Consider the following 72,089-nt stretch of genomic DNA (forward strand, 5'->3'; position numbering starts at 1 on the left):
AAGATTGGGGAAGAATGAAGGGAAGAGTCCGCAATGATTAGTAATCTGGAGGGTTAGAATAGTTCCTTTACCTGTGAGACACTTTCATTTAGAAATGGGTAATTTTTTCCTGTTCTATGTGTTTTAAATATTTCTGAAGGTTTCATCCACAGACATCATAAAATGTATTTCTTCTCATCATGGATCAAAGCTATTTTCATCATTGCCTTGGTATTTCTTCTTTACTCTGGTGAGTAAATTTTTCAGTCCTGCATGAAGTATTTCACATTTCTTAGAAAATGTAGTAAATAACTGCTCTAACCTAGGAATGAAGCGCCTGTTTTGTTGGATTGGCCATCCTTACACTGGTAAAATGAAGTAGGGAATAAGTGTCTTTATATAAAATTGAATTAGTGAATTGCTTTTCTCATTTCCCGATATTCCTTGACAATCTGATTTTTTGCCTGTCAGCTCTGAGTGTACTAAAGTCAAGGCCTTGTGTAAGAAGAAGACTCCCCGATCCTTCTGCTGACAAGTGATCTGTCTTTCTTAAAGCTCAAAGTGGCTCATGAATTTCAGAATAAAGCAACTGTGAGGTGTTGGATAGATCCTTTATATTAGAGCTGAGTACTAATTCATGTATTCGTCTTAAGTAAGTCACTTAGGCATTGACTTGTCTAACTTGGCTGTCTCATCTGTAAAAATGAAAAAAAAAATCCAGTATGATACCTTCAAAAGGAGATTTGGGGAGTTATTAAACAATGCACAAAATTATTTGTCACAAGTGATCTTAATTTGGGACTAACAAAATATTTACAGACTTGAAGTCATTTTATGAATGTATTGTGTCAATATTGCCACAAAAGCTTACTTTATTACCTTTAGGGTCATGACTAAAGAATTTACATATTTTTCTGTTACTAAGAAGTACATGCGCTTCCATAAGAAATTATGCTTTCCCCATCGCTTCTTCATAATTTTAATTTGTCCTTTGTGCATTGGTTGCAGAAACTTCTTTTGCACCCTCACCAAAATTTCGCGATATGGTAAGTTAATACTGATTAAAATGGAAGTTAAAAGGAATCTTTCTACTTTCTCATATTACAAATTTTAAAAGCAAATTTCATGAAACGAAAAGTATAACAGAATGATTCTTCAACAAGTAAAGACAAAAATAATAATAAAAAAAATCAAAAGAACTTTCCTGTGTTCTTGTTACACTAAGGTTAAGAAATAGCATCTGCCAATTGTATAAAATGATTTGGCATTATAAACAAGGTAAAAATATCTTATTATTCAAACATTTTATTAATGGGTATAAGTCTTGCACATAATCATCTAATATGCGTTAAAGGATGTTTAAAGTAGAAATGTTGTTCTAGCAAAACAAGATTAAAAAGTTATACAAATAAGGGTAAATGAAATAATAATTTTCATATAGTCACATAGTAGAATATTACATAGAGTTGAAGAAAATGAACTATAGTTCTGAACATCTGAATAAAGGTCACAAAACATTTAAAAAGCAGATTATTTAAGAATACAGACAGCATTTTTTTGTAAATTACCAGTACTTCCAACAAGAAATAGTATATATAACTATCTATATGGTTGTACAAATACATGCAAACACACATGTATGAATACATAAGTATGAAGTGAAATCATTGAGAAGACAAGGGAATGATAAATTAAAATTCAGTGTTATGATTTCTTATGGTATAAAATAATGGCAGATAGTTGATCTGGCTCCAAGGAGAAGTGGGGGCAGGGAGGCTAAATTATACACACAACTTCAGTCATTTGTATGACTTTGAAATCTCGATATCAAATACAGTTATTTTATTTTGATGTACTGTTTAGCATTATGTATGTGGAATAAATAATATTTTATTCAAAAACTTCATTATCTGACAAATTCTGTGTTTACTCTTTATGATTAACAGCCAGATTGTAGTGTGTATGCCAGTTCAGCAGTTTTTTGCACCAGAGAAATGGATCCAATCTGTGCAACCAATGGCCAGACTTATAACAATAGATGCCTTTTCTGCTCTGAAAAATTGTAAGTGCACAGGATTAAATATTAGCTCTTCTAAAGTAATAAAGAAACCATCACAAAAGGAAAACTCATGTTTCTAATGACTTGGGTACAAGTCTACACAGAATATAACTGTACTAGCTCTGTAAAAGTTAAAGGAACACACTTGTACCTTTCTCTAAATTCGCATTTCTAAAAGTATTTTTGTATTTGACCTCACAGCATAGCTCTAGTAAATATTCTATAAAAGTACAAATCAATTAATTTAATTTAATTATTATGAATTACTAGTGGTAAACTAGTGACTGGAATAATGTAATTCCAAAGCCCAGGTGCTGAATGGTAATCTTCATGATGTAGCGCCAAACTATAGAAAGTATAACTGAGCAAGAAATCTAATACAGAAATCTGAAGTCCATCACAATGGGCCCATTAATGCTAAGGAGGGACTCCTCTGATGATCTACTTTGTCACCTGAACTCCATGACAGCCTCTAGACCTTCCTTGGAGCTCAGGGCAGTCCAGGACACTTTCAGTCAATCTCCCTTCCTATCTCCTGCATTCTGAAAGAGTTTGCAGTCTAAAGGTTCAGCCAGCCTTCTTCCCTCCCTCCCTCCACATTTTCTCTCACAGGTATTTCCTCTCATAAAGTCTTTGCACATTTAATGTTCAAACTGGTTTTTGTGTCTACAGAAACCACACATAAGACAATCTTTAATCTTCTCCTGTCTTGAGTCAGAGGAGGTCTGAAGACTGAATCAAGACTAGGCATATAGAAAAAGCCAGGTAGCCCCAGATGGCAATAGAACTTGTGCAGGGAACAGATGGGATCCCACTGCTTGCAGAAGTGGAGCAGAGATTTTTCCAAACTGTCCTATGTTCAAATCTTCCTTATTGAAAAACGTATTATGCAATATCCAGGGAACTAAAAAATATTCTTGTAATAAATTATTTTTCCTTCTCTATTATTTTTTATTTTCAGAGAAAGTGAAGGAAAAATTGAATTTCATCATTATGGCAGATGCTGACTTTTTGCCTGAGCTAAACATTGCTGAGGATTTTATTGTAATCCTATCTTATGGTGGATTCTACAACAAACTAGCACCTTCTCAGTCAGAACCTTAAATTTTTAGAGGACCAGTTGACACCTTCCGTAGCTCATAAGATGAAATACAAGATGTTGAAGATTCTTTCTGACTCTAAGAACCTGTGATTAAATAATTTTTATTCTCTATATTTGATTATTCAATGATAATTTGAAAAACTATTATCTTAGTTATGTGTTTGATATTGTAAAATGTAATGAAATTTACAATCATAAATATTTCACTCAAAATGTTAAATATTAGCTTTATTAAAACATTTTTTCTTTTGCTGGGTAGTACATTAACATACATAAATACTTTTGGTAATTATAACTAAAAAGACATTTTTAAAGATGGCCAAATAATATACTACTGGGGTGGTTATCAAAAGTATGGATAACTGTGCTCCTGTTTATCCTAAAGATTCAGAACTTCTAGGAGAGGTATCTGGTAATTTGAATTCTAACAAGTATTCCAGGTTAATCTTAGGATCTTCTGATCATGAACGTTAGGTAACATGGACTTAAATTCTAAGACATAGTACATTTCTATAATTAAATGCATTGCAGAGTCGAATCTATTCAGATACTGTAAGATTTCTGAGGATTGGGAGAAAAAAATTTATGTATGTATATTTTTCCATGCACAAATTAGTCAAGAGAGAGAAGGTGGAGATCCTAGCATGCCAGACAACTTGGCCTGCCTTCCTTAACTTAAGATACCCATTTGTGATCCAAATCCAATGTGTCTCCATTTCTCTCATCTCTCAACCAACAAGAAGACTTTATTTGGGTGGTCACATGATCATTTAAAACTTGATTTTAGCAGCAGAAACGTAGATTGACTACTGGAAGATAACTATAAATCTACCATATATGCCATATCAGGCACGCTCTCCTTTTCAGTGAAAAATTTCACATCTAAAACAGTGATGTGTGTGAGTTACTTATTCATCTATCTATGTAGTCTTCATTGTTGATGAATGTACATTTTTAGAGCTACACTTTAAAAATGTATTCAGCCAATATCATATTCTGTTTTTAATTATATAGGGCATGCATAAAAACATTACTCAATGAATTCTAGTAAATTCACACTTTTTTATTACATTCAACATACTATTTTAAAAAAAAACAACTCTAGTATCCATAAGGCCCTATCTATAATGCTAACAAAAATGTGCTAAGTAAAAGCAGATATTGTTACTATTTTCTAGGACAGTAGTCTCCATTCTTATTGGCACCAGGGACTGGTTTCATGGAAGACAATATTTCCACCAACAGGGGGTTGGGTGGGGATGGTTTTAGGATAAAACTGTTCCATCTCACATCTTCAGGCATTAGATTCTCATAAGGAGCTCACAACCTAGATCCTTCACATGCACAGTTCACAATAGGGTTCACGTTCCTATGAGAACCTAATGCCCCACTGATCTAACAGGAGGCAGAGCTCAGGCAGTAATGCTTGCTGGCCTGCTGCTCACCTCCTGCTATGCTGCTGGGTTCCCAACAGGCCATGAACTGGTGCCAGTCATGGACTGGGTGTTAGGGACCCCTGCTCTAGGAACATTCGGTGTACTGACAGAAGTTAGTACCCATTAATGAATGGAAACTAACTCATTGCATGACTATTTTTAGTTAATTTCCCACATCCTGCATGTTATGTAACTTATTTCTCATGAGAATCTTGTTAGACACACATTAGCTTCATATTTTAGCTAGAATGAGAGTGAAACCAAGGAAATGTAATAATATTTGAAAACTGAACTTTGGTAAGAAAAAAAGTGTGTGTGTGTGTGTTTTTTTTTTGTTTTTTTTTTTTTTTTTTTTTTTGAGACGGAGTCTTGCTCTATAGCCTGGACTGGAGTGCAGTGGCCGGATCTCAGCTCACTGCAAGCTCCGCCTCCCGGGTTCCCGCCATTCTCCTGCCTCAGCCTCCGGAGTAGCTGGGACTACAGGTGCCCGCCACCTCGCCCGGCTATTTTTTTGTATTTTTAGTAGAGACGGGGTTTCACCGTGTTAGCCAGGATGGTCTCGATCTCCTGACCTCGTGATCCACCCGTCTCGGCCTCCCAAAGTGCTGGGATTACAGGCTTGAGCCACCGCGCCCGGCCGCTTTTGGTATAATATAAAAGAAATCACTGTCAAATCCAAGATGGTGAATATTTATGCTTGCCAAAAATCAATATAGCATATATGTATCAATTTATGTATTTATCCAGTAATACATATTTTTATTATGTTTCCTTTTAAAAGTTTCATAGTATTAGTTCTTCTGTTTAATTCATTGATCCATTTTGAATTGATTTTTCTATACGGTGTAAAGAATAGACCCAAATTTATTCTTTTGCATTTGCCTATTTAATTGTCAAAACATCCATTGTTTAAAAGACTATTCTTTTGCCATTTTTTGACTTGCCAAAAATTAATAAAGCATAGATGTATCAATTTATTTAATTATCCAGTAGTACATTTTATGTATTTGTTTATTCATTTTGATAAATAGAAATTGTATACATTGATGGTGCATGTGGTTTTCATAGATACACATATTGTGAAATGATAGAGTCAAACAAATTAACATATCTATCACCTCACTTACTATTATTATGGCGAGAACATTTAAAATGTACTCTGTTAGCAATTTTTCAAGGGAAGAATACAGAGCTTATGTATCCTTCCAAAATGAAACTTTCTAGTGAATGTAATCCCATTTGTCTATCTTTCCTTAGATTTTCTGTGCTTTTGAAGTCTTATTTAAAAATCCTTGCTCAACCCAATGTTGTAAAACATTTCACCTATGTTTTCTTCCAGTATTTTCATAGTTTGGCATTTTATATTTAAGACTTTAATCCATTTTGAGTTGATTTTTGTATATGGTGAGGGGTGGGGTCTAGTGTTATTCTTCTGCATGTGTCTATTCAAATTTTTCAGCAGAAGTTATTGACAAGCATGGAGGCAAAAGCAACTTCATCTTGGATACTAATCCACCATGTTGACTTTTGATTTATCCCTATCTTTTAATTGGAGAATTTGATCCATTTACACTCAACATTGTTATTAATAGGTAAGGACTTATTCCAGTCAGTTTTTGCTTTCTGGTTGTTTTGTGAATTCTTTGTTTCATTCTTCCTATCTTGATGTTTATCTCTGTGATATGGTGGTTTTTATAGTGCTAAGCATTGTTTCCTTTCTCTCTTTTGTTTGCATACCTACTGTATTTGTGTGTGTATGATTACCAAGAGACTAAAAGAGTCTTTTAGCTATAATAGACTATTTTAAGCTAATAACAACTTAACTTTTTTTTACATAAAAACATTCTACACCTTTCCCCCTCCCACTCACAATTTGTATTTTAACTACCTTAATTTATATTTTTATATTTTGTGAATTTTTCAACACTAAATGTAGCTGTTCATGTTTCTGACCTTTTAGACTTTAAACCATTAGAATAGAATAGTAAGAGATTTATATAGTACTATTATAGCACTGGGGTATTCTGAGTATGCCTATAGATTTACCTAAACTAGTGAATTTTGTACTTTCATGGTATGAATTATTGTCTTTCTTTTTCCTTTTTTCTTTTTAAATTTTTTACTATACTTTAAGTGCTGGAATATATGCGCTGAACATGCAGGTTTGTTATATAGGTATACATGTGCCATGACGGTTTGCTGCACGCATCAACCTGTCATCTACATTAGGAATTTCTCCTAATGCTATCCCTCCCCTAGCCTCCCAACCCCTGACAGGCCCTGGTGTGTGATGTTCCCCTCCCTGTGTCCATGTGTTCTCATTGTTCAACTCCCACTTGAGTGAAAACATTCAGTGTTTGGTTTTCTGTTCCTCTTAGTTTACTGAGAATAATGGTTTCTGGCTTCATCCATGTCCCTGCAAAGGACATGAACTCATCCTTTTTATGGCTGCACAGTATTCCATGGTGTATATGTGCCGCATTTTCTTAATCCAGTCTGTCATTGATGGACATTTGGGTTGGTTCCAAGTCTTTGCTCTTGTGAACAGTGCTGCAATAGACATATGTGTGCATGTGACTTCATAGTAGAATGATTTATAATCCTTTGGGAATATACCCAGTGATGGGATTGCTGTGTCAAATGGTATTTCTGGTTCTCGATCCTTGGGGAATCGCTACACTGTCTTCCACAATGGTTGAACTAATTTACACTCCAATAGTGTAAAAGTATTCCTTTTTCTCTACATCTCTCCAGCATCCGTTGTTTCCTGACTTTTTAATGATCGCCATTCTAACTGGCATGAGTTGGTATCTCATTGTGGTTTTGATTTGCATTTCTCTAATGACCAGTGATGATGAGCTTTTTTTCGTATGTTTGTTGGTCTCATAAATGTCTTCTTTTGAGAATTGTCTGTTCATATCCTTAGCCCACTTTTTGATAGGGTTGTTTGTTTTTTTCTTGTAAGCTTGTTTAAGTTCCTTGGATTCTGGATATTAGTCCTTTGTTAGATGGATATATTGCAAAAATTTTCTTCCATATTGTATGTTGCCTGTTCACTCTGATGATAGTTTCTTTTGCTGTGCAGAAGCTCTTTAGTTTAATTAGATCCCATTTGTCTATTTTGGCTTTTGTTGCCATTGCTTTTTGTGTTTTAGTCATCAAGTCTTTGCATATGCCTATGTCCTGAATGGTATTGCTCAGGTTTTCTTCCAGGGTTTTCATGGTTTTAGGTCTTACATTTATGTCTTTAATCCTTCTTGAGTTAATTTTTGTATAAGGTCTACGGAAGGGGTCCAGTTTCAGTTTTCTGCATATGGCTAGCCAGTTTTCTCAATACCATTTATTAAATAGGGAATCCTTTCCCCATTGCTTGTTTTTGTCAGGTTTGTTAAAGATCAGATGGTTGTAGATGTGTGTTGTTATTTTTGAGGCCTCTGTTCTGTTCCATTGATCTATGTATCTGTTTTGGTATGAGTACCATGCTGTTTTGGTTACTGTAGCATTGTAGTGTGGTTTGAAGTCAGGTAGTGTGACTCCTCCAGCTTTGTTCTTTTTGCTTAGGATTGTCTTGGCTATATGGGCTCTTTTTGGGTTCCAAATGGGATTTAAATTAGTTTTTATTCTAATTCTGTTAAGAAAGTCGATGGTAACTTGATAGGGATAGCATTGAATTTATGAATTACTTTGGGCAGTGTGGCCATTTTCACGATATTGATTACTCTTATCCATGATCATGGAATGTTTTTCCATTTGTTCATGTCCTCTGTTATTTCCTTGAGCAGTGGTTTGTAGTTCTCCTTGAAGAGGTCCTTCATTGTTGTAGTGCTCCTTTAAGCATTTCTTGTAAGTCCAGTCTAGTGGTGAGTAATTCCCTCAGTTTTTTTGTCTGAGAAGGTTTTTATTTCTCTTTCATTTCTAAAGAATAGTGTATTAGCCCATTGTGTTGCTGATAAACACATACTCAAGAATGGGTAATTTATAAACAAAAAAAAAGAGGTTAGCAGACTCACATTTTCATATGGTTAGGGAGGTCACACAATCATGGCAGAAAGCAAAAGGCACATCTTACATAGTGGCAGGCAAGAGAAACTGAGAGCCAAGTGAAAGGGCAAGTCCCTTATCAATCCATCAGATCTTGTGAGACTAATTCACTACCATGAGAACAGTATGGGGAAAAAAATGCCCCCATGATTCACTTGTCCCACATAGAGTCCCTCCTACACACATGGAAATTATGGGATCCATAATTCAAGATGAGATTTGGGTGGGGATACAGTCAAACCATATCAGATAGCTTTGTTGGATACAGTATTCTTAATTGACAGGATTTCTTTGTCCAGTGCCTTTGAATATGTCATCTCATTATTTTCAGTACTGCAGGTCTTATGGGGATTTCTTATATGCAATTTGGCGAACCTTCAAAAAGTAAAAATCCGTAATTATTAAATTAAGTTCAAGAAATTGCATCTTGCCAGAAATGCAAAATCATTTGATATTATCCTGATACGGTGAAAATGTGCATTTCTTATTACTCAAAAATTCCGTTTAGGGGCATAAATCTTATTGCACACAAACATCTAAGACAAGTTAAATGTTGTTAAGCATAGAAAGGTTTAGCCTATCAAAACATTAGGAAAAGAAAAAAGAGCCAATCCAAATTACCTATTCTAAGACACCATGTATTTGTACACTGGAATGTTTAAAAAGAAAGTGAATTATAGCCCTGAACATCAAAGTCGACAAAGGTCACGGAAAAGTGCAAAGTGCAGGTCATGTAAGAATACAAAATATTGTTTTATTTTTGTAAATTGCCAAGCTATGAAAACTAACCAAATTGTTTGTGTGTGTCAGGGGTGGGGCATGTCAGTGGGTATGTATGTAAGTGCTGAAACTATGGTAAAAGATGGAAATAAAAAATAGAAAATACAGTTTAAATTTTTCTTTAGGCCAGGCATGGTGGCTCACGCCTGTAATCCCAGCACTTTGGGAGGCTGAGGTGGGCGGATCATGAGGTCAGGAGATCGAGACCATCCTGGCTAACGTGGTGAAACCCCATCTCTACTAAAAATACAAAAAAATTAACCAGGCGTGGTGGCAGGCACCTGTAGTCCCAGCTACTCGGGAGGCTGAGGCAGGAGAATGGCGTGAACCCAGGAGGCGGAGCATGCAGTGAGCCAAGATCACACCACTGCACTCCAGCCTGGGTGACAGAACGTGACTCCGTCTCAAAAAATAAATAAATAAATAAATAAGTAAAATTTTTTTTTTTTAGTGTGATAGAAAAATGATGGTGTGAGTTAGGAGAAAAAAGAATGTTTGGCTGGCAAATTCATCAAAATTACATTTTTTGTAAAAGGAGGTATAATAATATTTTTAAATTTTAACAGCGCTGTGGTTACACTGGTTATATTCTACATGTAACAGCACTGTGGTTACATTGGTTATATTCTACATATAGAATATATTTGTCCTATTTTGATGTATGACATTTTATATTAGAAATAAAGAGCGTTTCTTAAAATGTTAATTATTTGGTAAATTTTGTGATGTGCCTTAATATTTTCCAGCCAAACTGTTTTCGATTGAAATCTGGATTGCATACTTGCACCAGGGAGATTCAAACAATCTGTGCAACCAATGGCCAAACTTATTGCAATGTGTGTATTTTCTGCAGTGAGAAGTAAGAACATTATTGTAAATATGTGTTCTTCAAAAGTAATGAAAAGAATCATTGCGTAAAGATAGGGAAATTCATGATGCTGATACACTTGGCACAGCACGTAGACAAAATAACTGTAATAACTATAAAAGATGTATGGCAGACACTTGTAGCTTTACCTAAAATTCTCATTTCTGAAAAAGAGTTTTGCATCAGAGCTCTTTACATAATCATGGTGGATATTCTGCAAATGCATTAGTCAATCAATTTAGGTTAATTAATTTTATTATAATTTATTAATTGCTGACTAAAGATCAATATGATGAAATTCAGGAGCCCTGAGCCTGTACAGTAAACCTCTGTGATGCCACAAAAACCAAGTTTGCAGATCTCCAGTAACAGAAAGTGTAATCGAGTCAGAACCTATAGCTAAACTGAAATTCATCACAATGTGCTCATTCGTGTTTGAAAGGAATTTCTCTGATGGTGTCCTGAACTCTCAGGACAACCTTCCAAATCTTCCTCAGACTGTGGGACATCTAGGACACTTCCACCAAAATCTCTTTCCTCTCTCGTTCACTCTGAAAGAGTTGTTGTTCTGAAGGTTCCTTCAGCCTTCCTGCCCCTATTTCCATTTTTCTTAAGGTGTTTCCTCTCATAAAATCTTTCCACGTCCTTTACTATAATTTCCTTCCGAAGAACCACAAATATAATTATTAATCTTCTCCTTTAAATATGGACAGGTTTCAAAATTGAGTCTGGCCTGAGCAAGTAGGAAGGGTCAACTGTCCCCACAATGGGACAAATGTAGGTGTGGTGAACAGGTGGGTCCCAGCTATTTGTAGAAATGGAGCACAGTCTTGTCCTGTCCCAAGTTCAAATCCTCACTGAGAAGAATTTGGTCCATTTCTCAGAGGAGCTTAACCTGATCTTTTAATAATGTATTTTTCTCTCTTTCTTTCTCTACAGATTTTGTGGTGAAAAACTTAAATTTTATCATTATGGTGTTTGCTGAATTTTGATGGAACTATATAACCATATGGCATCAATGTGAGCCCATTTTGCAAATGATTCTACTATTAGAATTAGTAATTAATCAGAGTCTCAAATTCATAGATGTCCAGGTGAAATCTTCTGTGGAATACAAGATGGAACATAGCATGTTCAAGACTATTTCCAACTATTAAGATTTTTGACTTCGGGATTTTGATTCCTGATGTTCAATTATTCAATAACAGTTTTTAAAATATCTTAAGTGTATGTTTGATAATGTAAAACCTAATGCAAATTAAAATAATAAATATCTCACTCAAAAAAAAGTTAAATATGTTATCTTTATTTTAGTAAGTAACTTCTTTTTATCATTAAGGTAATATTTTCCATTAGAACATAAAAATATAATCACCTAGTTGCTTGGCCTTTTTCTTTATAGATGCTTTTAAAATAGGTCTTCATTGAATATGATATGTTCATATACATATTCTTTTATTATTATTATTATACTTTAAGTTCTAGGGTACATGTGCACAACGTGCAGGTTTGTTACATATGTATACATGTGCCATGTTGGTGTGCTGCACCCAGTAACTCGTCATTTACATTAGGTATATATCCTAATGCTATCCATCCCCCTCCCCCTTCCCCACAATAGGACCTGGTGTGTGATGTTCCCCTTCCTGTGTCCAAGTGATCTCATTGTTCACTTCCTACCTATGAGTGAGAACATGCAGTATTTGGTTTTCTGTTCTTGCGATAGTTTGCTGAGAATGATGGTTTCCAGCTGCATTCATGTCCCTACAAAGGACACGAACTCATCCTTTTTTATGGCTGCATAGTATTCCATGGTATATATGTGCCACATTTTCTTAATCCAGTCTGTCACTGATGGACATTTGGGTTGATTCCAAGTCTTTGCTGTTGTGAATAGTGCCGCAATAAACATACGTGTGCATGTGTCTTTATAGCAGCATGACTTAAAATCCTTTGGGTATATCCCAAGTAAGGGGATGGCTGGGTCAAGTGGTATTTCTAGTTCTAGATCCTTGAGGAATTGCCACACTGTTTTCCACAATGGTTGAACTAGTTTACAGTCCCACCAATAGTGTAAAAATATTCCTATTTCTCCACATCCTCTCCAGCACCTGTTGTTTCCTGATTTTTTAATGATTGCCATTCTAACTGGTGTGAGATGGTATCTCCTTGTGATTTTGATTTGCATTTCTCTGATGGCGAATGATGATGAGCATTTTTTCATGTGTCTGTTGGCTGTATGAATGTCTTCTTTTGAGAAGTGTCTGTTCATATCCTTTGCCCACTTTTTAATGGAGTTGTTTGTTTTTTCTTGTAAATTTGATTGAGTTCTTTATAGGTTCTGGATATTAACCCTTTGTCAGATGAGTAGATTGCATACATTTATTCACCATATTACATAAAAGGGTACAATGTGTCAAGCACTATATCAGATGATAAAGACAAGTTTATCAGAGAAAGGAGATGCAGTCACTGTTCTCTAGGATCATTCACTGGATCTGTTAAAGTTATTGTCTATTAGAAAATGGAAACTCTTCTCCATCGAGTGACTATTAATCTGAAAAAGCTGTGTCAGGGAGCCTCCCACTTGTCATCTTCATTCCTATAAAAATCCTAGTAGGCATTGACTCCATACTTTAGCCACAATTAAAGTGAGTAATAACTTAAATCAGCCTAATTGAGGTATTCGCATACCAAAAAGTTATTTTAGACATAATAAATTGATTTTTTTGTGAATATATCATAGATACGACACCATCATGCAATCAAATTTTAGATCATTTATATCACCCCCAAAAGACTCTTCTGATTCCAGTTAATCCCTCTTCTCACCCCCATCCCCAAGCAGCTACAATTCTACATTCTCTATTGTGTTACCTTTTCTGGACATTTCATATAAACAGAATATGTAGTCTTTACAATTTGCATTTTCATTAGGCATAAACATTTGGAAGTTTATATACTCAATACCGTGAATCAGTAGTTCATTGTTTTTAAATAATGAATGGCATTGCATTTTTTGTGTTGATAAACTACATCGTGTCATTTATTTACCAACTGATAGAGTCTTGGATTGTTTCGACTTTTTTGGCTATATGGTTAATGTTGCTATCAACACTAGTGTAAAAGTATTTGCATGGACATCTGTTTATTTTATTTATTTTTTTCTATTGAGTAAATATCAGTCGTGGAATGGATGGATGATTCACATGGTAGGTGTATGTTGAGGTTTTTAAGAATCTGACAAACTTTTATCCAAAGTATTATCCAAAATGGTGTACCTTCTTACATTCCCACGAGTAACATAAGGTTACACACTTTATCCACATTCTCATGAACATGTTTTATTATCTTTCTTTTTTGATTATAGCCATTCTAATGTGTGTATTTAATATTTTTCTAATCATAAACATATTTAAATTAGTATATGAAATTTGAGTATAGTCTATGGTAATAATTAAGAAGAAAGATCAAACATTAATATACCAAAATATTAAAATTGGCTACCTTTGGATGATAGAATTAATTTTTCTCTCTTTTTTGGAATTTCTACGTATTACTTTTTCGTAAGAAGTGTATATCTATTGACATAATAAAAAACCGATGAATGAAAGTAATTTTACAGCCAAGGTTTCAATCACTGAAGCCAGATTTAACAGTAAAGAATTCAGACAGCAATTGATATTAAGAATACGTAGATCCAGCATAACAAATGCAGTAGGAACACAGACATTAGAATAGGGGACATGCTGAGTTTGAACTGTACTTTTGTTCAACATTGGCCTCCATATCTGGCTCAACCCTTCTGCTGACAGTTTCTGCAAATCATTTTTAATACCTCTTATCCTACCATTTGCTAGATATTTTTTCCTTTTCTTGAGCTCCATGTTGCTAATCAGTATGATTAATATTCTGGTGAGATTTCTTCTAATCATCTAAATTTCAGGCTATAATGGGCTTAACATATAAATATGTTAATTTTTACATTTTAATGACTAAAGATCTGTAATTTTATAATATACTTGTAGTCATAGAACCCTTTAGGAATCCAATAATAGCTTTGGATACCCTCTTAAGAAAAAAGCACATAGAAGATTTATTTGGCATATGGTTTGATAGGCCCTCTGAGTTAATCAGTGTGTCCTTAAAAAGATCTTAAATCAGTTTTTCCTCATGTCCAGAAACAAACTTTGTTAGAAAAACCTGGAATGTGGTATTGAATTGCAGTTTCTTTAGCTCTGCTAGATCCCTAAATCAGTATTCCTAAAGTGAGGAATCTTCATTTTTTTACATGCAATTCTGAGACTCTTAGATCTATTAGGATTTACAAATTGTTGACCTAAGTCCTGAAGTGTTATCCCTCAAGGAAAGAACAGAATTCATAACTGTTTTGGCACTTTGGGAACAGAGGAATCACAGACACATACAATTTGGGAAAGTCTAGAAAAAAAAATCCAAGAAACCAGAAATTACTCTGGAACTGACTTTATTTTACGTGGAAAGTAAAATAAACTTGAAAAGTATGCAGGATTCATCAGATCTGTAAGATTCAAGCTGATCTCACAATGGAACTCCCAGGGAAATCATTGTTTGAGGGGACTTGCCAGTGAATTTTGACTTCCAAGTAATTTGGTTCACATAAATGTTTAGCATTCTCCCTCATGATTCAGACTCAGTTTTCCATTACTCAACCTGAAAAAAACGAGAAAAATAAAAGATCGAGTAGCCGTAGCAGCATCATAAAGAGAGAATCAGATTATTCAAAAATCACTTGGAAAGGAACAGACCTAGATGCTGGCTTGTGCGGTTTTCATTGACTGCCCCAAGAATCTGTGCACTTTGAGTCAGTTCCTTCTCATCTCTGGGCCAGATGGCTTATCTATAATATGAGGGAAGTGGTGCCTAATGCCCTTCCTCATTCAAAGGGCATAGCTACTGGGACACTTAACTTTTAATTAATTTATTTCTGCAATAAGAATTTACAAAGTACTTACAAATTCTAGAACTCTTGAAAACAAAACAAATATTCTTACATTATCCCCACCTTTCATAGCTGAACATTAAAAAATTCTAAAAGCTAAATTATTTAACTTTTTTTAGCTGCATGTTACAATTTAAAACGGCTATAAAATTTATTTCTGTAGGTAGTGTGTAACTCAAAGGTTTGATTCACTCACCAAATCCAAACTTTACTATTGTTATTTAGGATTAACATATAATTGGCCGGGCGCGGTGGCTCAAGCCTGTAATCCCAGCACTTTGGGAGGCCGAGATGGGCGGATCACGAGGTCAGGAGATCGAGACCATCCTGGTTAACATGGTGAAACCCCGTCTCTACTAAAAAATACAAAAAACTAGCCGGGCGAGGTGGCGGGCGCCTGTAGTCCCAGCTACTCGGGAGGCTGAGGCAGGAGAATGGCGTGAACCCGGGAGGCGGAGCTTGCAGTGAGCTGAGATCCGGCCACTGCACTCCAGCCTGGGTGACAGAGCGAGACTCCGTCTCAAAAAAAAAAAAAAAAAAAACAAAAAAACAAAAAAAAAAAACATATAATTGAGTAGGCAACAATTAGTAATCAATTGGCTTCACAGTCCTTATTATGCTCTGATATGTTTCATTTGTCTGTCTTCTATTGCAGGAATAAAAACTTCATGAAAGCAGGGATTTCTGTGTTTTGCTTGCCATTTTACACCCAGTTCTTAGAGCACTTTCTGCTATATAATTGACATTCAATAAATATTTGCTAAATAAATTACTCAAAAGTAAACTTACTTCTACTTTAATAACTGAATAAACCACATTCTTCCAGGAATTGACTGAATTTACTGTTCAAGGTTTAATTTAAGTATCTTTTAGTTTTCCTTGGGCAAATAATAGCCTTGCTACTATTAAGAGAAAAATACAGAGAAATGAAGAGTAATCATCTTTTATTCCCTGTGAAACAGAATAGCACTTCCTCATATAAAGAGATATCAAACCTTCTTACCACTTTGCTTCTTTAAGTATGCAGTGGTTACCATAGGTTTTTCCATCAGAACCACAGACTGGTTTGTAGACAGATTGACATTTTGTTTTTCTAATTGAGTTTTCACTGCTGGCACTGCCAGTCTGTAGAAATGTGAAAGATTATTAGGTAGGAGTAGGGTAATTAATTTAATTCAGATATTATAATAAAAATATTCATTTTGCATTATTAAGCATTGTAATCAACCTATTATTTTATTGATTCTTGTATTTAATTCTTACAACAGAACTGGAAAAGGGGTATTTTTTGGTGGAGCAAGATAGCAAAGAGAAGATTCCACTGATCTTCCTCCCCACGCCAACAAGGGCACTAATTTAACAACTATCTACACAAAAGCAGCATCTAGGTAAGAACCAAAAATCAGGTGAGCTCTCACAGTATCTAGTTTGAACTTTTTCACTGAAAGAGGCACTAAAAAGGTGAGGAAAGACAGTCTGGAATTGCTGATGCCACCCGTCTCTCATCCCGTTGCAGAGGCAGCATGGCATGGACACAGAATCTGTGTACATGGGAGAAAGAGAGCACAGCAGTTGTGAGACATTGCTCTGAAATCAGTGCTGCCCTGTCACAGCAGAAGGCAAAACTGAGTTGAACTCAGGTGATGCTCACCCACGGAGGGAGCAGTTAAATCACGCCTAGCCAAAGGAGAATTGCCCATCTCAGCAGTCAGAATTTGAGCTCTGGCAAGCCTTGCTACCATGGGCTAATGTGCTCTGGGGCTCTACATAAATTTGAAAGACAGTCTAGACCTCAAGGACTGCAAATCCTAGGTGAGTCTTACTGCTTAACAGAGCTCAGAACCAGTGGACTTGGGGGACACATAACCTGAGACATCAGCCAGGGTGACTAAGGGAGTGCTTGCCCCACCCCTCCTCCAACTCCAGGCTAAAAGGCTCTCAACTCCAAAAGAGACCTCTTCTTTTCACTTGAGGAAAAGACAGGGAAGAGTAAAAATATCTAAGATGTTATGCATCTTGGATGCCAGCTCAGCAACAATAGGAGAGGGCACCAGTTAGAGACATGAGGCCCGTTTCCAGACACTAGCTCCCAGATGACACACCCTAGGCCAGAAGGGAACCTTCTGCCTTGAAGGGAAGGATCCAGTCCTTTCAGGACTCATCATCTGCTGATAAAGAACCCTTGGGCCCCGAATAATCAACAGCAATTCCCAAGTAGTACACCAAGGGCCTTGAGTGAGACTCTGAGACTTGATGACTTCAGGTGAGACTGAATACAATCCCAGCTGTGATGACTATTGGAAGAAACTCTTTCTGCTTGAGAAAAGTGGAAAGAAGAGTAAATAGGGCTTTGTTTTGCACCGTAGGTACCAGCTCAGCCACAGGGGCATAGACCACCAAGCAGGCTCTTAGGGTCCCTAATTATAGGCCTTGGCTCTTGAATGGCATTTCTGGACCTGCCCCGGGTAAGAGCAGAGACAAGTCCCTTGAAGGATAAGTCTGAGGCCAGGCAGCAATCACCACAAGCTGCCTAAGAAGCGCTTGGACCTTAAGGTAACATCGGTGGTAGCCTGTATACATAGCCTGAATACTGGTGTAGCAAGTATTCCCTATGGGCCTTAGATGGTGGTGACCACAGGGTGAGGCTCCTCTGCCTGTGGAAAGGAGGGGGAAGAGTGTTAAAAACTGCATCTTTTCTTGTGATAGTTTGCTAAGAATGATGGTTTCCAGCTGCATCCATGTCCCTACAAAGGACACAAACTCATCCTTTTTTATGGCTGCATAGTATTCCATGGTGTATATGTGCCACATTTTCTTAATCCAATCTGTCACTGATGGACATTTGGGTTGATTCCAAGTCTTTGCTATTGTGAATAGTGCTGCAATAAACATACGTGTTCATGTGTCTTTATAGCAGCATGATTTATAATCCTTTGGGTATATACCCAGTAATGGGATGGCTGGGTCATATGGTACATCTAGTTCTAGATCCTTGAGGAATCGCCATACTGTTTTCCATAATGGTTGAACTAGTTTACAGTCCCACCAACAGTGTAAAAAGTGTTCCTATTTCTCCACATCCTCTCCAGCACCTGTTGTTTCCTGACTTTTGAATGATTGCCATTCTAACTGGTGTGAGATGGTATCTCATTGTGGTTTTGATTTGCATTTCTCTGATGGCCAGTGGTGATGAGCATTTTTTCATGTGTCTGTTGGCTGTATGAATGTCTTCTTTTGAGAAATGTCTATTCATATCCTTTGCCCACTTTTTAATGGGGTTGTTTGTTTTTTTCTTGTAAATTTGTTTGAGTTCTTTGTAGGTTCTGGATATTAGCCCTTTGTCAGATGAGTAGATTGCAAAAATTTTCTCCCATTCTGTAGGTTGCCTGTTCACTCTGATGGTAGTTTCTTTTGCTGTGCAGAAGCTCTTTAGTTTAATGAGATCCCATTTGTCAATTTTGGCTTTTGCTGCCGTTGCTTTTGGTGTTTTAGACATGAAGTCTTTGCCCATGCCTATGTCCTGAATGGTACTACCTTGGTTTTCCTCTAGGGTTTTTATGGTATTAGGTCTGACATTTAAGTCTCTAATCCAAGAACAGAAAACCAAACACCGCATGTTCTCACTCATAGGTGGGAACTGAACAATGAGATCACTTGGACTCGGGAAGGGGAACATCACACACCGGGGCCTATCATGGGGAGGGGGGAGGGGGGAGGGATTGCATTGGGAGTTATACCTGATATAAATGACGAGTTGATGGGTGCTGATGAGTTGATGGGTGCAGCACAGCAACATGGCACAAGTATACATATGTAACAAACCTGCATGTTATGCATATGTACCCTAGAACTTAAAGTATAAAAAAACAAAAAAACAAAAAAACTGCGTCTTGTGGTTTGAGTGCCAGCTCAGCTGCAGCACAATAGAAGACCTGGTTGACTTCTAAGCTTTTTGAATCCAGTCTCTGGCTCCTGGATGGCACCTCTCTCTGAACTGGTCCGGGGACTGGGGGAGTTCACCACCCTCTAGAAAAGGATGCAAGCCTAGCAGGCTTTGCCATCTGCTGATTATAGAGTTCCAGGGCCTGAGAAAACATACATAGTAGTCCAGCAGTGTTACAGTGGTGGGACCCAGTGCTATGCTGTCTTCAGGACTGACCCAGCTACTGATGGTGGCCACTGAGATAATTGTGTCACCCGATGCCCATCTCTAGGCAGGTCAGAATATAGAGAGAGATGATTTGCTTGTAAGAAAGTGAGAGAAGAAAATAAGAATCTCTGCCTTGTAATCCAGATAATTCTTCTGGATGTTATCCAGGATGATCAAGGCGTACCTCTATGTGTCTGCAAGAAACACAGTGTTACTGGGATTGGGGTGCCCTCTAATGCAAATACAGCTTAGATCACAAGATTACAGCACTCAAGTTCTTTCATATATCTGGAAAGCCTGCCCAAGAAGGATGGGCAGAAACGAGCCCAAACTGCAAAAACTACAATAAATGCTTAACTCTTCAATGCTCAGATAACAGCGAACATGCAGAAACATCAGGACCACTTAGGAAATCATGTCTCACCAAATGAACCAGGGGCCAAGGGAGAGGCACCAAGGACCAATTCTGGAGAAACAGAGAACTTTTGGGCAGGTAATTCAAAATAGCTCTTTTGAGAAAACTCAAAGACATTCAAGATAACACAGAGAAGGAATTCAGAATTTTATCAGATACATTTAACAAACAGATTGAAATAATTGAAAAGAATCAAGGGGAAATTCTGGAGCTGAAAAATACAACTGGCATATCAAAGAATACATCAGAGTCTTTTAGTAACAGAATTGATCAAGTAAAAGAAAAAATTAGTGAGCTTGAAGACAGGCTATTTGAAAATACACGGAGGAGAAAAAAATAATAAAATACAATGAAGCATGCCTACAGATCTAGAAAATAGCCTCAAAAGGGCAATTCTAAAAGTTATTGTCCTTAAAGAGAAGGCAGAGAAAGGTATAAGAATAGAAAATTTATTCAAAGAGATAATAAAAGAACTTTCCAAACATAGAGGAATTTATTAACATTCAAGTACAAGAAAGTTATAGAAAACCAGGCAGATTTAACCCAAAGAAGACAGCCTCAAGTCATTTAATAATTAAACTTTCAAATACCAAGGATAAAGAAAGAATCCTAAAAGCAGTGAGAGAAAAGAAACAAATAGCATACAGTGGATCTCCCATATGTCTGGCTGCAGATTTTCTGTGGAAACCATACATGCTAGGAGAGAGTAGCATGATATAATTAAGATACTGAAGGAAAAAAACTTTAACCCTAGAATAGTAAATCTAGGAAACATATCCTCCAAACAGGCAGGAGAAATAAAGATTTTATGAGACAAACAAAAGCTGAGGGATTTTATCAATATCAGACCTGTGTTATAAGAAATGCTAAAGGGAACACTTCAATCAGAAAGAAAAGGCTGTGAATGAGCAATAAGAAATCATCTGCAGATACAAAACTCACTGGTAATAATAAATGCGCAGCAAAACATAGAATATTATAACACCATAATTGCGGTATATAGACTACTCTTATCTTAAGAAGAGAGACTAAATGATGAACCAATCAAAAATAACTATAATGACTTTTCATGATATCCAGAGGCTGGGTATAGTGGCTCAAGCCTGTAATCCCAGCACTTTGGGAGGCTAAGACAGGTAGATCGCTTGAGGTCAGGAGTTCAAGACCAGCCTGGTCAACATAGCGAAACATCATCTCTACTAAAAATATAAAAATTAACTAGGCGTAGTAGTGCACACCTGTTATCCCAGCTACTCTACTCCAGAGGCTTAGGCAGGAGAATCACTTGAACCTGGGAGGCAGAGGCTGCAATGAGCTGAGATCACACCACTGCATACCAGCCTGGGCAACAGAGTGAAACGCTCTCTCTCTCTCTCGATCTCATTCTCTCTCTCTCTTACACACACACACACACACACACACACACACACACACACACACAAACATCCAATGCTCTATTGCCTACAAGAAACACAATTCAGGCCATGTGCAGTGGCTCATGCCTGTAATCCTGGCACTTTGGGAGGCTGAGGCAGGTAGATCTCTTGAGGTCAGGAGTTCTAGACCAGCCTGGCCAACACGGTGAAACCCCATCTCTACTAAAAGTACAAGAATTAGCTGGGCGTGGAGGCATACACCTGTAATCCCAACTACTTAGGAGGCTGAGGGAGAAGAATCACTTGAACCTGGGAGGCAGAGGTTTCAGTGATCTGAGATTTTGCCACTATACTCCAGCCTGTGTTACACAGTGAGAGTTTGTCCTCCCATCCCCCCAAAAAAAGAAAGAAAGAAGAAAAAGAATAAGTACAACTTCATCTGTAAAGATACACATAGACAGAAAATAAAGGGATGAAGAATAATACCCCTTGCCATGCCAATGGAAACCACAAAAGAGCAGGAGTAGTTAGACAGAATAAATTTCAAGATAAAAGTTATAAAAAGAGAAAAGGTCACTTTATAATGATAAAGGTGTCAATTCAGTAAGGGCATATAACAGTTGTAAGTGTATATTTACTCAACACTGGAAAACACAGATATATAAAGAAAATATTATTAGAGCTAAAGAGAGAGATATCCCAATACAATAATAGCTGGAGACTTAACACCACGCTTTCAGCATTAGACAGATCTTCCATACAGAAGACACAAGAAGAAATATTGTATTTAATCTACACTACAGAACTGATGGACCTAATAAATATTTACAAAACATTTCATTCAATGGCTGCAGAATACACATTGTTCTCCTCAGCAGATAAATTATTCTCAAGGATAGACCATATGTTAGCTCGCAAAGAAAGTCTTAAAATATTCAAAAAATATTCCAATAATGTTAAGCATCTTCTCTGACCACAATGTAATAAAACTAGAAGTCATTAATAAGATGAATTTTGAAAACTATTCAAACACATGGAAATTAAACAAAATATACCTGAGTAACCAGTGAGTCCATGAAAAAATTAAAAATAAAATTAAAAATTTTCTTGAAACAAGTGATAATGGAAACACAACATGCCAAAACCTATGGGATACCGTAAAAGCAGTACTAAGAGGTAAGTTTGTAGCTATAAGGACCTACATGAAAAAAGAAGAAAGTCTTCAGGTAAATAACCCAATGATGCATCTTGAAGAACTAGAAAAGCAAGAGCAAACCAGATCCAAAATTAGTAGAAGAAAAGAAATAGTAAAGATCAAAGCAGAAATAAATGAATTAGAAATGAAGAAAACAATGTAAAAGATCAATGAAGCGTAAAGTTGGTTTTTTTTTTGAAAAGTTAAACAAAACTGATAAACTGTTACCCAGACTAAGAAAAACAGAGAGAAGTTCAAAAATAAATAAAATCAGAGATGAACGAGGAGGCATTACAACAATACTGCAGAAACTCAAAGGATCATTAGTGACTACTATAAGCAACTATACGCATATAAATTGGAAAATCTAGAAGAAATGGACAAACTCCTAGACACATACAACCTAAACTTGAACCATGACGATATTTAAAACCTGAACAGATAAATAACAAGTAATGAGATTAAGCCATACGAAAAAGTCACTCAGTTAAGAAAAGCTCAGTATCTGATGGCTTCACTGCTTATTTCTATCAAACAATTAATGATGATCTAATATCATTTCTACTCAAACTATTCTGAAAAATAGAGAAGGGAATACTTCCAATCCTATGAGGCCAGTATTATCTTGATACCAAAACCAGACAAAGTGACTAGATGTACCATATGACCCAGCCATCCCATTACTGGGTATATACCCAAAGGATTATAAATTATGCTGCTATAAAGACACATGCACACGTATGTTTATTGCGGCACTATTCACAATAGCAAAGACTTGGAATCAACCCAAATGTCCATCAGTGACAGATTGGATTAAGAAAATGTGGCACATATACACCATGGAATACTATGCAGCCATAAAAAAGGATGAGTTTGTGTCCTTTGTAGGGACATGGATGCAGCTGGAAACCATCATTCTTAGCAAACTATCACAAGAACAGAAAACCAAACACCGCATGTTCTCACTCATAGGTGGGAACTGAACAATGAGATCACTTGGACTCGGGAAGGGGAACATCACACACCGGGGCCTATCATGGGGAGGGGGGAGGGGGGAGGGATTGCATTGGGAGTTATAACTGATGTAAATGACGAGTTGATGGGTGCAGCACACCAACATGGCACAAGTATACATATGTAACAAACCTGCACGTTATGCACATGTACCCTACAACTTAAAGTATAATAATAATAAATAAATTAAAAAAAAGAAAAAGAAAACAATAGCCCAATGGATCTGATAAATATTGATGCAAAAATTCTCAACAAAATACTAGCAAACCAAATTCAACAACACATTAGAAAGATCATTCATCATGACCAACTGGGATTTATCCTAAGGGTGCAAGGATGCTTCAACATACACAAATTAATTAGTGTGATATGTCATGTTAACAAAATAAAGAACAAAAACTATATGATCATTTCAATTAATGCTGAAAAAGCATTTGATAAAATTCAACATCCCTTTATGATAAAAAGCCTTAGAAATCTGGATATAGAAAGATTATACCGCAACAAAATAAAGGCGGTATACAACAGACTCACAGCTAGTATTAAACTAAATGAGGAAAAACCAAAACCCTTTCCTCCAAGATTGGGAACACAACAAGGATGCACACTTTCACAACTTTTATTCAACACAGTACTGTAAGTCCTCCTGGAGCAATCAGACAAGAGAGACATAAAGGGCATCCAAATTGGAAAGAAAGAAGCCAAATTATCCTTGTTTGCAGATAATCTGATCTTATATTTGGAAAACCTAAAGATTCCACCAAAAAAACTATTTGAACTGATAAACAAATTCAGTAAAGTTGCAGGAAAGGAAATCAACACAGAAAAATCAGTAGGATTTTACATGCCAATAGTGAACAATCTGAAAAAGAAATCAAGAAAGTAATTCAATTGACCTTAGTTACAAATTAAATTAAATACATAGGTATTAACTTAGCCAACGAAGTGAAAGATCTCTACAATAAAAACTATAAAACATTGGTGCAGAAATTAAAGCAGACACTAAAAAATGGAAAGGTATTTTATGTTCATAGATTGGAAGAATCAATGTTGTTAAAATGCCTATACTACCCAAAACAATCTACAGATTCAGTGCAATCCCTATCAAAATCTCAATGACATTCTTCACAGAGATAGAAAAAACAATGCTAAAATTTATATGGAAACAAAAAATACCCAGAATAACCAAAGCTATCATAAGCAAAAGAAAACGAAACAAAAAAGAGAACTTGGGGAATCGCATTACCTGAGTTCAAATTATGCTATAGAGCTATAGTAACCAAAATGGCATGGTACTGGTATAAAAGCAGATACATAAATCAGTGGAACACAATAGAGAACCCAGAGATAAATCCATATGTCCACAGTGAACCCATTTTTGGCAAAGGTGCCAAGAACATACACTGGGAAAAGGACAGTCTTCAATAAACGATGCTGGGAAAACTGGATATCTATATACAGAAAAATGAAACTACAATCCTATCTCTCACCATATACCAAAATCAACTAAAAATGGATTAAAGACTTAAATCTAAGACCTCGAACTATGAAACTACTACAAGAAAACTTTGGTGAAACTCTCTTGGGCATTGGACTGGCAACGATTTCTTGAGTAATGCCTAACACAGACAACCATAGCAAAAATGGACCAATGGACCACAACAGGCTGAGAAACTTCTGCACAGCAAAGGAAACAATCAATGAAGTGAAAAGACACCCACAGAATGCAAGAAAATATTTGCAAACTACTCACCTGGTAAGGGCTTAATAACCAGAATATTGTAAGGAGCTAAAAAAATCTATAGTAAAAAATCTAGTAACTCAATTAAAAAATGGGCAAAAAAAATCTGTATAGATATTTTTCCAAAGAATAAATGTAAGTAGATATTTTTCAAAAGTATAAATACAAGTATACGTAAAGGTGCTAAGCATCATTAATTATCAAAGAAATGCAAATACAAACTACAATGATACATCTTCTCTTCCCAGTTAAAATGGCTCTTTTTCAAAAGTCAAGCAGTAAAAAATTCTGGCGAGAATGTGGAGGAAAGTGAATCCTTGTACACTGTTGGTAAGAATGTAAATTAATATAAACACGGAGAATAGCTTGGAGATTCCTCAAAAATTAAAAATAGAGGTAACTTATGATCTAGTAATCCCACTCCTAGGCATATATCCAAAAGAAAGGAAGTCAGTATATTTAAGAGATATCTCCAGTCCCATGTTTATGGTAGCACTATTCACAATAGCCAATATTTGGAAGCAACTTAAGTTTCCATCAAGAAATGAATGCCTAAAGAAAATGTGATACATATACACAGTGGAGTACTACTCAGTCATAAAAAAGAATGAGATCCTGTCATTAGCATAACATGGGTGGACCTGGAGGCTATTATGTTAAGTGAAACAAGCCAAACACAGAAAGACAAACTTCACATGTTCTCACTTATCTGTGGGAGCTATTTTTTTCAATTGAACTCATGGAGATAGACAGTAGAAGGATGTTTACTAGAAGCTGGGAAGTGTAGCTGGGAAAGGAGGGGAAGTGAAGATGGTTAATAAGTATAAAATATAGAATGAATAAGACCTAGCATTCACTAGCACTACAGGGTGATTCTAGTCAAAAGTAATTGAATTGGACATTTTAAAATAACTAAAAGAGTATAGTTGGATTGTAACACAGAGGATAAATGCTTGAGAAGATGAATACCCCATTTACCTTGATGTGATTATTACACATTGCATGGCTGTATCGAAATACCTTGTGTAACCCATAAATATATATACCTACCATGTACCTTCAAAACATTAAAAAATTACAAAAAATTTAAAAGAGTATATTTTGTCCTATTTTATACCTGCACGCACAAAGGCATAATGGATTTAAGTGACAAGCTTAACATTATGGGTAGATTAAATGTCCAAGATGTGATTCAAACTCTGTTATCTACTCCAAGTTGTCTGCTCTTACTATACGTCAGACTGCCTCTATTTTAATTTTCTGGAGGCAATTCTTCCTCTACATGGAAAAACAATAGTCAGGGAAAAGTCATACAAGCAAATGCAAAACACATACAGTCATAACTTGTTGATTCCCTTTTTTTGGTATATCCATGAAAAAAAAAATATGCAGGAAGTAGGATTATGCAGGATTCATTTAAATAATTCCTGATACATTTTCTCTGGATGTGAGCTAAACGGCAGAAGCCTGTGAATATAAGGAAGCTCTGACTAGCAGGTGAGAACAGAGACATTAATGAGAATAATGAGACATTTTTGCTAGAGGATGTGGTATTCTCAGAGCTGAGATGTTATAGGGAGATAAAAAAATACCTCCATATTTTCCAAATCATACAACCCTTTCATGAAGATCAATTTATTTCACACTTACTCTGTTAACTGGACATGGTTATTTCTCTTATTCTAGAATAAATATAAAATTACAAAATTTTAAGTGACATCCTAAAAACTCAGAGACCTGCTGGTGATGGCATTAAGATCTAAATGGTAGGGAGTCTCTCTGAGAGATTGCTACTTCATGCCAGCCAAGTGATAATAACTAAGAGAACAAATGACTTTCGTCTGGAAGGCTTGTGAGGGATGAAAATTTATGAGGTAAAAAAATAAAATTTCCATCAAGATGATAAGTTAGAGAAAGTGTTCTAGAAAACGGTTTTGAATGTGAGTATCAAATGGAGTATTCAAAGCTATTGTTAAATAAATTAGGAGGCTGATTGTTGGAAGAGAAGCAGGCAAGTGAAAGTAAAAGCGCAGCAGGACTCAGAAGGGAATACAGGAGACATGTGTGTCAGATAGCTGTTCACCTATTCGAAATGGTGGCTTCCAACTAGCAGGCATTTATCTATCCATTTCACATACAGTTCAGGAGAATTTACTATATGCCACAGTTATTCTAGGTTCTGGGGATACAGGTTTGAAAATAAATGGTACTTTCTTCAAGAAGTTCATTATCTAGCTGAATAAATAGACACTAAATTACAAAGCAATAAGATGTGTTTAATAATAGAAGAAATCATTAGTATTGGGAATACAGGAGTGGAAAATCAAAGGGCTCTGTATGACATGGGTGGTGTGTGAGCAACAGTGACATGAAATGAGGCTAAACAGGATGCAGTATAATCATGAAAATCTGTAAATTCTATGTTTAGGAGTTTCAGTTATATCTTCTAGGTAGTATGAAGCCACTGAGGAATTTCAATTGGGGTCTAAAATATCAGAGAGGATTTTTGATTTAAGAATATTACTTCAGTGATTTGTAGATTATGGATGGGATAAAAATGGACATGAAAACTAAACTTGGCAAAGTTGTGGGCTCAGTTGATGAGGATCTGAGTTTTTCTAGTATAGGTAGAGAGGTTTGAGTGGAAAATAATAGAGGGAAATGAAAGATAGAATAGAAGGGCAGTACATTCATTAATAATCGTAAGTGTTATGCATGAAAATAATCAGCTCCAAAGTTGTTCTCATTTTCTTTAATCAGTGTCATTGCAAGTGATTTTTCGTTAACACATTGTGGTTTATAAAGCATTTTAAGTCTTGGAAAAGAGAATTGCTGGGTCAAGTTGACTGAGAAAAAGAAGTTATTAACACTAACCTGAAAGTCCATTATATTGCCATCGAAAGTGTTGTCGATATTTTTTCTTTGTCGTTGGTTGTAAAGTGACCTCAATTTTCTTTGTTGGCTAGATGACCCTGGTTTCCCCTGATGCCTAGAAGATCCTAGATCTCCTTGCTGGCTAGATGACCCTGGCTTCCCCTGATGCTTAGAAGATCCTAGGTCTCCTTGCTGGCTAGATGACCCTGGCTTCCCCTGATGCTTAGAAGATTCTAGATCTCCTTGCTGGCTAGATGACCCTAGATCACCTTGCTGGCTAGATGCCCCTGGCTTCCCTTGTTGACTAGATGTCCCTGGCTTCCCTTGATGGCTAGATGACACTGGCTTCCCTTGATGACTAGATGACCCTAGATTCCCTTGTTGGCTAGAAGACTCTGGCTTTCCCTGTTGGCTAGGAGATCCTATATTCCCTTGCTGGGTAGATAATCGTAGGTTTCCTTGATGTCTGGATAACCCTGGCTTCCCCTGTTTGCTAGAAGGTCCTTGATTCCCTTGCTGGCTAGATAAATGTAGATTTCCTTGTTGGCTAGATGACCCTGGCTTCCCCTGTTGGCTAGAAGATCCTGGCTTCCCCTGTTGGCCAGAAGATCCTAGATTTCCTTGTTGGTTAGACGACCCTGGCTTCCCCTGTTGGCTAGAAGACCCTGAATTTCCTTGTTGGCTAGAAGACCCTGAATTTCCTTGTTGGCTAGAAGATCCTAGATTTCCCTGTTGGCTAGATGACCCTGGCTTCCCTTGCTGGCCAGATGACTCTGGCTTCCCTTGATGGCTAGATAAACCCAGATGCCCTTGTAGGCTAGGAGATCCTAAATTCCCTTTCTGGGTAGATGACCCTAGATTCCCTTGTTGGCTAGATGATCCTGGCTTCCCCTGTTGGCTGGATGACCCCACCATCACTTTCCGGTTAAATGACCCTGGTTTCCCTTGTTGGCCAGATGACCCTGGATTTCCCTGTTGGGTAGAAAACCCTGGTTTCCCTAGTTGGCTAGAAGATCCTGATTTTTCCTGCATATTAGAAGATTCTGGATTCCCTTTTTGGTTAGATTTTCCTGAATTCTTTAAAATCTCAGGCTGGTTTAAAACGCCTGCTCTCCCTGGCTTAAAGTTTCTTGGTTTCTCTAGCTTGTTAAAATATCCTGGTTGTCCTTGAAGACTAAATGTTCCCAGATTTCCTTGTGTATAACTATCTCCTTGCTCATTAGAATCCCTTTGTCCTCCTAGATGGTTAGCTTCGTTTTTTTTCTCCAGAATAAGTGCAGGTTCTGAATTCTCTTCTAGTTTGAAAACAGTGGTATTTGAAATCTGGGTTGAAGATGCTGGAATAATAACACAACCAGAAAAAATGAAAATAAAGTTATTTACATTAAATAATTTTAAATCAATAACATTTGTCCAAGATACAGTATGTTTTTAATGTTTTCTTATTTTTTTAACCAAACCCCAAGACAAAATCTTCTTATTCTTCCTCATATCCTGAATATTTGAGTTCCTCCTTTTTTTTTTTCTTTACTGTACGACATGGATTTCAAAAATTAGAGGATCAACCCAACTTGCCCCATTTCTAAATCATAAAGTCTGAATTATTTGAATTGAGCCTTCATTCTACCCCAATTCCTTTAAGTGGTTTTCTGATGAATCAAACTGGCTCTGCTCAATGCTCACTATAAACTTATTTTTTCACATCAAGTGCTTTATTTCTAATTTTCCAGCTTCGCTTTAAAGGTGACGCCATCAACTTTCTAGACAGGAAAAGGCTGGCAGACGTGAGCCCCACTTTATTCTTCTCTCTTCCATCTCTATACATGTTATCTGTAGCCATCTTTCTTTCCATTTCCATCCCCAAACAGATGTTTTCTTTCTCCTTCAGAACATGTTTTTTCAATCAGCTTTATGTTCACCATTTCCAACAAAAGGCCTAGGATCAATGATGCTCTCTCTGGTGGTTATGTTTCTTCTTTCTGTTTTGGTCAAACTACTTAAGAGAATGGTAAATATCACGATTATTTCTTAAAACCTGTGTTTTATTGCTTCTCCAGCTTATTTGGGAAGCCCACCTATGCCCTAATGAAATATATATAATTGTGTGTATGTGTATATGTTTTATGTTTTTTCAGATTATATTCCAAAGTGAGCAGGATCTAAAAAACAATAAATAAACAAATGGAATGACTTTAGAGCTAAGTATAAAAGTAATGCATTAGGTCTATGCTTCTCATCCTTTTTTGTTTTTTTGGTAGAAGTGTTATTTTTCTCATCCTTTCTTTCTTGCTTGATAATTCCTCTTTCTTTATTCACTTTCCTAATGTGGGGTTCCCTTAAAGGTTTTAATTAGGCTTACATTTTGTTTTCTGCATAGGCTTTCTTGGTAGTTTTTTCAATCTATGCATTTTTAAATCATTCCGATGTTGATTCTTTCAGATGTGTACCTAGGATCTCACTTGAGTTTTCAATTGCTCTGCTTTACATTTCCATAAATATACACATTTGTACCTTCAAGTCAATTTAAGTAAAGTCAAATGATAATCAATTGGTATGCCCTGAGCATGCTATGGTATACTACTGCAGGTGATTAAGGTCCTAGTCAAGACACAGAAACTTAGTAGGTAGCAACCTGCTTAAGAAAACTGTGGTATAGTATGGATATGGTTTGTGGGTATAATTTAGACATTCATTCAGTTTAACAAAAAATTTAAAGAACTCGTTATTATAAAAGAACCTTAGAAAGAGCTAGGAATGAACAAGATATTCATGGCCCTGCCCACATGAAGCTGAGAAGTCTAGTAGTTGGGCAAATAAGTAGGACTCTATATTCTAGTAGAATGATCAATGCTATCATGTGAGGAGTAAACTAGACAACAGTCTCCTAAGCAAGGAAGCAGAGAGTATGGAATCCTGTCTTCTTCCCGAAGGAGGAGTACATAAGAAATGTAAGATTCAATCAGAGAAATTAATGAGAAAAAATAATTTTCTTTAGCTGAGAGATGAGTACATGTATGGATTCTTTCAGTTCTAGGAATAAAACATTGCTCATTAACAGTTACTAACACCAAGTAGAAATCAATTAAAGTAGATATATGGATGAAATAGGAAAAAAAAGTTGGCAACATGTTTTTATTAATGATTTTCAGTTTTATTAACAGGTGACACAAGTAAATGGAGCCAAATCCTAAAGATGCAAAGAGTGAACAGTTTAAAATTACTTTCCTTTTCTTTCTGGTCTGTACCCCCACTCCAAATCCCCCACAAAAATAATTTCCTACCTAGGACATAATTATTTCCTATTTCCTAGGAAATGGTAAAAATAAAGTGCCTAAGACACCATCACATTTACAGGTTTTTGTGAATTATTTGATGGATATCCTATGTATTTACAAACATATATGAATATAATTATCCACACAATTGGTGGCACAATCTACACAGAGTTCTCCTTGTTTTCTCCAAGGACAATCAATGTAATGAAGGTTTTGCTACATCAGTACATATAGAGCATGTTTATTTATTTCCCCTCACTGGTTGCATAGCATCCTATTTTATGGGTTTACCATAATTTACTTAACCAGCGTTCTAGTAATAAACAGGTAGTTTATTTCCCTCTTTTGCTATTGTAAGTAATGAATCAATGAAAATCCTAATAATACATCATTTCTTACATAGATAAATAAATTTATGAAATAAAAACTAGGGGTACATTTTTGAGTAATAAGAGGCAATTAAGATATTATACTATGGTTTCACCATCTATTTTTTAAGCTAAAAACTTGGAAAATAAGTATCTTCAGCTTTGTTTTATTTTGCATTTCTTCCCTTCTGATTTTACAAACTCTAGGATGTGCTTAGCATTGCTTTTCTGATTCATCTCTCTTCTTCATCTTCCAATCTATATAATCACTGAATCTGGTATTAGTTAATACACTTTCTTCCATCACAAAATACCTTCTAGCACTTAGCAAGGCACTGAAGGTCACAACAGTTCTAGTACTTGCCACCATGAAATATGAAATATATGTTCTATAAAGGAATTTTATCTGAATATCTGTTTTTCCCCCTTAAAACACACACACACACACACACACACACACACACTCCTATTGCTCTCCTCTTTTCTCTAATTCTATCACTTAACTCTCCTTTTTTTTCTTGACTCTGTTACTTCAGCAGATCCTCAGTGGCATTACTGTACAACTTTTCTGACATGTAATTCATTTTTAATATTACCACAAGATGGATATTTCTTAACAAGATGAATATTATCACTCTTGTACTCAAAACTCTGAAACAGCTTTGCAATTTTTCCAATGAGAAGAGAACCACTATTTTGATGTTACAAATATAAGAAGAGGAGGATCTGAGGCACTTTACTTTTATTATTTCATTTCACTAGGTATAAGAAAGATGGTCAAGTCGGAGCTTATGATTTGGGGATAAATTAGAATCAGCTTCATTATCGTAACTTTTGTCTTGAGAAACGTATTAACTGTGTTGTTTATTACCTTGAGATATTTACATCTCAAAGCTAGAAATTTACATGTCTGAAAATCACTTAACTTTACTGAGGTAAGGAATAGAGAAAAGTACCTAAGAGAGTCAAGTACCTAAGAAAACACAAGTAATGGTAACTAAAGCTATTATCTGTATAGTTCCCGAAACAATCCTATAGGAAAGAATAATAATTTCCATTTTGCAAATGAGAAAATTGAGATTCAAGTAGGTTAAACAAGTTTTCTCGAATCACATGAATGGGAAAAAGAATCAGGATTTGAACACATTATTATTTTACATGCAACCCAGGATCATATCACAAAACCATTCCTTACAAATTATGAACTTGAACATTCACAAACTCATAAGTCCCTTAGTCTAAATTCATCTTTCCAGTCTAATGTCTTGCCTTTCCTATTCCCTTGTGTCTGTTTCTCTTCAGCTACACCAAACTATTCACTCTTATTTCATTCAGTCACTGTTTTTATGACTCCAGATCTACATTTATTTTGTTGGAAATTTACCTTCTTCCATTTCTCTGTCTAATGGATTGCCTATTTTTAAATATTTTGACAATGTATTGCTAAATCACTGAACATTTTTAATTCTTTACTTTGAGATTTGGAAGGAAAGCTATTGACTGTGACTTTCTTACCTGAGAACATGGCCAGGAGCATGAAGAGAAAGAAAACGAAAGCCCTCATGGTACCGCCAGTTGTTTCAGACTTGGCTGTTGGGTGGAGTCAAGCCTAACTCTGCAGTAGGTGCTCTTCAAAGAAACCATGCTCACTACCACCGTGTTATATATTGGAAAAATTCTTCACCCTAACTGGCAAACACTGTCACTGTCTTTAATAAATTACAGAGTAATTTTCATAAACTGGAAGGTATTGCTTCTTGAATAAACTGTCATTTTCAAAATTAGCTCCATCCATGCCCCAACTCCCATAAATATTCAAACTTTAGCATCTGTCTATTAGATATCTTCCTTCTAGAAGAAAATTAAAATGATGAAACCCATCTGGGAAAGTGGTAAATTTGGTGTTCACTTTTTTATTGTTAAGGGATGACTGATCTTTAGTTAGTATTATTTGTTCTCCACGTTTATATGGCCACAAGAGAAACTTTCAAGTGATTTATGTGTCAATTATTTACCTTAAATTATCTTTTAAAAGCAAGTAAAAATGCATTGAATATTTGTCATTAGTAGTAATGAATGCATACAGTATTCATCAAGATGAATGATGACAAGTAATGCATTTTTATGAGGTAACAGGAGACAGTAGAACTCATGTTTAAGAAATAACATTACACAATAGGCATTGTTGCTTCAAGTTATTACGTCAAACAGCAGCTCATGGGAAAATCACCTTGGGAGTTTTAGTTGGTCATAAGCTCAATGTTATTAGACATTGGAATATTGTCTTCAAGATTGGTTTCTCTAAATAAGGGAACCTTGAATCAATTGGAACATGTCCAAAAGATAACTTTGATAATGTGAGGTCTGGAGACCATAAAGCATGAAGTAGATTTATGGCAGTAGGAAATGTAAGCTGAGAAAAGCACAAGCTCAGGAGTGTTACGGTCATTGGCTGCATCTTCTCAAGGGCATCACTATGGAGAAGAAAGATATCATTTGAACTGTTTAGTTACAGAGAGCAGAAATAGTATAAGGAAGTTCAGGATAAATATTTTAGAGTTCTAAAGAAAATTTCAACTTTGGGAGGAGAGATGAACTAGACCATTTTTCCAGTTACTTCCAATTCTAAGACTTTCAGATTTAGTGGTTCTGGATTGTGTTTGATTTTCTCTTCAACTAATTAGAAGAAGGAGAAGTTTGAAAATAATAGATGGTTTCTTTTAATCAAACAAGCAATTTTATGGCATCAAAAGAGACAAAGTTTAAGTTTCCTATAGTAAGAAAGCAACCTTTTCTCCCTGCATCATTATCTTCTAAACTGACTGGATTTCACGTGAGTATCAAAGGAAACTTATGGAACCAGATAGAATTGGATTGTTTATATAACACGCACACACATAAAAATAGATATATATATATTTTTTTTACACACATAAATATATATATATACTGACACATATATGGATGGATTGTTTATATATATACAAACACATACATGTGTATATATACGTGTGTGTGTGTGTATATATATATACACTTACAGCTCAGGTTAATTTTTCAAAAATTTTATTATAAACCGCCATAATATACAGATAAAATTAAAGAATTCTGCAGTGAAAACCCACTGATATGGTTTGGCTATGTCCCTGCCCAAATCTCTTATTGAATCTCATAATTCCCACATGTTGTGGGAGGGACCCAATGGGAGATAATTAAATCATGAAGGCAGTTTCTCTCTTACTGTTCTTGTTTAGTGAATAATTCTCACAAGATCTGGTGGTTTTATAAGGAGAAATCCCTTTTGCTTGATTCTCTCTTCTCTTATCTGCCTCCATGTAAGACATGCCTTTTGCCTTCTGCCATGATTGTGAGCCCTCCCCAGCCACATAAAACTGTGACGCCATTAAACCTCTTTCTTGGTAAATTACCCAGTCTCAGGTATATCGGTATAAGCAGCATGAAAATGAGCTAATCAATACACACACCATCAAGATTAGTCAGTTAACATTTTGCTATATTTGTTCTACTATATCTCTATCAAAATAGGTAAATTTTATAGAAGTTATTTTCACATGCAGATACTCATTAATGGAACTCAATGTAGTAAATTTCCAAATAACAAATGGGTCACAACAGATGCATTTGTATTTTGCCTAAACAATTGCCTCTTAAACACTCAGTGCTCTCATCTGTCCTGCCCATGCTTTTTTCTAACTCTAGCACTGCTGATACAACACAATAGCAATATCAGTAATAAATGTTGTTGAGTGTCTTGTAGGTCGGGCAGTAATAAAGTAAATTCTCATCAAGTTCATACTCTGAGGTCTTAGAGACTGTCTATTTGTTGAAGGTGTTCTTGGTTGCATGGAGTAAGATTGCTCCATCTCTCCTTATGTACTTATTTTCCAAATCATTTCAGAAGGCTTTTTGACAAATTTTTTTAGATGCTACAGTTATCTTAACTGAAACATTAAATTTTTCTTATAATAATGGAAATTTTCCCACCTGTGGAATTGTCTTCCATTTTTACTCTCCTTCACATTTGAGAGTAAGGTCAAAATTCTGTCTTGGAGCAGGCTCACCACACCCACATATTTAAGGAGGAGGATAATGTGTTTCATATGTCTTGGAGTGAAATGATAGACCAAGGCTTTTCTTTCAGTAGTCATTATACTTGCTGGAAACAACAATAGCAATGGAGTCAAATGACCCAAGGTGTCTGTCCTTTTTTAGCTATGTGTTATGCAAGTTAATCTTAATCTCTCTCTCTCTCTCTGTCTTTCTCTCTCTCTCCTCTTTCTCTATATACTTACCTATCTAGTCATCTCTTCACTTTGCCTACCCAGAGTAAAAAATAACAACAGCTATTTGTAAAATAGGAGGATCTCAGCAAAATTCTAGCAGTTGAAGCTCTTTAGACAATAATTTGTTGGAGGTGACTTAAGATGAGAATTTCTGATTCAATATACATTTATTTTTTTAAAGATGAAACTTGTCTGTAAACGTATGTTGTTAATTGTGGTTTACTAAGGGGATCATAACTCCTAATCCTGGGACTCCTAGATTAAGAGGCCTGTTTGACTTTGAGCAGGTCTTCTCATTTTGACATGTAACATTGCTTTTTGAATTGGATAAAGCTATCTCTTCCCTAGCATTTTAGTGAAAATTAAAGGAGCTAATTTATAAATAAAAAATCATTCTAAATTAAAAGTGTGATTTGTAGTCACTGTGATTAACCATCTTTATTATATTCATAAAGAAAATCATGTTACAACTTCAGTCATTGACCGGTCTGTTCCAGAATTCCATAAAACTCACCTGCAAAGAGGAATAAACAGGCCACACTAATAAAAAGCAGAAGGGTACCTGATGGCTTCTTGGTCAATAAGATCTGCATGGTTTATAGAAATATGTTAATAGAGTTCACTGTTGACATTCTACAGGCTGTATTTTAAGTGGATATATGAATGAATCTAAGTACCTATAAATGTGGCAATCAGTTACAACCCCCACCTTAATTATGTAGTGTATTTCCCCAAAGAGTAGAGACACCAGAAACCAAAGAAACGTCAGGCCTTAACAGACAGGAACAATAGTCAAAAACTAATGTTTAGGTAGACTGAAATGTACTACAAGTAACATACCCATAGTTTCCACTGTTTAGCCCATGGTGATAATTACAATCGAGTCATCATCTTCCAATTTGCATAAGTTAGACTTGCCTCCCTCCAGTAAACCCTTGGGTCAGAGAGCTTTCACTATGCAGTAACCTATAGGATGATTTGCACAATTTGTGGACAATTTTATTACTAATAAGTCTTGGTGGCACAACTACCAGGGAAATAAAAATGCTGATGTGAGGAATTTTGAAGTCAGGGGATTTAATGGACAAAGTAAGAGGGCACTCTCAACAATCATTGAATTAGAAACTCTAGACATTCAAGGTGAATGTGAATCATGGGGCTGTTTCCTTCGGCCTCTTGCTTTTAGTCAGCCTATGCATGATAGTTTCTTGTTTACTTGGTTTACCTGTTTTACTTGGTTTACTTGTTACTTGGTCTTGTTTACGTGTTAATTTTAACAAGTAATTCACAGGTTGACTTTGGTCCTTGTACATATATGCCACGTACACTTATGTTCTTTCTCTTTCTCAAATCCATCATTCACTGTTGACCTTATTGTTGTTACTGTTTCCTCTTCCTGAAAAACTACTGAGCCAGAAATGTAAATGGCCATTTCTTCTTTCCAGAAGTAACAGTTCAAACATTACTGGTTCAGTAAAGATTTTCCTATTTAAAATATTCCAGCCTAAATCAATGTGTTTTATTGTCATCATAATACTTTTCAATATCTGAAATTATCTTTTTTATTTCATTAATTATGTGTATATTTTCTCACCATCAAATCTACACTTACATACACACAAATATACATGTAAACACAGGTGCATACACACTAGGATATTGCTCATGGATCTTTTGTTTTGCACATGGAAGCACATAGACACCATTTGATTTTACAAATGTGAACCAATGAAAAGTCCTTTCTTCTTTGAATATAATAATTGAGGACTGATTAAGTATTATTAGATGCTGAAAATATAGTAACAACAAAGATATATTCATAGAGTTTACATTCTTCATTTTTTTCTAAAACACTTAGTGGGTGGAACCTACTGATTATTAGTATTTTAAAGATGAGTAAGAGAAGCTCATAGGCAACAGGAGAAAAAATTTATTTAAAGTTATACACAAATAAGTAGAGGACCACTAAAGAGACCATATTCACTTGGAAGTAGGATGGAGGAATGGCTGAGCAGAGATGGTCATGACTAGGCTCCACAAAGGACCTGGCACTCAGAGATATTAGAAAGTGTTGAAGCACTTGAAGGGATAACCAGCATTCTAAGAATAAAGAATACTATAGAAATAAAACAAGTAAGAATGAAAGTATATTGTTTTTTGGAAATGAGAGTAATGGTTAGACTCAAATGCAGATGGAACTTTTAAAAAAGGTTTTTATGTGTCCTTCATGTTTCTTGTGCTTGAGATCTACTAAGATCTTTGTATCTATGGGTTTGTAGTTTCTATTAAATTAAGATTATTTCTGTTATTTCTTCACATTTTTCATAATTTTTACCACTTCTTATAAGCTCCATGAAGTCCCACAACTTACTAATGCTCTCTTCATTTTATTCTTCAGAATATTTTTTCTGTTTTCTTTTTGTTGATTTCTAATGTTGTGTCTTCAAGTTTACAAGCCTTTTTTTCTGCATTGTCTAATCTGTTGTTAATAATCATATAGTACATTTTCCTCTCCAAGCATTGTGTTTTCTCATCTTTAAAAATACACTTTTAAAAAATACATATCTTTCTTGGATCTACTTAATATGTTCTATTTTTTCTTTTACCTTCTTGAACACATAGGATAGCTGATTTAATGCCCTCATCATCAATAATACTATTTGTCTCATTTCTGAGTCTGTTTATCTGATTTATATTTTTTCATATTACGGGTTATATTTTCCTGCTTCTGTGGATACCAGACTTTGAATTTCACTTTGTTGGACGCTGGATTTTAAAAATTTTTCTTTAAATATTTTTCATCTTTGTCCTTGGATACAATTAAATTACTTGGAAAAGGTTTGAGGTTTGTGTGTGTGTGAGACTTGCTTTAATGTTTTGTTAGATGAACCAGAGTAGCCTTTATTCTAGGGCCACTTGTACCCGCACACTACAGAGGCAATGCCCTACCGAACACTCTACATGCTACTCATGTATTATGAAGTTTTTCACTCTGCTGGTAGGACCACAAAATATTTTCAGTTCTGTGTGAACTCCAAGGATTATTATCTATGTACTTCATTTAGGGTGTTCTTTTCTTGGCCTTGTGTCGTTTCCTAACACACACATTGTGATCAACATCGAGTTGAAGACTAGAAAGGGTGTCTCTGTAGAGCTCCCAACCTCTCTTACGCTGCCCTCTGAACTCCAGTTGCTTGTCTTCACCTCATGGAGATTTAAGGTCCGCTTAGGTTTCACCTTCCTGTGCTTTCACCTGAAAAATCTCCAAGGAGCAAACTGGTGCCATTTTAGGTCTCACTTCATTTATTTCTTCCCTTGAGAATCAATGTCCTGTGCCTGGTGTCCAATGTATGAGAAATATTGTTAAGTATATTTTGTCTAGTTTATTAGTTGTTTTAGGTATGAGGGTAAAACCACTCACTCTTACTGCATCTTGGTCGAATCTAGAGTTTTATGCTGAAGACTTGGGTTTATATTATTCTTACTACAAAGGTAATGAGAGTCATATAAAAAGCATCATGATTAAAAATAATTTCAAAGAGCATTGCTTTCACTTTGTGAAAAATTACTTGAAGGGTGTAAGGGTTGTGGGGTACTGGAGTGTATTTGTGAAATTATTGTCTAATTATGCAATAATAAGTGAGAGCTTGTATCCTCAACTAACATATTAAATATTGAATCTCACAACTTATCCTCTCTAACTTATTGCATCTCATACCAGTATCATCAATAATTCAGAACCCAGAAAAAAAGTCACATACTTACAGCCATAAAGTCAACAAAATATACACTGAGGAAAGGATACCCTATTCATTAAACGGTGCTTTGAAGAGTAGATAGCCATATGTAGAAAAAAGAACTGGTCTCCTATCTCTCACCATAAACAAAAAATTAACAAAAAGATGAATTAAAGTCTTAAATGTAAGACCTGAAACTATAAAAATTTCAGAAGAAAACCTAGGAAAAATTCTTCTGCACATTGTCGTAGGGGAAATGTTCATAAATAAGACCTCAAAAGCAAATGCAACAATAACAAAAGTAGATCAATGGGACTAAATTAAACTAAAATGTTTCTTCACAGCAAAAGAAATAATCAATAAAATGAATAGAAAACCTACAGAATGGGATTTGCAAAGTATGCATTCATCAGAGGACTAATATCCAGAATCCACAAGTAACTCAAACAATTCAGCAAGAAAAACAAACAAACAAACAAACAACAAAAAATATGGACAAAGAACATAGGCATTTTTCAAAAGAACACATACAGTTGGCCAAAAAGACATATTTTTAAAAAGCACAACATGACTAATAATCAGAGAAAGGCAAAATACAACTACAATGAGGTGCCATCTTACATCAGCCAGAATGGCTATTATTAAAAAGTCAAAAATTAGCAGATGTTGATGAGGATGCAGAGAAGAGGGAATATTTAGACACTGTTAGTAAGAATGTAAATTAGCACAACCTCCATTGAAACAGTATGGAGATTTCCAAAGAACTAAAAAGAAAACTACAATTCAATTCAGCAATTCCACTACTAGGTATCTACAAAAAAGAAATTATATGAAATTATATGAAAAAGATACCTGCACTTAGAAGTTTATCGCAGCACTATTCACAATAACAAAGATATGGAATCAACCATCAACCTAAGTGTCTATAAGTGTATGTCTCCGTAAAGAAAATGGAATACTGTTTAGGCATAAAAAATGAAATCATGTATTTTGCAGCAACAGGAACTGGAGACCATTATCTTAAGTGAAATTATTCAGGAAAAGAAAGTCAAGTACTGCATGTTCTCATGTTCTCAATTATAAGTGAGAGCTAAATAATATGTATACATGGATATAGGGAGTGGAATAATAAACATTGAAGTCTCAGAAAAGCAGGAGGATGAGAGAGAGGTAAAGTATAAGAAGTTAACTAATGGATACAATGCACACTATTGGGGTGGTAGTTACATCGAAAGCCCAGACTTTATCACTATGCAAAAATTCACATAACAAAAATGCAGGTGTACCCCCATATCTATTTTTAAAAGTGAATATTCTTCTTTAATATATTTTGGCTTTACACAGTCTACTTACTAGACTACACATTTCTATTCCTCTCAGTGTATTTCTACTATGTCATATTTCTCATCTAAGCACAATAGTACAACCACTTCCTACAAACCAGGTATGTACATTGCTTATTAGCAAGTTGAGGTGAGTTTCTTTCCAGATTCTCGGATTTTGAAAACAAAACGCTAGTGTCCTTAGAGGGGTGGGAAGGAATGCATACACAGTGATGTATTTATGAGATTCTTATGTGTTTATGAATATAAAACACTAAGAAAGTTTTCAGTAAGTCCCAGAAATCAACCTATAATTAGTTATGACACATATAGGAGGGGCTGGATATGACTTTAAAAACTCAGTAAGAAAGTATTTAATGATGTTTGCTTAAGCCTATAAAACTTTCCAAAGCATTGCTCATCTAACAAGATCAGTGCCACAGAATAAGTTAGATTTTATTGGATGAGCTAACAGTTTCCTGTGAAATGAGAACTTAAGGACTGTGCTTATTAAGTAAAACTATTCATATAATAAAGTAATTTAGGTAATTGCCATTGTTGCTCTGACCCGAGATTTGTGAGATTCTTTATACTACTACCATTTTCGTTGCTCAGCAAATGACCTCATATACTTTTGTACCAACAAAATTGAGAGTTAATTTTCTTTATTTCTCACTACCAGTTTGTTGGCATCCACTCTTGTACCCTTACTCCATTCCTGAATATCAACCCATCTCTGACTGCTATATATCTCCTATTCTCATTTCATCCCCTTAGAAATTTTTAGATTAAAAAGTCATCTTGGTTGTATTCTTTTTTTAATAATTTAATTCACAAACTATATTTCCCCAAGTGTTTTAAATTATTTATATATCCACATATATGTATCCACATATACATATACACACATTTATACATATATAGTATATAATTTTTAATATTAGAACACGCCTTCCCCTAGTGGAAAAGTGTGAGTTTCTAAAGCAGCAGAGATACATGGACTGAGCCTAGGTCACATGTTTTCTGTTCTATCTTTGCTGCTATGGTTTTTGTCTTGATGGGGCATTTAGTTTACAGGTCACCACATTTCTTATAATTTCTAATATCCTATCACCAGGTGCTTTACACCAGACTGGACTCTAGACATTTGATTTTTTAAAAAACTTTACTATACAGGCCAAAGTTGTTACCCATTAAATATAACAAATCTCCAATAACATTCCAATGTAAATTTGGTTTTAATTTAAGTTCTTGATCCCACATCCCATTTATTAGCACTAAGTATGTGTCACTCATTGCCTTATAGATTGGGAATACAATAAATAAAAGACTAAGAATACTACTCTCGAGATATCCCTACCCAAAAGAGATAAAGAAAAAATAAAAGGTAGCAATTATTAGTTCTTTGGGAAAAATAAAACTATTTATAAAATGTGTGTTACTAGCCAAGCATTCATAGCAAGATTGGTAGTTATGAAATATCTATGTTGGTGCATTAAAAAAAAAGAAGAACGAACTCAAATCAGCAACCATGCTGTGTAACTTAAATGACTAGACAAAGAAGGGCAATCTAAATTCAAAGCTAACTGAAGAAAGGAAAAAAATAATGATGAAAGCAAAGATGCATGAAATACAGACTACAAAAACAACAGAAAAAAATCAACAAAACCAAAACATGGCTTTTCAAAATGATAAAGCTTTAGATATATTGACTAAGAGAAAAAGAGCTCTCGAATTACTAAGATCAGAAATAAAAGTTATATATTAATATGAATCTTACAGAAATTTTTGAAAATTAAGAGACTATGAACAATTGTATGCCAACAAATTAGATTAACTAAAAAAAATGAATAAGTTTCTGGAAACACAGAATCTACCAAAATTTAATGATGAATAAATTGAAAATCTGACTAAACCTGTAACTACAAGATTTAATCAGTAATCAAAACCACCTATTGAAGAAAAATTCTTGATCAAATGACTTAACTAGTGAATTCTGCCAAACATTTAAAGAAGAATTAACACCATTTTTTCCCAAATATTAAAAAGGAACACTGTCTAACTCACTCTATGGGCCCTGTATTACCCTGATATTAAAGACAGGTAAAGAGAGTACACAAAAAAAGGAAACCACAGATCAATAACATCTGTGAATATTAATGCAAAAATTGCTCAACAAAATACTAGCAAACCATATTCAGCAGCATATTAAAAGAATCACATACCATGATCAAGTGGGATTCATTCTTTGCTGCAAGAATGGTTCACCATAGAAAGTTCAGCCAATGAAATACACTAAATTAGTAGAAAAAAAGGGAGGAAAAAAGCTCATGATCATCTCAATTGATGCATATTTGACAAAATTCAACATGACTTTATGATAAAAACACTCAATAAACTAGGGATACAAGGAAGCTCTCTCAACTTAATAAAGGCCATATATAACAAACTCAGAGCTAACATCAAACTCGGTGGATAAAGAATGAAAGCTTTTTCCTTATGAGAGGAACAAGATGAGGATCCCTATTTTTTCTACTTCTATTCAATACGGAATTGGAAGTTCTGGCCAGATAAACTAGGTAAGAAAAAGCAATAAAATACATCCAAATTTGAAAGTAAAAAATTAAACTATTTCTGTTTGCAAATGACATGATCTTATATGCAGTACCCTAAAGATGCTGTAAAAGAACTTTTAAAGCTAATAAAAATATCGAAGTTGCAAGGTACAAAAATCACTTGTGTTTCTCCACATTAATAACAATCCCAAAAAATGAAATAAGAAAAGTTCACTTACAATAGCATCAAAAAGATTAAAATACTTAGATATAACTTTAATAAAGACATGAAAGCTTTGTATATTGAAAACTACAAGTTCCATCCTCTTCCACTGTCCCCGTGGTTCTCAGTTCCTTTGTCTGCCGGAGGAGGAGCGGGAGTGGCCAGGTAGCTCAGCCTTACCAAGGCTTTTGGTGCACTGGGGCCTGCAGGCACCCAGCACTTGTCCTGCCAATGGCAAACATGCCCAAAAGAAGGTCAACTCAGCCTAATGTAGGGGCTGTGAGGGAAGAGCCCAAGATCTACCTAGTTGTCAGGTGAACCTGCTCCTGCAAAAGTGGAAACAAAGCCAAAAAAAGCATCAGGAAAGGATAAATTTTCAGACCAAAAAAAGTGAAAAACAAAAAGGAGAAAGCGGGAGCAAAGAGAAAACAGGCCAAAGTTGATAACCAGAAACTATTTACCTGCTTAAAATGGAGAAACTAAAACCGAGAAGAGTCCAGCTTCTAATGAAGCCAGAGAGAAAGAAACCAGGTCTGATGAAAACGACACACTGTGTTTTATCAGTGGTCCTTGTGTCTCTACATATACAATCCAAAGGAATATTTTAATCAACTATTTTGTAAATGCAAGTTTTTTAATAGCTCTAGAACATATTTAAGAAGGAAGGAATCCCACCTTCCCATTATTTAAGTGTAAGTGCTTTTTATTTAAGAGGTGAAATTGTTCACTGGTAGTTATTTTTGGGTACAACCAGAAACTAGTGTGGGATATTGAATTATGGGAGGCTTTGACTATCTTAGACGTCAGCTTAACATTCCATAAATGGGGGGTTAATTTTTATATCCTCTAATACAACGCATACACTAAATGGTAATATGGAGTCACAGTCCCAAATTTAATGTCTTCAATATTTTAAATTACATCTATTCCCATGTTGTTTTTTGTAGAATTGTTCGTTTCCTGAAGAAAATCACTCTTGGTTATGGTTCTCCCTGTCAGAATTGTGTTCACTCTGTAACATCTTTTTGGTCATGGTAGTCCTGTTTTCCTCACAACTTTGTCAATGTGCTGTGAAAGATTAAAGTTTTAAGTACATCGTATGTGTATTAGATTGTGAATTGGTGGGACATATGTGATAACTTATTAACATGCGAACATACTGGGACTTTATAGCCTCTTAAGGAAAATTTGCCTCCAAATTTTAAGTTAGAAAGCCACTGGAATACCTTTTTTAAAAAAATCACAATGCATGGCTTTTTAGATTTTCGGTTTGTATCTTAAGAATTGTGTACAAATTGAAATGTCTTTGTATTCACCTTCAACACATGCAATAAAATCTCAATTATGAAAGAAAACTACAAATCACTGTGATAGAAACTAGAGAAGACGTAAATACATCACAAGACAACTTCTACTCATGGATTGGAATATTTATTGCTAAGCTGACAATACTAACCAAAGTGATGTAGAATGATTCCAAGCAGACACATAACTGTGCTTTATTACTTGGATTCTTTTAGTATGCTCATCAAATCTGAAGGGTAGCTGTAGTGAACTGAACTTGGCCATTAAGGGTACCTGTTTTTATTAGGTCTAAATCTTCTCTAACTAAATCAGGGGAAATCTGTTCTGCCTATCTCTCCCTTTACTCAAACTGCAGAACTGAAATTAACATTTTAAAAAGTCACAGGTGCTAAAGCTAGAAGAAAAAAGAAAGTCCAAGAAAGAAAAAAGCAGTTCATTAGATGTCCAGTTCAGAGTTAGCCCATTTGAACACACGCTTTCTCAGGATTAAATGGTAGTTCCATCACAAAATTAATACAATAATGCTCATATTGGAAATTATGGCTGATACATGTCACCCTCTTTAAACATTCGCTTAAGCCTTTGTTGAATTATGAATATTTCTATTTCTGATGTTACCAAATATATACGACTAATTTGTCCAATTCAACATCTACATCCACATCACTCAATTTATCATAATTATGTGTTATGTAGTTTAGAAAATGCGATTGATACTAAGTATCTTAAATTTAAAATCAGTAAATTTAAACTCAGTAAACGGGTTAGTTGACATACAGTTATGAGTTATTTCAATGTTTATCTTAGTTGTTTTTTCTCTGACCTTTTTTTTCCATATTGTACCCTTTTTAACTTGTGTGTGTGTGTGTGTGTGTGTGTGTGTGTATTTTGCTTATAAAAACCTTCACATTGTCATAGATAGACATAGAGGCTCCAGAAAACCCCTTTCACTCAAGCCTAGTCATTGACACACCACATCATTTTTGTCATGAATTTACCTTCAAAAACAAGTAAGAAGAGAAAAGAAATAAGTGTCTTGGCATCAATTATAGTGCAGGAATAAGGAGAGTTAATGGTTAAAGATTTGGAACGATTTAATGTTAATAATGCTGCCATTGTCATCTGAAGGTATAACAATTAATATGGATGTTGAGATCAAATAAATTATCTTTTTATGCTTTGAAGTTTGAATACAAACCATATGTGAATACAAACAGCATGTTTTGTCCTGGATATCACAAAAATGAGGAACATACACAATTGCAAATACCTGACCCTGTTGACACAATCTTTCTGTGTGTGTTTTGCCATTTTTTTAAATTATGTTTTAAGTTCTGGGGTACATGTACATAACGTGCAGGTTTGTTACATAGGTATACACATATCACGGTGGTTTGCTGCACCCATCAACGTGTCATCTACATTAGGTATTTCTCCTAACGCTGTCTCTCCCCTATACCCTCCACCCCACAGCAGACCCCGGTGTGTGATGTTCCCCTCCCTGTGTCCATGTGTTCTCATTGTTCAACTTCCACTTATGAGTGAGAACATGTGGTGTTTGTTTTTCTGTTCTTGTGTTAGTTTGCTGAGAATGATGGTTTCCAGCTTCATCCATGTCCCTGCAAAGGACATGAACTCACCCTTTTTCATGGCTGCATAGTATTCCATGGTGTATATATGCCTCATTTTGTTTATCTAATCTATCATTGATGGGCATTTGGGTTGGTTCCAAGTTTTTGCTATTGTGAACAGTGCTGCAGTAAACACACGTGTGCATGTGTCTTCATGGTAGAATGGTTTATAATCCTTTGGGTGTATACCCAGTAAGGGAATTGCTGGGTCAAATTGTATTTCTGGTTCTAGATGCCTAAGGAATCACCACACTGTCTTCCACAATGGTTGAACTAATTTACACTCCCACCAATAGTGTAAAAGTGTTCCTTTTTCTCCACATTCTCTCCAGCATCTGTTGTTTCCTGACTTTTTAATTATCGCCATTCTAACTGGCATCAGATGGTATGTCATTGTGGTTTTGATTTGCATATCTCTAATGACCAGTGATGATGAGCTTTTTTCATGTTTGTTGGCTCATACATGTCTTCTTTTGAGAAGCGTTTGTTCATATTCTTCATCCACTTTTTGATGGGGTTGTTTGCTTTTCTCTTGTAAATTTGTTTACATTCTTTGTAGATTCTGGATATTAGAACTTTGTCAGATGGATAAATTGCAAAAATTTTCTCCCATTCTGTGGGTTGTCTGTTCACTCTGATGAGAGTCTCTTTTGCTGTGCAGAAGCTCTTTAGTTTAATTAGATCCCATTTGTCTATTTTGGCTTTTGTTGCCATTTTTTTTTTTTTTTTTTTTTTTTTTGGTGTTTTAGTCATGAAATCTTTGCCCATGCCTATATCCTTAATGGTATGGCCTAGGTTTTCTTCTAGAGTTTTTATGGTTTTAGGTCTTATGTTTAAGTCTTTAATCCATCTTGAGTTAATTTTTGCATCAGGTGTGAGGAAGGAATCCAGTTTCAGCTTTCCGTGTATGGCTAGCCAGTTTTCCCAACACCATTTATTTAATAGGGAATCCTTTCTCCATTGTTTGTTTTTGTCAGGTTTGTCAAAAACAAGAAAACTACAATATGCATAAATCTTAAGTGTGTGTTCACCGAGGTTTGAAAATGTGCATATCTCTGTAGCCCAAATCTGTATATTTTGACTGTTGACTTCTTTTTTATGTGACTTGCTTCTTCTTTCTAAGAAATGTAAGTCATCTAGTCTTCTGTGGCTTATTTTTATATGCTTTCCCTTCATTTCCAAAGAATAGCTCAGAACTAGACAAGAGATAGTTTATGACAATTTTCAGATATAGCCCCTGATATAAGCCTTAAAATAAATGGTGTAATTAGATTCAGATTTGTATGAGAAAATAAGAGTTAGGCAGTGTGGCAGAAGATACCACAAAAGACATTTCAGACAGGCAAAGGCAAAGTGGTGAATCTGAACCTTTTGTGTGGAAGATGGCTGGTAGGAATCCGGTCTGGGTGGTGGGGAGGGTTCCAATAGGAGATATAAGTACTTTCACCAAGGTCCAACATGGTGGCTTATGCCTGTAATCCCAGCACTTTGGGAGGCAAAGGTGGGTGGATAACTTGAGGCCAGGAGTTCAAGACCAGCCTGGCCAAGAGGGTGAAACTCTGTCTCTACTAAAAATACAAAAATTAGCTGAACATGGTGGTGGGTGCCTGTAGTCTCAGCTATTCAGAGGCTGAGGCACGAGAATTGCTTCCAGTAGGGAAGTGGAGGTTGCAGTGACTTGAGACTGCACCACTGCACTCCAACTTCAGTGACAAAGTGAGACTTTGTCTCAAAAAAAAAAAAAAGTACTTTCACCAATGCACAGTGATTCTACTATCAAACCTGTACATAATTTTCTGCATGTTTACATTAAAAGTAGCTAAATTGTTTCAGGGAGTAGAAACTAAAGAAGAGAATTAGACTTACTTTTCCTAATGAGCATGGAATTTAGTCTACAAAGAGAATGGGAAGGTGGAAACAGCTGAGATAAACATTTCCAAAAATTGTAAACGTAAAGATAGACATCTTTATACTAGGAAATAGAACACAAAAAGACCCTGATTGGTGAAGACAATATAATGCTGAAACTGATGACAGAGCTTAATAATAACAGCCACTAACTTCTCGGCTTTTGTTACATATTAGTGATTAAGTGCTTTACATGCATCATATCCTTAGTCTTCATCAAAAAACGAGAACGTAGATATTATTATCCTTATTTTTCAGATGAAGAAACTATGATACAAAGAAGTCTAAATGACTTGCTCAAAGGCACATAACTTACATCAGAGCCGTGATTCACATTCTGGTCTGTGTGACTTGAGGATACCCTCTCTTATCAATGCTGTACCCAAATAATAGATTATGTGTTCATTTTTATCCTTCAAGGGGAATAATCTTTAACCAGGGAACAGAATGCTCATATAGTTTTTCTAGCATAATATAACCTGTTCCCTGGCTCTCTATCTAGATATTGAATACATCTCTCAGTCTGGCCAGTTCAGTCTTCTTTAATTATGTACAATTAGGGATAACATCTATGTGAATAAAATATATTCGATATTTTAAAATCAGAAATATAATCTTAATATGCATTGTTAGAAACACATTTCATGCATCAAGGTAAAAGAAAAAATATTAACAGTAACTACAAAGTCTTTCCTGAATCAGGCTCATTCCTCTTTGACATGTTCTATTATTTGCCCATTTAGTCAGTCACCAATGCCTTCTTTCTAAATCTTGAACAAAACAAGCATGCTCCACAACCTTAATGGCTACTTTTTAGTGTCTCCTTTTGCTCTTCTTCCATGTATTTGTTTGGTCAGTCTCTTCATCTCTAGGTCTTCCAATAAAAACTGGGGGAACCAACTGATTTAGTACTGCAAATGGTTACCACGTTTCCCTAAGTATTTTTCATCCATATTAACATATTATTTTTTTCTAATAGCCTTTATAACATTCTGTCTTATTATGCCATTTATTATAATATTTATTGTTTTAGTCTATTTCTTCCTGTTGGAATTTAAACTTCATTAAGTATTGAAGGGTCATTGGCCCCTCTCACTCCCATCCATGCTGTATCCAAGGCACCTAGAACAGAATCTACCACAGAGTAGGCCCCAGTAAATGTTTGTTGCTGGAGTGATGGTTATTACATTGTAGCTAGAGATGTATTCTGTCTGAGTTTCCAAAGTAAGGTGTTATTTATAGAAGCACGCTTTACTACATGAAAATACTCAAAGTAAGAGTTCTCAATACTTTCATGTGAATGTTCAGAATAAGATGTATATGTATCAAACTATGGATTTTCATAGTGTTGAGGCAGTACATGGAGATTGAGCTTATTATCAACAGAGCTGTGCTTTAACCTTCAGTCTTCTTTTAACTGGAGCTGTTTTATTTGCTAAGTGACTGTATTGAATATTCACTATTTGTTGTATGTTTTGTTATGTTATATCTGGTATACCTTATGATATTGCTATTACAGAAAACCAAATACTGTATGTCTTTAGAAATTATACAGTCCAAATTTTCCATTCCAGATGTCTAAAAAAAATGGTCTGTAGAAAACAAAAGTTTTACTTTTCTATAACATGCTTTTTCTGAAATTGGGAAGAATGCATATTATGTGATCTAATAAATGATAGATATTTTAAGTAACTAAGCATAACTAAGCATATGGTCATATTGCCAAAATCCTTCATTATAAACCTGGAGATTCTAAGAATAAAAGAAAGGAAGGGATTTTCCCAAGATCTCACAATGACTGGATGGTTAACTTAGATAAAGAAAATAGGTTTCTTGATCCAAGTTTATCCCAGGTCAATTATTCTCTGTTGTATGCATGTATTTTCTTGATCTCAAAGCAAGCACACAGTCAATGCTTTTGCAGAATGTACTTTATTGACAAGTGAATCAAGAGAAATAGACATACGTTGAACTCCTCAAGACCCAGGCAGAGTAGGTATGTCTTTATGAATTAAAAGAATCCACTAGCAAAAGTATAAGCAGAAGTGAGAAAAGAAGGCTGTAAGAGCTAGCAAGTCACCAAGAAACACTGGCTTTTACTCAGCATTTTCCAGGATGCTTTAGGCTAATCTTCCCACCACTTTTCCTACAAAAAAAGAAAGACAAATATATATTCAGTGCACTATCGTAAGTATTCACCACAGAAGTTCGAAACAGGTTTAACAATGGCACTGTCCATTTAATTATTTGATTCTATAAATTCCATTTATATGATTCAGAAGATGTTAATTAAATGCACTCAGAGGTGACATCTGGCCAACTGTGGAAAGCATGAATCTTAAACAAATCTCAGAGTTTTCATAAGTCTTAGACTTTTTGGTACCAATTACTCATTCTCCAAGAGTAAATATGTATACAATTAAAAAAGGTAGAGGTCACAGGAGAGATAATGACAAAGGGACTATAGTTCTTTTCTGACTGAAGACGTAAGAAGTTGAACCAGATATTTAGGTGTTTGACATTTTAGAGCAAGTGACACATCCAAGCCCTCTCAGTAATATGCATCCATTAATTCAAATCTCATATTACACCACCAACTTTATTCAAGTTTTAATTAGAAACAAATGAAAACATTAAAACATATCAAAATTGTTAAATATAATAAGTTATAATGTATAAGATGTATGAATGTTTTAAAAAAGTTCTCTAAGATAATCAAAATTAATAATAAAGTAAAGTGATTAAGATTACATTTTCAAATAATTTAGTATGTAATATTTTTGCTGCTTTTGACCCATCTGTTTTCAATCAAATTGCCTGAAGCTTGCTTCTTCAGTCTCTATGGGGAGGTAGGCGTGTTTTCTATAATACCTCAAAAAAGTGGCATAGTCTTATTCTGGAAGTTTGTGTTTGCAAGGATCAGCTTTGATGAATATAATACTTACACCATGGCCTTACAGAAGGCACATTTATTGCCGTATGTCTGGCCATCAGAGCCACAATGTGGGTTAGACTCCCGAGTGCAGTAGACCTTGGGGTCCTGGAACTCACCACAGTCAACCTACCAAAGTAAGCAGAGTGACATTGGCGTCAGTGCATTCTAAGAGATCATCCTTCAGAACAGAAGCTTTAGACAGTAAACTTTAAAAGCCATATATAAATAGTTGCGACATAAAGCATTCTGAAATATAAAATTGCTCTCCTTATCCAATGTATTCTACTTATCTGCTTAAGTAAAACACATTAAATATACTTGAGACATTTTTTTTTGAGTCACAGTTAACTCATTACAAGGAATACAGATTGTATTCAGGAGTAAATTAGTGATGGAGTCAAATGCTATATGGGTAAAACTTCTTGCTCCAACATTAAAGTATTCCAACTGAGAGTGGTTTTGGGTCATGAAATGACTTTTTAAACATCATATTAATGTGCTCTAAGAGCACTCCTTCTGTATTGCTATCAAAACATGGATGGGCCAGACACGGTGGCTCAGGCCTGTAATCCCAGCACTTTGGGAGGCTGACTCGGGCGGATCACAAGGTCAGGAGATGGAGACCATCCTGGCTAACACGGTGAAACGCCATCTCTACTAAAAACGAAAAAAAAAAAAAAATTAGCCGGGTGTGGTGGCGGGCACCTGTAGTCCCAGCTACTCAGGAGGCTGAGGCAGGAGAATGGGGTGAACTGGGGAGGCGGAGCTTGCAGTGAGCCGAGATCGCGCCACTGCACTCCAGCCTGGGTGACAGACCAAGACTCCCATCAAAAAATAAAAACAAAAACAAAAACAAAACATGGATGAACCTTACAATGGACACCAGACATCACCTGATGCTTGTTACTTTTCCCTGTGGATGCAATATCCATCCATAAGCTCTTGAAAACAAAATTCTAATGTGTTTATGTATATACACATAAACTAATATATATAGGATACATATATATAAAGTATATCTCTGAAGTATATATATACTCTATCCCTAGAGTATATAGTTACTAAATGTATCTACTTATATATATTATAAATACATATTTGTATACTAAATATATATATACTTTAGAGATAGAGTCTTTCTGTGTTGCTATATATACACACATATATATACACACACAGATATATACACACATATATACATATATATATATTTTAGAGATAAAGTCTTCCTATCTAGGAGATAAAAACTTCCTATCTAGGAGACAAAAACTTCCTAGCCTAGTTGCCCAGGCTAGTCTCAAACTCTTGGCCTCAAGACATCTTCCCGCCTCAGCCTTCCAAGTAACTAAGATTATAGGTGCATCTAATGTCTTTTTATTACCTTACCCTGTTTCAGAGTCTGTGGAATTTGAACTTTTGTGCTTACTGCAAACATTTAGTAATGGCTGCCTAAGTTGCTGTGTTTAAAATGATTCTAAGGTTGCATTATTGTTGAGAACATATGTTATGCCTGATTAATAATTATTAATATGGGCTCCATAGTAGGAATGGTAGCACCTGTGCCACTAACATATCCTTTCAACTATAGCTGTTTTTCAAAAGTAGTCTAGAGTTTAAAGATTGTTTTCAACACAATGTCAATTAAGTCCACATTTGGTGTGTAAATAACATTTGAGCCATTATTTCAAGAGTAATGACAATAAGCAATAGTTAAGCTGAACCCCTCCAAATATATCTGTGTGGAATGAAGTGACATTTATATATGGAGAGAGGAAACTTGCTTTATCTCTATCCTAGTTCCACTAAAATGATACTCTCTTGTGTTTATCAGTTGCTTCATAATAGTCAAGCTACTTTCACGTAGATTATCTCAGTTGAGCCTAGCACAACTGAACCCACACCCAACTATTTTCTTCCTCTGCCCCATGGAAGAAGACTAGGAACAGCAAAGCATTTCAATAAATGAAAGCAAATCAATCAAGTGGAATATGAACAAACTTCCATAGAACAGATAAATATCATACTCTTAAATTTTAGTGGCCTTCGATGATCTCTGAAGTAAGCTGAAAATCATGTTTTAGAACCTGTTCTGCCATCAACTGTCTGTGTTATCTTGAACAAAGGACTCGATGCCTGCACCTCAATTTTCTTAACCAGAAAACAGCAAACAAAGAACACATGTCATGCCTCATTTGCAGATTCCCAAGGTTTTTATAAGGATCAAATGCAGTCATATAAAAGTTGTAGAGAGTTCATATAAAATATTTGAAATAGTTCTGGATCAGGAGTGTAGAAAGTAAGCTTATTACAGGTCTATGCTAACTACAGTAGCTCTAAAAGATCTCTGTAACTCATAGAAAATGGTCAACACCATGAGATTGAATGGTATCTGGGGACTTTTCTAGCTTTGATGGTTCAAGATTTACCAGTGAATACTTTCCATGATGTGTTTTAAATAAAGTTCTTATGTCCTTAACTACGGCTGGGTGAGAGGAATAGCAACTTTTACCCAAATACTTCCTCCTTTAATTTTAGAGAGCCCTCTAAACTGACTGTGTGAGGCATTTTAACATGGTGACTGGGCAGGAGATGACCACTCTCTGTGGGCCCCAGGGGTTGAAGAAAGTGCAGAATTCTTCTGGAAATTTGAGCTTATATGGTCATTAAGTCAACTAAAGACTCAGGATTATTCATACTTAAGTCTAGCATTTTAGGTTTACAAATAAAACCAATGAAAATTTGCAATCACACAAATATGGATTTGGGATATAGGATGGCATCTCTTCTTTCTATTACTGATAAACACTACCTATGTGGTTAAATTATTTCCATTCTTTACCATATCTGTTTTCCAAATTGCTGCCAAACTTGACTTCCTCTCACCCTTATTTCCCTCCCCTTTCTACTCTATTGAAATTGCTCTCAAAAATACAGAATACATCTATTGGTTGTTTTAAAACTTTCATGATTTCCTTATGATATGTGCAACTCTTCATCACTCCAACCTTTTTGAAACTCTTTCCAGACTTTCATTATATGTCAGTTCTCTGGTTCTCTGTTTCTTCTCTCTCTTGCTGTCTTTTCTTTTTTCTTCCTGAGTATTAATTATGGTCATTTCCTAGAGAGTTTAATATACTTGGTTTTCTCTGCCTAATGACATAGACTTTCCCATATGGTACTGAAAAATTCCAGACATTTTTTATTGATTTTTTATAAATATCTCAAACTCTAACTCTCAATTTTCATATATATATATATATATATATATCCTTTTACTCAATAATTTCATTCATACTTAAGAAATTTATGTGCAAAATACAACTGTTTCCTTCCAAACTAGTTTTATATTCTATTTTTTCCATTTTTCATGATAGCAGCATTTTTCAGATTCTCCAACCTTCCCTCAGATTGAAACATTGCCATTTATTTTCCCTTGTGTTACCTTCTTCATTGCTTTACTTCATTTTCTTTTCCAGTTCCAAATTTACTGCCTATACCAGTCCTCAACATTTCTTGTCTGAACCAATAAAATAAGTTTTTATCTCCTTAACTTCGGCTGGGTGAGAGAGATAGCTGCTTTTGCCCAAATACTTTCTCCTTTAATTTTAGATAACCTCTAAACTCACTGTGTGAGACATTTTAACATGGTGTCTCTTCCTCCTTTTCCTCCTAATTTCAAATTCTTCCTGCATGTGGACACAAGTTATCTTATTTGAAACTAATGTACTTATCATATTATTTGCTTAAGTGAGAATAGTAATCGCTAGCTTATATTTACTTAAGAAATTGTACTGCTCAAAGCTCTTTCATGTGCACTACATAATGACCCTCTATTGCTGATTAAAAGCAGTATGCAGCCATGGAAAGCTCACTCCATATGGAGTCAGAAGTCTTCAAGTGCTGACTTCACAGCTTTACTGCTGTTGGTAGACGTAAGTCAGCTAGACCTCATTTCTGAGGCTTTAGTTTTTCAATTTGTAGTTAAGTTATAGGTACTAGATACCATTCCCAAATTGTATTTAGACATTTTGTCAGTATATTAATTTTAAGCAAAATCAAGCTAATTAGGAAAAATAAAAAACTCCAAACTCATTCGTCATGGAGCATTGTTTTACCAATGATATGAAAATTCACCAGTTCTTATCTTAAAATACAAGCAAAAATAAATTCAAGTATTTCAAAAAGTATTGTAACAGAAAACGGTTGCCAATCATTGCTTTTAAAAGGCTCGTTCTGTTCATTCCAATTCAGACTATTCATCTAAACAGCTCTTTGAGGATATGGTTCCCAAATACAGAGCCTGATAGGAAAATATAAAAATATTAAAGGCAATGCGGTAATATTAAATATTAAAGGCAATACATTCAAAAAGCAAAATGTATTCAGTCAAAGGACTATCTTTATTCTGAAAATATGTCTTTTAAACATTTTGGTGCTATACAACAAATTACTTAATGAAACGTTCGTGATGATAAATAGTAGTTTTATTTTACTCTTATAGTTATTATTGTGCTGTTTAATCTAGCTCCTTGGCAAATTAAAGAGTTGTAAGCATATTAGTCATTTACATTTACAGGGAAAATTTTACTGGACTATGATTTCCAAAAGTCTGGCAACATGAGTTTGTTTAGCTTGAATAATCTTTTCAAATGAATGTGATATTTTTTAAAGTCCATAATTCAGACTGCTAACTATAATTTCCCATCAGATGTCTCATCATGTAGAGAATTCTTGGCATGAGAAGAATGACTTGAGTGTTGGAGGAAATCTTACTTCCTTTTGTTCTGGTTGGATCAGGCTTGTGCAAGCACGCTCCTAATGATAGTTTCAATGTCTTCTGCTGGCATTGAAACTTCCACCCTCCCTCCAGGCATGGAAAAGAGAAATGGCAGCCTCAGTGTTATTTAAAAGTATAGGAACTTCCCTGTCATTTATATTTGAGTGGAGAAGAGACAGCAGCTTTGGCAGGACAGGCTTGGTTGATAAAAATTCATAGAGTCAGGACAGAAAGGGGTTTTAGAGATCATTGAATTCAAACCTTCATCTTAGTGATGTGGAAACAAAGGCAATGAGAAGGGAAACAATATTTTTCAAGTCATACAGCAAGTAAGTATGAATGAGGACTCCACTCATCTGTACTATCTGACTCCAGAGCCAATGCTTCCCAATACGGCTTGCCTCCTCTTACCTAAAGAAAAATGCTCAATTTTCTTATGTATAAATGCCATCTGGATAGTTGTTAATTAAAATGCAGACTCAAACTCCCTACCTTTCTGATTATTATTCAATGTCTTGCATGATGCCTGGGGATCTGTATATTTAGTAAGCAATCCAGGTGATCATGAAGCAAGCAAACTATAAACTTTGGCCCTTCTCAAGCATAAAATCAGTAAGTAGTAAAATTTAAATAAACTTTAGAAAACACTCTGCCGTGGCACAATCTTGGCTCACTGCACCTCCACCTCCCAGGCTCAGGGGATTCTCCTGCCTCAGCCTCCCAAGTAGCTGGGACTGCAGGTGCTCCACAACACCTGGCTAATTTTTGTATTTTTAGTAGAGATGGGGTTTCACTATGTTAGCCAGGCTGGTCTCTAACTCCTGGCCTCAGGTGATCTGCCCACGTCGGCCTCCCCAAGTGCTGGGATTATAGGCATGAGGCACCGTGCCCAGCCCTTCAGTAGGTTTTAAGGAGCCCCCGGCCCTCCTTCTCCCGTTTTGGGTCTGACCAGCTATACTACTCCATCTCTCCCAGCCACACACCCCACCAAGTACTGCACAGGGACCCCCGACCCAGGGTCCCTACTCCGTGAGGTAATGTGAAATATGTCTGTGGACCAAATGCAATAAAACCTCTGTTTGTAAGAAAAAAAAAATCTGACAAATCAAGCTTCAAAGAAGGGAAGTAAGGTGTGTGTTAATGAGAAAACTAGGATTAAATTCCATATTTCTTAATTCTATGAGTAATGGTTTTACTATATTTTACTACCTAATGAGATATGAAATGTGTTGGCTGGATGTTGTGTCCTTTCCTTGGGTGTTTGTTTTCACGTTTAGTATAGACCATACTATCATGCTTATTTAAACATAATAATACAACTTTAAGGTATACAGTTTCATATGACAATGCCAACACACATGTGCATGTGTTAGACATACACCTAAGTGCACATGCATGTACACGCACACACACAGACAAATGCATCATCACTTGTAAGATGCATCCTAATTTCTGAGATGCTAAAATGGAAAAGAAAAACAGTCTTATATAATGCAGTGGGTACACTAGGGTTGGAAAATATTTCCAATGACTGCCAACTCCCATCAGTTAGCAGTAGTGTCCAGAAATTTTCACGTCAAAGGCATAACAAGGTACACCAAGGCTAAACAATAACTAGTTCCAAAACCAAGTAGAAATGCTTAATATGGACAAAGGAGCAGGATTGGCAGAACAAATAGTATTTGTGTTGTCCTTTGACAGTTAAAATGAAAAAGATAGAAAGACACTGGTGAACTAATTCGGGGGAAAAAGATCCAACGATGAAGATAACTTGTGTGCATTCCAATTTTTAAACCAAATTTTATTAAAATCTAAGTGAATCAGTCTGTGTGTCCTCAATACAGAGCAATAAACTAGTTTCTTGTCTACTTTCAGTTCTTATTTCTGAAAAAAGAAATAATAATCTATATCGTAACTTCTTCAGAGGATGTTAATTTTTAATCAATAACTAATACACATATAGCCTTTTATGGCTTGCCAAATACTTTCACACTGTTTACACAATTTAAATATAATTGCAATTCCACGACATGAATAATACTATCTTTTTCTATAATTGTAGAACTTGCAGCTCAGAGAAGTTGAGTCACTTCCCCAAGATCACATAGTGAAATCAATGATAGAGCATGAATTTTATTCCAGATACTTCCTATTTTTATGTATATTTATTCTTCCCTAAAAAAGTATGAGAATGTGTGGTTAGGTTCGTTTAAACTGACAAGAGTTTAGTTAAAGAGTAATAATTTCTGCTGATGCCTGCCTAAGGTTTGCCTGCTCATTGTTTTTGCTCTTTTAACCTTAGAAAAATTTCTTTTTGGCCAGTGAAGATCTAGCCAAGCACCACCCAGGCAGAAAAAAGAGAGAAAAATAGGCACTGACCCGTCCTCCCTGACTGAAGACACCTGAAAAAAAAAGCACAAAAGTCAAACATTGTAATTCATTGATGTGCAAAAAGTGAGATTTTCAACATTAGGAAATTCCTAATATCTATTCCTGGTACTTGGCTATCACGGCATGTTTTTTTGTTTATTATACTTTTCTTTTTTTTTTTTCCTTTTCTTTTCTTTTCTTCTTCTTCTTCTTTTTTTTTTAATCTGCTCACTTCTTAAGAAGGTCATATAAAGACATGAACCATGAGGAGGTAACAATTGTTGGAGGTTAGGGTGGGGTAGAAAAAAGGGGATTAAGGATCTGGCAATTCATGTTACAGTCCTGGCCCAAGCACTAATTTACTATGGAAATGACCTTATCATCGCTGGTCTCACTTTGAAGAAGTTGAATTGGAAAGTATCCTCTACCTTTGACATTTCAAGGTTCATTTCATGCAGTTCCTCCCAAAAGCCTTTGCCACAGATGGTTGGGAAAGAGATGAAGTTTGTAGTTTGTTCTTTGAGTTTGAAATTGCTCAACTTTTAAAACTTGGCCCAAATGTAAACTGGTAAGGAACAACTCATTCATTCTTGCGACTTATTTCTCCTTTTACGTCTCTCTAAATTCTTAAAAAGGGAAAAGATCTCATATACATATAGTCTTGTTTCTCTCCCTTTTCCTTCCTCTTAATATTGTATGTGTAATTTTAGTTTATGACTAATTAGTTCAGTGGTTTAAAATACTTAAATAATAAAATCCCTCAGTCCAGTCTTGGAATGGGCTGCTGAGTTTTGATCTGTGGCCATTCCTATGGGACACCTTTCCCAATCCCTCTCCATGTAAGCCCAAGGGCACCACAAAGAGAGTGTGGATTAGCACAATCTATCTCCAATGATGGTCAACACTTATGGGATAACAACTGCAAATTCCTTAAAGCACAATCTCTAATAATAAAGATAAGGAGAAAACAAGTTGTTGTTTTTTAATGTGAAGGAAGGTTACTGTTCATTTTTTCAGCAGTGATTACTAGCCTCATTGATTTATAACTAGCAATATGGGTGATTATTAACATGACAAATTCTTAGGGCAATCACTTAAAAATTCTATTATATAAAATCAGAGAGTTCCTGGACAGTCTATATTTTTTAGACTCTAAGTGGTTTTTATAGCCAGGGACAATTTATTATTATAATTTTCAGTCAATTCTCTACTGTACCAATCTCTCATCAAAAGAGGAGAGATTTGTCTAATGTCTCATACGTAGGAAGTGGCAAGGCAAAAAAAGAATTAATATTCACAATGACAGAATCCAATTTAGTAGTCTTTTTATTAAACTTTATTATGGCAATAATGTTAATAGACATTTGTTAAACATGTACTATACCCCATCTACTATGTTAAGCATTATACATGCCTTTTTCTCATTTAATTCTCCACACAGAGATAGTCCTTTATGTGTTTATTTTATATATGAGTGAAACAAACATCAGAAAGTTCACAAAGCTATATAATGAAAGTGCCAGGGCTAAAATTCACTTTACTCTGCCTCAACATTAAGGCCCTTAGGCACTATGGCCTCCCAAATACTATCTAGTATGTCTGTGAAGCATCCATGCTTTGGTAAATTGTGCTAGTCAACCAGATCCTGTTAAACCTCAATTCACCTTTGTAAAGAGAAGAAAAGGCAATAACAATTGATTTCTGAGACTATCTTTGCAACTAAACTTTACAGAGTCAGATCTATATTTTTCTGCCATCTCAGCTGATTGAACTACCCATTAAGGTTATTTGGCTTTAGTAGTCAAGCTTACTCCATAATATCACAGGAATCCTTTATCCAATTTTCTTAATTTCTAAGTGTATTTGTTTATGTAATTATGACCAGCTACAGTGAACATTGGCTTCTCTCTCAACTAAATCTCACTGATTCTTTTTTTACTTGTACAGCCATTTAAAATCTTGCATAGTAGTAAAATTCATCTGCTACTGTCACATAAATGATACATAAGATATGGAGGGTCTGAGGGCTTAGTTTTATTTCTAGTATTTTACAGATGAGAAAATATCTCAGAGAATTATGATATTTCTTTAAGTGACACAGGCCATTAATAGAAGAGATAAAACTAGGTCTTGGATCTAAAAACTAGCATTTGCTTTGTCCCCTACAATGTGAAAGAGTAGAAGAATAAGGAAGGAAAGAAATAGCTTATGATGGACCTGCTCATCCGATGCTTCTGTCATGAAAAACATAACCTTGAAGTATGATTGTGTTTTGGCCACTTAGTGGCCAAAGATATTCTCCTTCTTGAAGATTATTTAGCTCACCAGAAACATACGATTCTGCATTCCAAGTTTCAATTACATATTTTCAAAGATTTTCTCATTGACTTTCCATTTTCCCTATTGTCTTAATTTTAATTATTTGAAATTATTTGTAATAATAACTAAGGGGAGGAAAATATTCCTTTATTCTGGAAAGCAAAACCAATATTTAATGCAATTATCCATCCTCCAATCTAGTTTTATGGAACAAACATCAAATGTGATGCCAAGAGAACCTGATTCAAATTCCAAATTCTAACTACTGGTTGCAAGTCTTTTGCTAATTTTCTCAATTTCTCTGTTCCACAGTTTCTTATATGAATAGCAGAGACAGAAATGCGTTATTACGAGTCTCGGAGACAATACATAAAATACCTTGGTACATGCCTAGAATATGGTATATACTCAACAAATCACAGTAATTTTTATAATTATCACCATAATCATTGTCATCATCACAATCATTATCATCATTACAATAATCTCTCAGAATTGGTCTTTCACATCAAAATCATTAGGATTTTGAAATATGATAAACAACTACTCATCATATCCAGTTCAGTATAAATATGGGATCTTAATTTAAGAAAAAACTTACCTGATAAAAAGCAGAAAAGAGCCAGAGAGAGGAGCAGAAAGATACCTGACAGCTTCATTGTGCCAGTTGGCTCACTCAGATCAAGGCTGCTTTGTCCAGCTCAGGTTCTCTGTCAAGACAATTCCCAGAAAGCCCTAAAATACATTCAGACCACATGAGTCCTATGCAGTTTATGCATTTATTGGGGCCTATCAACACTTTAAATAAATGCTTCATGCTCCCCATCAATCTTAAAAATTGGGACAATTATGTGAGTCGCACCTCAGATCTTATTAACAGAGGATGTCATTTTCTACTGGTAGCCTACATTTTCCTAACAACCAATACATCCTTCCGGCTCTTCTCTCTAAGGTTTCGCTACGTTATGGGGATGATTCACTGGTTGAGCTCCACTTGATTCTTCTATTTCTTGCAGACAGGTCCTTCATGTCTGTGGTCCAAGTGAGTAACCACAAGATAATGGAATCTTGGGTGTAACTTGGATTTTTAGAGTCCAAATCATCCAAGGTGTACCTAAAGGAGACAGATATTCCACATTGTAGCCAGAAATGCATTAGAAGAAGCATTTTCTGAGCAGAAATCAGCTTGTTAATTTTTAAATCATTATTGCAGTCAAATGCCAGTGGTTGTCCAGCTTTCAGTCAAAATAAATAAGGGAGTCAATTATTTTCTTTAATTTGTAACAAAAATTTATTTTTTAAAGTTACTGAATCGATTTTTTTTTTTTTTTTTTTTTTTTTTTGAGACGGAGTCTTGCTCTCTTGCCCAGGCTGGAGTGAAGTGGTGTGATCTTGGCTTACGGCAGCCTCTGCCTCCTGGGTTCAAGAGATTCTTCTCCTGCCTCAGCCTTCCGAGTATCTGGGACTACAGCTGCCTGCCACCGTGCCCAGCTAATTTTTTTATTCTTAGTAGAGACGGGGTTTCACCATTTTGTGAAACCGTTCGTGGCCAGGCTGGTCTCGAACTCCTGACCTCATGATCTGCCTGCCTCGGCCTTCCAAAGTGTTGGGATTACAAGCATGAGCCACAGTGCCCGGCCTGAAGTGAATTTTTGAAATGAGCAATATATTTCCTTTTTTTATCGGAAAGTAAAAGAAGTAGTCATAAAGACTTTTATAATCTTCACGACTTGAAAATATACTTTTCATATAAAAGTTAGATGAATGGGATTAACTCTCATGCCCAATTTAATTGCAAGATAGATCAAAGAGTGTGATGCCATAACCTTCTTTCAGGAAACAAAAACAGAAAAGAATGGTTGTAGTGATAATGAGAACGTCTGCCTCAAATCATAAACTGCTATTTAAAATATCATGGAGGAAATTATCTTAAAGTCCTTTACAGAAAGATGTAGGTCAGATGTTAAAAGTATTCAAAGACACTACTGAAAAACCTTAAAAACTGTATTTAAAATTTTCTTGAACCCTTTATGGGAAAAGGAGTCAAAATATCTAGAAAAACAGAATATATGGGAAATTGCTTAAGTCATGACCTTTAAAAACAACAGCTGTACAATTTACCCACTTCTGATCTTTAAGTATGTTTTCTTATTAATATGAGATAATATAAAGATCAGTTCTTAAATCTAAAGCATTGCATAGCTTGGTTTTAGGTACTGCTGTGACCTTCCTCCCTCTTTCCATTCTACTTCCTATGTTTCTTCCTCCTTTGACCACCATTTTTTCTCCTTCTGTGACTAGAATGTACAGAAATAGTCTAATCATAATCTTATGTCAAAAAGTGGCAAAAGTTTGAAAGCATCAAAAAATAATAATAATAAAGAAAACAAGGTAACAGTGGTAGTCGATCATATGCCATCATTAAATTCATGGTGACATTTCTAAACTTCCTGTTTAAACTTCTTCCTCTCTGCCTAGAGTTTCATTTTTGGTCCTCGCTTCTCGTATTCTCCTCTAAACTCTCAGTCACTGTTCACCTAAATATTACTATCTCCCTATCTTCCAGTCTTTCCTTGCCTGCTTTCCTCTGATCTTCAAGAGTTTTTTTTTTTTTAAATAGGTTTTTTAATGTAGAATTATTCTTATTTAGAATGATTCTATCCTCCTTTTCTGAATGTTTTCAATTCTCTATCCTCAACACTTACACTACCTACCACAAAAACGCTTAGGAACATGAAAGCACAAATTAAGCATTGGCTGTGGATAAACATAGGGAAGGAAATATTATATCATATATATATACACAAAGTTTAAGAAATAATCTGGTCCCTAATGATTGAATCGTCCTTTTTGTTAGGTTTCTGAGGCCATATGAAAGTTTTTGGTTTTGTTTTAATACAACCTAAAGGAAAAAGTAAGAAACATTCTGTGGGAAATCACTTAATTGGCTCTTTAAATAAGAAGTGGAAATACTAGAAATTAATGAATTATAGGCAATTATTCACAGACTGTATACAATTATAGTCTTTTGGCTGCAAGGTAAGTAAAAGACAGCAGTTTTAGTTTTGTTTTATTTAATACCCTGAAGAAAAACAGGAAAAGTTTTAAAAATCTTAACATTTAGATATAAGTAAACGTCAATATACTGACTCAGGCAAAAGCAAAAAAGAAACAGGAAAAATAAAAGAAAGGGAGATGTGAGAGAACTCAGTAGAAGGCATGGCTCTTACATAGACGTGCTAGAATGCAGTCCCAACATACATACCGTGGTCTTCCAAAATATAGCTATGCATACATTTTTATGTAAAGACACAGACCCTATAAGAATGTATTTTCAATGTAAAATTTATTATACTATATTATTAATTTTTAAATCATTATTGCAGTCAAATGCCAATGTAAAATTTATTATATAAAAATTATACATTTACTAAAATATTACTATTTACGGTAGTATATAAAATCATCTGCATTTTATTTAATAAACATACAAGGGACTTTAAGGTAAATTTTAATTCTATCATTTTTGCTGCCAATTATATATATAATATTATTTCATTTACTGAAATGCAGCTCCATTACTTTCAGAATGCTTAGCTCTGAGTCCAAGGAGATACATATATCTGTGCCTGTGTGTTTTAACATTTTACTTGTTCATATAAATTTTCCTTTTCCCAATATTGTTTATATATAGTAAAACGTATTATTTTGAAATGTCACTTCTCAGACAGCTATGTACTCTATTTTCTCTCAAACCCCTGAACCCTTCCACCATTTGGCATAGGGCATGAGAGAGAGGTTTTCCTTTTTTAATTAAAAAAAGGACAGCCATCACCTTAATCCAAAAATGTACTAATTAAGGAAGTCAGTGCTTGCCATTAAATTATAAAGTGGTCTTTGTTAACATCCTTAGCCATACAATAGACTAAAGTAAAGAATGTTTTATTTGTAACAATACAATCTTTATTCAGAGTGAAGATTGTTTTTCTTACAACTTCCATTGGATCACATAGGAAAGATGACAAATATTTCCTAGGACTAAGAGGAGGGATTCAGGAAGAGAAGGAAAATGGGGTTTTCAAACTTAGACCTCATTGTCCTGGTTTAGTTCAAATCCCTTGGCTTTTGGAGACATCTAAAGCATTATTCGGCTTATCGTGGGTGAGAGTGGGCCGTATCGAGGAAGATATCCAGGTATTTGGACTTTATAGCAGTCTTACAGGGGTCTGCCATGCTGCAATGAAGATCAGAAAAAGCAGCTGAAATTCATAGTTCCCAAGATAGTCAAGTGGGGAGGGGGCTCATGAACAAGAACGGTTTTTATTTCAGAACAAGGGACTTTGAGTTAAGAGACATTACAGTTGATAGCTTGATGGGAGGAATCACATAACTCCGAAGAGTGTACTAACACATCAAACAGATAACAGGGAGCTGAGGAATGGAGACCCAGGTCCTCTATGATACAGTGACCATAGGAGTCATATTACACTGCAAAAATTCCTGGAGAGAGAGAAGTCAATATCCAGGGACCATATGGTAAGAAATACCTCACCAGGTGCCAATGTCATGCAAATGTCATGAAGTTATGTAAGCTTTGTCCTGGATTCAAATGTTATCTTTGGGGAGGAAAAAAAGGGGGAATAAAAAGGGAGAACCGGAGAGACACACTAAATATGTAAAATGTGAGTGCTTAGTGGGAGAGATTTTATTTTTTTTCAATGTGGTATCCATTGTACTTTCAACCATTCTTAGTAATTAATAGCCATTCAGAAAATGTTTGTTGAATGACTGCGATTGAAATACCTTTAATTAATAAGATATTTTCTGATATTACATTGACATGAAGATAGTAATTAAACATAAACATTTTAATTTTTGACACTTGCAAATTTTAGCTTATATAAAATTTGACCTACTCTACTTGATGGATTGGATTCAATTATTATTAATGTTTTGTCAGAATAAAACAAAACATAGACTCTTCGTCATCTTGAAAAGCATTTACCCCAATCTTCCAGTCAATATTTAAAAATGACCTAAAGTTCTACTGAGAAATACACATTGTGGCTCTGTGATAGATAAGAATGAACACAGACTTTGAGTCCAGATAGACAAGGGATGTGCATTCTACTTCTGCCAAATCTCTATGATATGGGATATGTTAATTAACCTTTCTGAGTTTTAGTATTCTTAACAAGAGTAGGTTTCTGGGTTATTTTCATACATCATATGCCAATTTCACTGACAGTCTTTGATTATAAACACTTAGTTTTTTGACTAAACTTTGCATTCAGTCCCTCAAGATTGCTTAGGCTTGACTATGACTTCACGTGAGCGATAATTTCCACCTTTATATCAACTGAAAATTTAATAAGTATGGCTTCTTGGTTATCATCTACATCACTGCAGAAGTGCTGAACAAAGCAAACTCAAAGATATTTCACCACCTTGTTTCCAAGGTTAGTCTACTGAAATCGATATTCATGTATCTTATGGTATGGTACCAAGCTTCTCATTCTTGTGAAATACAATGAAGGAAGTTTGGCATGACTCACTTGTAATGAATTTATGTGGGCTACTAGTCATCCTCGCCTTCTTTCCTAAATGCTCAGATTATCATATGTCCTGCTCTTCCCCATCATAGACTCTACACCTGTTCCAAAATAAGTTCTTCCTCATTTCTCATTTATTTTCATTACATATCTATTTGCCTAATTTAACTCACAGTGTTGCCTTGCCTGGGATGTTATTTTCTTTAATCATTATATCTCTCAATTCTATATATCAAACGATAAAAATCCAAATTATGTTACTCTTCACAGAACATTTCTTTATCCTCCAAGGCAGACATTCTAAACTGGTAGCATAGAGACAAACTCAGGCTTGTTAATGCATTTTATTTAGCCTATGCTGTGATTTTAAATGTATTTCTAAATAATCTACAGCTTTTAAAATTTGAATATTTAAGAAAAATAGCCCGGAGGCAGTGGGTCACACCTGTAATCTTAGTACTTTAGGAGGCTGAGGCAGGTGGATCACTTGAGGTCAGGAGTTTGAGACCACCCTGGCCAACATGAAAAAACCCCATCTCTACTAAAAATACAGAAAAATTAGCTGGCTATGGTGGTGCACACTCAGCTACTTGGGAGGCTGAGACACAAGGATCGCTTGAACCTGGGAGGCAGAGTTTGCAGTGAGCTGAGATTGTGCTGCTGCACTTCAGCCTGGGGGGAAAAAAAAGAAAAGAAAAGAAAAAGGAAAAAGAAAGAGAAAAATAGTACAACAGAAGATTTTTCTGAAAATATTTGGGCACTTCATTGCCATGGCAAATGTCAGCTGGAATTTAGTGGTACATGCCTCATTTAAACATGCTCTTATTTCACTCTTTTGCCTTGCTTATTGTTGGCGCTTGGAGGCATTTGAGTTTGAGAATCCTGCCCTTTGACACTAATAATACTTCTTAGTTCTCAGAATATGTGTATTTACTTTTCTTGTGAAACTGTTCTACATTATAAACTTACGCCTATATGGTATTTCTTCTATTTGTCTAGTTGCTCTTTATGAGTAGAATCTGTACCTTATTAATCTTTCATTCTTCAAATTTTCATCTAATATTTAGCAATTACTGCATAAATAGTTATTCAAAAAATATGATTAAAAATAATTACCACTATATGATTATCAGGGATTATTAGTAACTATTCTGACATTTCCCAAAATTTATCTTTTTCCATATTTATGGAAGATATTTGCTCATCTCTAGTTTTCTATTATTGCTTTCATTTCTTTGATTTCTTTCTGACATATTTTAACACAATTGCAGTCTCACTTGGGAATCTCCCTATTCTTATCTGTCTCCTAATGAGATAAAAGGAAAAATTTCTAATACTCACTGGCTTTTGCAGAAGAGTACATTTCACTAAGTACATAATTGGAAGTCAGTTTTTCCAATTTGCAGATTATTGAGTGACAATTCTGTCTCTGTCCAATTCATATAACCTGTGTTACTCATCACTTCTGCTCCACCATTTATCCTCCCTTCAGATCCCTTTTCACCAGGATCAAAGCAATCTACGTTTCTCTAGATTATGTTTGCCACAGTGGAAATCGAACTACATCACAAAGTATAGTTTGCAATATAAAACTTTTGAAAGTTGACAGATATTGTGAATATTAATAAAGCATTAAGTAGTTTATATTTCAAAATCTCTTCTCAATTTGTTTTATTTTTTATTTTTTTATGTTTTTGGATATTTCTTCTTAAATACGTTTATTAAAGTTGAATTTTGTATATGTGTTTTGTGGTAAGTCTCCTCAAATCTCTTTGCTTTTAAGTTTTAGTGTTTCCGCTTAACATTAATTCAGAGAATTATTCAGGAAGCGATTAGTTGAGCATAGCCTTAAGAACAGGACAAAAGGTTGCCAAGATCCCTAGGTTTAGAAAAAACTAGGTCACAGTAACTTTGTTTTCTTTGTTGACACTATAACTAAACTGATAGGTATAAGGTATATGCAGATACAATGGATTTGAACTCAGCAAGGCATTAGATAAGCTCTCATGCTGTCTTTGCAAATGGATAAAGATGCACGGGTAGAATATTATACCTGACTGAACAAAAAAGTGCCGATAGATTAATTAATATAACCAAGAGGAATAGAATCTTGTCCCAGTCAGTATGTTTATAACTAACCTAAATGATGATATATGAAGCATACTATAAATAAGAAATCAGAGCTCTGTTCACCTCTTTTTGTGGTTCATTTTCTTAACATACATAGAAAGCCATTAATCAGGTTTCATCTTGTTCATTTTGACTTTTCATCATTTTTAGTATATAAAGATCTTTTTGACTCCTGACATAGAATCCCACCTTCAATGATTGCATCCGAATTTGGATTTTTAAAATGAATCTTTAAAAAAATAAGATTATTTAAAAGATCAAAGAGAGTGAGAGTTACAAGGTAATCCAAAGCTGGGTGCAGTGGCTCATGCCTGTAATCCCAATACATTGGGAGCCCGAGGCAGGCAGATTGCTTGAGGTCAGGATTTCGAAACTAGCTTGGCCAACATGGTGAAACCCAATCTCTACTAAAAATACGAAAAAAAAAAAAAAAAAATTAGCCAGGCATGGTGGCAAACGTCTGTAGTCCCAGCTACTCAGGAGGCTGAGGCAGGAGAATCCCTTGAGTCTAGGAGGCAGAGGTTGCAGTGAGCCAAGATCACACCACTGCACTCCAGCCTGGGCAACAGAGGAAGACTTCATCTCAAAAAAAAAAAAAAAAAAAAAAAAAAAAAAAAAAAAAAAGAGTTTAGGTGGGATTTCTGGGTATTTACCCAAAATACTTGAAAAGAGGTCTCAAAGAAATATTCGTTCATATATATTCATAGTAACATTATTTACAGTAGCTAAAATGTAGAAAATGTAGAAGCAACTCAAGTGTCTTTCAACAGATAAGTGGATAAGTAAAATGGGAAAATAATGTGTATATATACCACATTTATATATACTTGTTATTAAATGTAGTATGTGTTTCTATACACACAAGCATATTGATGCACAGAAAAATGCAATATTATTCAGCTGTAAAAAGGAAGGAAGTTCTTACATATTCTGTAACATGGGTGAATCTTGAGGACAGTATACTAAGTGAAATAAACCAGTCACAATAAGACAAATTTTGTATTATTCCACTTTTATGAAGTACTTAGAATGGTCAAAATTAGAGAGACAGAAAGTATCATGGTAGTTTCCAGGGCCTGGGGAAAGTGGGTAATGCAGGTTATTGGTTAATAGGTATAGAGTTTCAGTTGAGGAGGATGTAGTGTAATAGTTCTAGAAATGGATGGCAGTAGTAGTTGTACACACAATGAACACACTTGATGCCACTGAATTGTTGAACTGGACACTTAAAAATGATTAAGAAAGTGAATATTAAGCTATGCACATTTTACCATAATTAAAAACTTTTTTTTTTTTTTTTGAGACAGAGTTTCACTCTTATTGCCCAGGCTGGCATGCAATGGCACGATCTTGGCTCACTGCAACCTCCGCTTCCTGGGTTGAAGCAATTCTGCCTCAACCTCCCAGAGTAGCTGGGATTACAGGCACCCACCACCACGTCCAGCTAATTTTTTTGTATTTTTGGTTGAGACAGGGTTTCACCATGTTGGCCAGGCTGATCTTGAACTGACCTCAGGTGATTCACCTGCCTCGGCCTCCCAAAGTGCTGGGATTACAGGCATGAACCATCACGCCCAGCCTAAAAACAAATTTTTAAAAAGGTCCAGGTTAGATAGTGGGGAAAGTGTTCAAGAGAATCAAGCTAAATCCTATTAATAATTAATTCTGTGGTCATTTATTTCCCTCTTCCTAGAACTTTTATAAATTTGTTCCTACTAAGTTGCTCTGTTACATTATTTACTGACTGATTCATGCTTAGTCTATAGCATGAGATTATAATGATCTTAAAGCAGAATGTGTGCTTCTTTTCTTTTTCTCTTAAATTCTACTACTGATTTTCCTGGGCTGAGTCTGAGCTTGCACAATATGTCTTGAGTGAAAAAATACAAACTGTTTTAATATTTATTTATATTTTAATTTGATCTTTTACTTTTTGTAGAGACAGGGTCTTGCTATGTTGCCCAAGCTGGCCTCAAACTTCTGGCCCCAAGCAATCCTCTAGTCTTGGCCTCCGAAAGTGCTGGAATTATAGACCTTAGCCACTATGCCTAGCCATTTTTTATTTGTTAGTCTTTTTGCTCTCTTATGTGAACTGCCTTCATATTTTTATGCTATTCTTTGTGGCAGTTTTTCAATGGTTTCTAAAGTTTTGTTTTTTTGTTTTTTTTTTTTGAGACGGAGTCTTGCTCTGTAGCCCGGGCTGGACTGCAGTGGCCGTATCTCAGCTCACTGCAAGCTCCGCCTCCCGGGTTTATGCCATTCTCCTGCCTCAGCCTCCGGAGTAGCTGGGACTACAGGCGCCCGCCACCTCGCCCGGCTAGTTTTTTGTATTTTTAGTAGAGACGGGGTTTCACCGTGTTAGCCAGGATGGTCTCGATCTCCTGACCTCGTGATCCGCCCGTCTCGGCCTCCCAAAGTGCTGGGATTACAGGCTTGAGCCACCGCGCCCGGCGTTTTGTTTGTTTTTAATTCTTCTGTGTTCTCATATTGCACATGCCTTCAAAATAGTACTTACATTGTGTTATCCCTGTACTCAAGAAGCTCATGGTTTAGCAAGTCCAATACATACAATATAATTCAAACACGATGGGATAACATCCTGGAAAACAGAATGTGCCCAAAGAGCTGTGAATACATAAATAAAGAACCAATTAATTTTGCTAACACAATGTCATCAGAGAAAGTCCCATTTAAAACATACAGTTGCACAGGTATGAATCTTGAAAGCTAAATAAGAGTTCTGTGGCAAAATAAGACTGCTTGTAGATAGAATAGAAACGTGGGATGTTGAAGGGGACACATATGCAGAAAGAAAATTAAACTACCACTCATGAAGATAGACATGAGTGTGTGAAGAATGTTGATTGTATTAACATCAAATAGTTCAGGAGGCCAGAGCACTGGATCTCAGGTAAAGATGGCTGAAAAGGAGACTGAAAAGAGGCCAGTAAGTACAAAACAGGTCATGCAACATCATGATGTTTTCAGTAAGTACAGTGGCCCAAAGTGAAATGAGAGCTGGGTCTAAATCACACAGTAGTAAAAATTCTTGCCAACATACTGACTTTCCCTACCATCTTAAATCAGAACATAATAAATGTCAATGCAACCCTCTAGAAAATGTAATGGAAAATAAGCAAGGTAGAATTGCATATTGGTAACAATGAGAGAAAAAAATAAGAAATAGTTTCATCCCAACTACATGTCTGGTTTTTCCCCTTCCCTTTGAAGTTTAATTATAAGCATCAGAGGAAGCCTCTTAAATGTTTGCTAAGACACTGAAATATGAGAGGGAAAGTTTGCCAAAAGGTCTTTTAAAATAACAAGGGAGCAGTAATGCCCACATCAGGTGATTTACTTTAAACAA

General features: G+C 35.4%; 2 protein-coding genes across 3 annotated transcripts; both read right to left on the minus strand.

The window, feature by feature from the left end:
* Nucleotides 1–8,862: 8,862 nt before the first annotated feature.
* MARCOL (MARCO like) lies at nt 8,863–33,433 on the minus strand. The gene is made up of 6 exons (XM_073010343.1): nt 33,170–33,433; nt 28,703–29,348; nt 28,012–28,666; nt 22,344–22,385; nt 16,250–16,371; nt 8,863–8,992 (listed from the first exon to the last, which is right to left on the minus strand). Exons 1-6 carry the CDS (start codon nt 33,216–33,218, stop codon nt 8,863–8,865), a joined length of 1,644 nt encoding a protein of 547 aa, XP_072866444.1. The 5' UTR covers nt 33,219–33,433.
* A 17,122-nt stretch (nt 33,434–50,555) lies between these two features.
* On the minus strand, nt 50,556–62,174 carry SPINK6 (serine peptidase inhibitor Kazal type 6). Of its 2 annotated transcripts, none has more exons than XM_038006265.2 (5): nt 61,903–62,174; nt 61,642–61,750; nt 58,731–58,753; nt 51,585–51,700; nt 50,556–50,785 (listed from the first exon to the last, which is right to left on the minus strand). In XM_038006265.2, the coding sequence occupies exons 2-5, from the start codon at nt 61,697–61,699 to the stop codon at nt 50,740–50,742; spliced, it is 243 nt and encodes an 80-aa protein (XP_037862193.1). In that variant the 5' UTR covers nt 61,700–61,750; nt 61,903–62,174; the 3' UTR covers nt 50,556–50,739. The 2 variants fall into 2 exon arrangements, with proteins under 2 accessions (XP_037862193.1, XP_008013094.1); XM_008014903.3 differs by having other exon boundaries at nt 61,642–61,775; nt 61,903–62,102.
* Nucleotides 62,175–72,089: the final 9,915 nt, after the last annotated feature.

The sequence above is a fragment of the Chlorocebus sabaeus genome, chromosome 23 (genome assembly GCF_047675955.1).
Source record: "Chlorocebus sabaeus isolate Y175 chromosome 23, mChlSab1.0.hap1, whole genome shotgun sequence".
Taxonomy (NCBI): Eukaryota; Metazoa; Chordata; class Mammalia; order Primates; family Cercopithecidae; genus Chlorocebus; species Chlorocebus sabaeus.

Bases quoted from the DNA above. Each gene is read 5' to 3' on its own strand.
- MARCOL (XM_073010343.1), bottom strand. From the start codon at position 33,218: ATGAGGGCTTTCGTTTTCTTTCTCTTCATGCTCCTGGCCATGTTCTCA. The intron at 22,386-28,011 runs GTTAGTGTTAAT...TTTTTCATGTAG, and splicing joins GCAATATAATGGACTTTCAG to GTCCTTATAGCTACAAACTT. The intron at 8,993-16,249 runs GTAAGAAGGTTT...TACTTTTTGAAG, and splicing joins ATACTTAAAGAAGCAAAGTG to GTTCGCCAAATTGCATATAA.
- SPINK6 (XM_038006265.2), bottom strand. From the start codon at position 61,699: ATGAAGCTGTCAGGTATCTTTCTGCTCCTCTCTCTGGCTCTTTTCTGC. The intron at 58,754-61,641 runs GTAAGTTTTTTC...TTTTTTTTTCAG, and splicing joins TCTTTTCTGCTTTTTATCAG to GTGTCTTCAGTCAGGGAGGA. The intron at 51,701-58,730 runs GTCAGTGCCTAT...TTACTTTGGTAG, and splicing joins TCTTCAGTCAGGGAGGACGG to GTTGACTGTGGTGAGTTCCA.